We start from the raw sequence: 72,089 nt of genomic DNA on the forward strand, positions 1-72,089 counted from the left end.
AGATAAGGGTGTGGTCTATGTTTTTTTTATTGGCTGCTTACGTTTATATCGATCAATGTGTAAACAGGAATTCTTCTAAAAACCGTAGTTCAAAAAATCGGCATTCTAGAAATCAGGAAAAATCAATCTGTCATGTAAACATTGAAGTCAAGTCTGGTAAGGGGAGTGAGGTGTGCGTCTAAGAGTGAAATAAATCATTTATTTCCAATGTAGTCTGTACAAATACTTCAAGACAAACCAGGCACTTAGTAGAATCATCCTGTATAGAAATTTTCTTGTTTGTATTCCGTATAGTTCCAGTATAAATGCAGTACCTAATGACAACTAGTATATATATATATATATATATATATATATATATATATATATATATATATTATATATATATATATATATATATATATATATATATATAGGGGCGTAGCGAGGGGGGGCGGGGGGTGCGGACCGCACCGGGTGACACCATTTACGAGGGTGACACCAAGGCAAAAAATAGCTAAATATATAGATAAAAAACCTGAGGGAGGGGGGCGCAAATCGAAAATTTGAAAGTTTGTCCCCGGAAGGGGCGCTACGCCTCTGAGGGGTGACACCATTAAGTGCCGCACCGGGTGATACCCGACCTCGCTACGCCACTGTATATTTATATATATATATATATATATATATAATATATATATATATATATATATATATATATATATATATATATATATATATATATATATATATATATATATATATATATATATATCACATCTCGACTATATAATATTTCAAACACATTTATTACTAATTACTGTTACTAGTACATCGTACTTACCTATGCATAGAAGCAGGGGAAACTATCAAGTCGGGTTAAGATAAAACAAGCCACCAAGACCGCCAAGAAAAGCCTGGTGGGCCGTAGTATTAGTTCTGTAATTGGCCTATTAGTGCTCTTATTTTGTAATGTGATTATTAAAATTTAATTAACCTTTCCTAATGATCGATCGCTGTTAAAGTGATATGTGAGTTTGTAGGCGTCTGTTTTCAGTCTTGGATTTTAAAAATGCAAAACGAAAATTTAATTCCAGAGGAGGGTGCTTTTATTTACTTATTTCAATGGCCACTTGAAACAGCCAGTCCACCCCTAAGACAGGCAAGACAAGAGTCGCCTGACATAAGCTTGTAGTCCGCACCAACTGAGAGAATAATATCCAAATGTTGATCTTGAATGGAATGATTACACAACTAAGATGTTTGAAAAGTTGATCACCAGTTCGACCTGTGTCTAGCTATATATTCTGCTAGCTTTAACGTTATGCCACATTCCTTTAACTATGCCTTCATTGATAAACTATAGCAGCGCCGTAGGCCTATATATAAGTGGACTTAAACTCTGTCTTTGAAGTGCCTATTTGCCTGAACATGGACAGCAGTAAACACTAAAGTAAAGAGTAACAGTAAAGTAAAGATTAACCGTAAAGTAACAGTAAAGTAAACAATAACAGTAAAGTAACAGTAAAGTAAAGTAAACAGTAAAAAAACAAGGAAGTATCAGTAGAGTAAACAGTAACAGTAAAGTAAAAAATAAAAAGAACAGTAAAGTAACAGTAAAGTAAACAGTAAAATAAACAATAAAAGTACAGACTGTTCAGTGTTTTGTAGTTCACGTTCAGTGTAAGGTACTTGAGATTTGTTTATTATTATTTTTGCCTGTTAGAATAATTCTGTGTTGTGTTGACGAATACGCTTATTTTCCACACGAACAGAATTTGGGTAGCACTCGACACAACTGCTTCACCGCTCTAACACAACTTATCCACTGCAGGCCCTAACACAACTTATCCACTGCAGGCTCTAACTTATCCACTGTAGGCTCTAACTTATCCACTGCAGGCTCTAACTTATCCACTACAGGCTCTAACATAACTTATCCACTTGCAGCCTCTAACACAACTTATCCACTGCAGGCTCTAACTTATCCACTGCAGGCCCTAACACAACTTATCCACTCTAACCTCTAACTTATCTACTGCAGGCTCTAACACAACTTATCCACTGCAGGCTCTAACACAACTTATCCACTGCGGCAGGTTATAACACAACTTATCCATTACAGGCTCTAACATAACTTATCCACTGTAGCCTCTAACTTATCCACTGCAGGCTCTAACACAACTTATCCACTGCAGGCTCTAACACAACTTATCCACTACAGGCCCTAACACAACTTATCCACTGCAGGCTCTAACACAACTTATCCACTGCAGGCTCTAACACAACTTATCCACTGCAGGCTCTAACACAACTTATCCACTACAGGCCCTAACACAACTTATCCACTGCAGGCTCTAACACAACTTATCCACTGCAGGCTTTAACACAACTTATCCACTGCAGGCTCTAACACAACTTATCCACTGCAGGCTCTAACACAACTTATCCACTACAGGCCCTAACACAACTTATCCACTGCAGGCTCTAACACAACTTATCCACTGCAGGCCCTAACACAACTTATCCACTGCGGCAGGCTCTAACACAACTTATCCACTGCGGCAGGCTATTACACAACTTATCCACTGCGGCAGGTTATAACACAACTTATTCACTGCAGGCTCTAACAAAACTTATCCACTGCGGCAGGCTATAACACAACTTATCCACTGCGGCAGGCTCTAACACAACTTATCCACTGCAGCCTTTAACACAACTTATCCACTGCAGGCTCTAACTTATCCACTACAGGCTCTAACACAACGTATCCACTGCGGCAGGCTCTAACACAACTTATCCACTGTAGCCTCTAACACAACGTATCCACTTCAGGCTCTAACACAACCTATACACTGAAGCCTCTAACACATCTTATCCACTGTAGCCTCTAACACAACGTATCCACTACAGGCTCTAACACAACGTATCCAGTGCAGGCTCTAACACAACTTATCCACTACAGGCTCTAACACAACGTATCCACTGCAGGCTATAACACAACGTATGCATTGCAGCAGGCTATAACACAACTTATCCACTGCACTATCTAACTTATCCACTATAGGCTCTAACACTTATCCACTGCAGGCTTTAACACAACTTATATACTAAAGGATCTAACGTAAAGATTATTTAACAGACGATCACTAACAGAAATCTGTTCCTACTCAAAACCACAGTCTCCAAACGTCCATACCTAATACTCGCTTCTCACTCGTCGCTCCACACAAGTCCGTCTCAACACTCAAGTAGACTCAAACCCATTGACATACAACACCGTCTACTAAAAATACGCCCATAAATCAGACACGTGAAATTCGAACTTTGTCTTCTACCTGTCGGCTTCACCTATCCCGACACCTGATATTCTGAATCTAAATCCTCAATCAGTTATTGTCAATGCGCCTAAGCATCAAGTCTACTACTTGTGATGTTCAGGTCTCAGTCCTATTTTATTCTTTCGTCCTCTACCTTATTAACTTACATATAATGTACTATTAGTCTACGGTGCTTACACTTACCTCATACGAACGTTAAAAAACCATTATACACCAAACATTTCGGAATAATTTTCGTAATTTTAACTACCAAAAAATATATATATCTTGTAATACATTGTGACAAATACTTTGTCTAACGATTATTGTTGGTGGGCTTATCTTGACGTTTAAAAAACAACATGATTTTTTTTTAAATAGACAAAGTCATTGCCGGTATGGCTGAAATAAATTTTAATGCTTGCATATCCAAATCTTTAAGACTAAAACGTATTATTTAAATATTTCACCATTAATATTGTATTAAATATCCTGACTTTTTTATTAGTTGCCTAATATACGTAGCCTAAAGTCCACATCAAATGATATCATTTAGTAATTGCACGCATTCGAACACTTTTCTTTGTAAGTTATTTGTCCATGTTATAATCATAAGGTGATATTGTCTATTGCATTAATAAGATTAACCACATTAAGAAAATTAGAAAACACATCCTAATTCAATATAATATTGATCCTCATACATGAGCGTTAAACTCGACTAAAAAATCTAGGAATAACTAAAACTATAGAGAAAACATTAATGCAAAATTGCCCTAAATAAATAAAAAGCTTAGGCTTAAATCCCCTCTTTTTTTAAATCTCCAAATTAAGTCGCATTAAAAATTATATTTCGGATTTAGGCCCACTGTTAACATAAATAATTACGTCTTTTAAAAAACTAATCCGTAGACTAAAAGTAGAAAACAATCATAATTTTAATCGTTGAATATTTACATCAGGTTCTAAATGAAATACTAACCGTTGTTTTCTTTTTAAGCTACTCCACAATTTAAAGAAAAAAGGAAAAAAAAAAACAACCTCAGATAAGTGATTCAAAGCGTTATTGTATCCAAGTAGTCAACTAAAGAATTGGGCCAATCTAAACAAGGCTCCTGACTTGGCATGTTTAGCCTCAGAAAGGTGAACTCGCCGAGATAACACAGTTTTTAAGCAAACATCGCCGTGTCTCATGTCATTGCACTACTACTGCTCTGAGAGTGTCTCCTGTCATTCCACTACTAATGCTCTTAGAATTGATTGGTACAAGGGAGGTACTGGGCCAGTCTTAACACTTTAACGCAAGACGGTCGTGTTCTTGCTTGTGTTAAAAGCAGATATGGCGGCTACCAAAATATGTTGTGTCGTCCATGTAGATTGATGTTCAAAATTTGGTGAACTATTTTTACGGAACTGATGTCATCGTAAAAATAATAACAACTTGATGAAAAGCAAACGAATGGACGCGACCGAGAAATATTAAAGAGGCCCATTAAACAATTTAAAATCATGCACGGCGTAGTTACAGTTAATATGGTTATAAAATCCTGTCTGGGTTTTTTCGGACTTTACTAAAGATTGGATGTATTTGATGTTTTTAATATTTTCAGTGACTAAATAAAAATTAAAAAAAAAGCAAAAGCAATTTGGTTTTTACGTGTAATGGCGACATAAACAATGGCATCCTGCTATTCGATAGGCTGCCATATATTTTATTGAACACATTGTAAGAGAAATAATCCGGGAGTGATCTCCCCTAAACTTTCTCGAATATTCTTATATAAAACAACAGGGGATGGGAACTCGGACTTTAGACATGATTTATAATCTATTTTAAATACTTAAAGGTTTTAAAATAGAATAAAATCTCGTAAGAAAAATAATTGCATACCAAGCGAACGCAAAATAAAATGTGCATAGTAGTGCGCAAAATTATTAGTACTTTATAAATTTACATTAATTTTTTGAGAAATCAGAAATAGCGTTAATTACTACTTCAGGTCAACGGAAATTGCTCAAAATTTGACAGAACGAAGAGAATTAGATCTTTTACTTACATGTGAAATTTCATTTATCTATCTGAAATAGTACTCAAGTTATAGGCTTTTGAAAAATTCTAAGTAGAAAAAGTACCACTTCTGGTTATCGGAAATCGCTCAAAAGTTGAGAAGGATCTATGATTTTGATAAAATACTTATATATGAAATTTCATCAACCTAGCTGTAACGGTACTCATGTTATCGTGTATACAGACACACAGACACACACACACACACACACACACAAAGACATACAGACAAGATTGCAAAAATACGTTTTTCCGACTCAGGGAGGTGTAAAACGTCGATATTTGTGAAAATCTCGATTTTTTTTTTTGCACGATTACAATACTTTCTCTATACTTCGTATATACGAGAAAGTAAAAATGATTCTCACAATTTTTTATTGAAGCAATATATTTTTGTGTTAAATAGTAATAAATCCGATTTGGAATTATTGTATTTTAATTTTGCGAAATATAAAGAGAATCAGTAAACTAATACCAACCATCATTTTTTAGTCAGCCCACACTCCCACAACCAAGAAGCCAGCCTATTATCAATGTAGTATTAGTGAGCCTTCAAGCCAACCTATTTTAAATCAAAATATTATCAGCCCAAAAGCAAATAACAAAATAGACGCCATCCAACTATCCATCAACGTATTACCAGCCAGTCTCAAGCCCACAACCAACATGTCTATCGTCCGTTATCAGCAGATTCACTAACCCACAGCCAGCCAGCTGCCAGGCTACATCCCGCACCATCGGCGATCAGCTGCCATCCACTAATCACTCACCCAACCAGTAATAAATCCGCAATATATCCACACTTCAGTACCAGTCTCATTGACAATGCTAACAACTAGTACAACAAGAAGAAAGCCAACAACAAACAGCAACCTACCCAGAAATGAAAATCACAATAATGACTACGAACCCAATATTCTAGCACCCAGCGCAATTACAGACAAGCCACCATCTGCTAGCATACTAGCTGTCAAGCAACCTGCTCCCAATATAACAAGCAACCAGACCATTAGCTGACAAAGATATGTGCACCAGGGGCAGAGCTACAGTGCTGCCAGACCCCGCAATGCATGGGGCCCACGCCATTTAGGGGCCCACAGCCGATCATTATAAAAAAAAATTATAGTTAAAAAAATGTTCTTGCACTTTTGACTTGATGGTTGTTTTTTTAAACAGATTACCTTAGCTGCGGTTGGAATATATTTATTCTATAGACACCACCTCACGCCCTTGTATTATTCTTCTTTCCTTTGTTTTTAAACCACTGTGAAAGCAGAGTCCTCTTTCTCCACAATCAAACTTATCAAAGATAAGCAAACGTTCAAACCACCTCCATGACTTATTTCACTTTTTAACTAGTCAAATAGGGGTGCTCAAAAGCTCCTTTTAATAGATTTGTACTAAATAAATCAAAAAGTTATTACTTCTCTTAATTATTTTTTTTTATAAAATACTTACAAAAAAATGACATTGTACAAAAAGAAAATATATTTAAAATAAAAAATATAAATTAAAAAAAAACATAAAAATAAACATAACACGAGACACCATTACTTTTACATAGCTTTCATGTTCTATATTCTTTTCACCGGCTAGAGGTAAAAAGGTCTTATATCAAAGATAAAATAAAACTTATTTTCACAAAACACACTAATGCAATTACACACATGACATGATGTTGTAATTTGTATTGATTGAAAAAAACCCATTTATTTCAAAACCTGAACAAACCAGCAATGAAATTCCAATGTTCGCATATATACATATATATATATATATATATATATATATATATATATATATATATATATATATATATAATATGTGTGTTTGCATTTATACATCAAAATAAGCTACTTACCAAAAGTAGCATATGCCCCTAGATATACATTAGAAAAGTCCTATCGTCTATAAACAATTAAGTCCTATGCTGTAAACTTTACTTTTGCAATGAAAGCCAAGCATTCAGCTAGCTAGCTGGACTAGATAAACCAGCAGAAAAAAAATGTCGACTTATATACCGTCCTCCTAAAAGCTAAGAAATGTGAGTCTCTAACTAAATGTTCAGATTTTACTCTAACATTCCTTTTTTTAAAGCCGCAATATTATGTTACTTACTCTTAACCAGTGGTCCTTACATTTGTGTTCAGTAATACGGTCACTAAATATAAGAATATATCTGATGACATTAAGGATCCCTTTACGCTGTATTGTGAGAACCGTTAACTATGTAGGATTTAAGAAACTGATATTTTTTTGTACCCCGTGTCGGTTTTTTTTTTTTTTTCACTATAACAAGGATCTTTTTTTACTGGTTCCGCTTGGTTGGACACGGACATAGCTGGAAGTTAATTTATTTCTCTGGGAGAACCGCCATGCGTGACGCCGAGGGCTCATCAAGTCCAAGACAATTGTGTTTTAAAATTCCAGAGGCCCCCTCCCCACACACACACACACACATGTGACCTCAAACTCTTAGCCTTTCGTCCCAGCTAGTAGGTAACTAATCTTTTCGGACAATGATGGTCCATTGAGACAGATGAAGTAGAGTTTTTATGTTTCTTAACCACGTCTGATATGACATACTTGAATTCTCACTCCCCCATCCACCCCGGTCAATACAGGTGCTCCCTTACCCCCAACCCCCGACACCCAGCCACTACATGTGTTCTTTAACTCCTCCTCCTCTCCCACCATCAAACAGTGTCATTACCCCCCCCCCCCCCCAAACCCTTTTCTGCTTTCATAAACTAACACCCGGTGACGTCAAGTGTCCTTAACCCCTCCCCTACCCCATTCGTCCACACATTGTACACCATTATTAGGCCCTAACCCAAATTGTTTTTTTCCCCAAATTAATTCAACCTCGTTGCGAAAATTATGAACAGGAATCAGAGTTGTCAACAGCGTTTACGCCCTTGTCCAAATTGGGATGAATAAGGAACAATAATCCAACATATCCCCACAGTTATCTGACATCGGGTAAATCACAAGACCATATAGAAGACTGGGAAGGCATTTATTTCAATGGAGAAATGTTGTTTTGAGACACAAGCAAGCTTTGGTAACAAATTAACTTTGAGTCTCAACACGTACCGCTGGTATTTCAATCCTGTTCTGTATGTTGGAATCTTCTTACTCATCACGCCATTTAAACTAATTTATAGATGTCTTGATGTGTATTTTCATTGATTTTTTAAACAGAGTTAAAAATTCTACTGTGGTAATAGTATACGAGCCACCGTTAGCAGAGGCGTAGTGAGCGATTCCGGCGCCCGGGTCAAACTTTCAAAGTTGAAAAAGCCCCCCCCCCCCCCACTCCTCTTCAGTTTGGAATGATTGGGACATATTTACCAGTCACTGTTCCACAATGGCGTAGCGAGGTCGGGTGTCACACGGTGCGGCACTTAATGGTGTCACCCCCCAGAGGCGTAGCGACCCTTCCCGGGGACAAACTTTCAAATTTTCGATTTGCACCCCACCCCTCAAGTTTTCGATTTGCACCCCCCCCCCCCCCCCCCCTCAAACTTTCGATTTGCACCCCACCCTCAAATTTTCGATTAGCACCCCCCCTCAAACTTTCGATTTGCACCCCCCCTCAAGTTTTTCTATATATATTTTGGTATATTTTGCCGTGGTGTCACCCCCTAAATGGTGTCACCCGGTGCGGTCCGCACCCCCCCTCGCTACGCCTCTGCTGTTCCATAACCTATTTTATTGTGTTGTCACAAATGATGTTGAACGCGGCTGATTAGCTAAGTCAGTTTAATCAAGTTAAAACAATGAAATAGTGTGGGGGTATGGGGCGACACCAAACGGGACATACAAACTTATTGGAGGTGGGGTGGGGCCACACCGTCAGACAGCGGAGCGGGTGACCTCCGACCTAGTGTATCATCAAGTTTAATGTTGTGTTACATTTGTTTTAAATTATACGATCGGAATAGCCATTGGACGGCATGGTCGGATAATGGAGATAATCCGTAACTGTCGGTTTCGGATCCTGGGCTCGAGTCCGTATGAGTCCACCCAGCTCTATTGGGTACCCGAATCGTATTATGGAAGCAAAGGCGGCTGGGCATAGTACTGACCACACTATCCCCAGAAGTCATTGAAATAGATGAGCTCTACTTCATCTGGCTCATATGCCTTGGACACAAACAAAGCATGGTAAACGTAATTATTGATTTAACAATCGAGCATTTAAGTGCAGAATGTTGAGATAGCGGTGTAGTAATCTATTTTAAGAAGTTAAGTGTAACTCATTAGAGAATCAGCGCCTGTCCAAGTCAAGCAAAAAAAAGGACGAAATAATGCGACGCTTTTAGTTGAGTTCGTTTACAGGTATTATGTATTTCATGAACAATCTACGCTATTTAATATTCCTCTTTAGACCTAGCGATCCATTGGGCAGATGTTTCAGATTTTTCCTGACCTCGGCATGTGAAGGGATAATGTGGTCAATGCCCAGGCACCTTTACTATGTCAGTACCAATGTAAAAAAAAAAAGTATTTTAATATTTTGTATAACGTGTTTCAGTGTTTCCGTTTGTTTGGGCTCAAAAGCCTCGTTTCCATGGTGATTACGTGTTGATGCTTCAGTTAAAAGGATTCTCATCTTTAAATTGTACTTTTTTTGTGGGTTTTTTTAGAAGGATCATTCTTATCAGTAAACAGCCAGATTTATATTTCTAACCAAATCCCAGTACTTTACAGTGGATGATTTCTATTTAGATATAGACCAAAACAATTTTATTGCTTTTTTTCTCTATGTGTAACCAATGTAGGATGAAGCAACACTCTTTTTTTTCTACACGATGGTAGGTTCGATGATTTTATTAAGTGAAACAAAAAGCCAAAAACTAAAAAAAAAAACCAACAGACCTCCAAAGTCTGTAAATAAAATCGACAATAAAAATAATGGTTAATCATCACAATAAGCACAATTCTTTCATTACAATAATCTATTAACCTAACAACTTACTTTCAGTCACAACATTCACAACTCGAACACAACATTCACAACGTATCTACAACGTACTTTAGGACACAGCATTCACACTACATTCAAAACGTATCCACTAACAATGACAGCTAAGTACAATCTTACTCACCCCCGTCCGGTCACAGTAAACACGTCCTTGCTGATTTCTTCTAACTTGGTCTGGATTTACTTTGTACCAGAAACAGAGTCTGTTCTATCGTCTCTCGTGTGCTCTCTGGTCGTAATGTCCCGTCGTGTTTCGTTGGGTCCGTATTTATTGGCTACCCGAAGGTCGATCAGTGATGTCCTAGCTGTCAAAGAGCAGGTCTGTCATTACTTACCGCCCGTTTCTGATCCAGTTCCCCCCCCCCCCATAGTATTCTACTTTAACTAATAAGTAAGGAAGAACAAACATTTATCCAATGTGTGAGGTTCATCAAAATGGCGGGCTTAGCTTCTCATGTCTTTCGCTGTCGAATGTATGGGTTTAAACTTAAAGAGTTTCGGTTTTTTGTTCTGTTTTTAGAAATGTGAAGCTGTTTCTGGCAATGGCGTATGTCTATCTTTAAGCAGAGCTACACTTATTGGAAGGGGTGGGGCGGGGGGTGGTTGGCAGTGACTCCATTTGGTTTAGAAGAATTCAACAAGGACCAAAGTATTTTGTTCTTTGTGGTGAAAAAAAATTAATACCCACCAATTCAGCGCCACTCCCCCCCCCCCCCACCCTAACCTTCCAGACACAAAATTTATTAATTAGCCACATGATTTTTCTGCAAACAAATTTAGGGTCACAAGAGAACGACCACACCTCCCTCCTCCGACCCACCCTCAATGACACTATTATTTTTAAACTTAGTCATGTGACTTATCTGTAACACATTTCACGACATTTTTACCAAAGTACGAGTTTCGAGCAAATTTTTACTTTCTCGTATATACGAAGTATAGAGAAAGTCTTGTAATCGTGCAAAAAAAAATCGAGATTTTTACAAATCTCGACGTTTTACACCTCACTGATACGGAAAAACATAATTTTGCAATCTTGTCCGTATGTCTGTGTGTGTGTCTGTGTGTGTGTGTGTCTGTGTGTGTGTAAACACGATAACTTGAGTACCGTTACAGCTAGGTTAATGACATTTCATATATAAGTATTTTATCAAAATCGTAGATCCGTATCAACTTTTGAGCGATTTCCGATAACCGGAAGTAGTACTTTTTTCACTTTGAATATTTCAAAAGCCTGTAACTTGATTGCTATTTCAGATAGATAAATGAAATTTCACACGTAAGTAAAAGATCTAATCCTCTACCTTCTATCAAATTTTGAGTAATTTCCGTTGACTGGAAGTAGTAATTTACGCTATTTCCGATTTCTCAAAAAACGCATGTAAATTTATAAAGTTCTAATAATATTCCGTACATTTTTTTTTGGCGTTCGCTTGGTGCGCAATTTCTTTTTTCTATGAGATTCTATTCTATTTTAAAAAGTTTAAGTATTTAAAATTGATTAAAAATCATAACTATATCCCGAGTTCCCATCCCCTGTTGTTTTATATAAGAATATTCGAGAAAGTTTAGGGGAGATCACTCCCGGTTTATTTTAAAAAGCAATCTGGGAGAAACAAGATTAAATCATAGATAAACAAGGGTTGGTAAGTACGACGAGCAAGCGTCGCACAATTGATGTTTTAGAACTTGTGTCAGACAGTATCTGAGGCAGTGGCGTCACGAGGTCGTGTGACGCAAAATTTGGTGGCACCCCAACGCCGATGGTGTTGCGTTGTACCTACAGAAATAAAATCTTAATAGGTTTTTAAACTGACCGTGAAAAGCAGACTTTCTCGTTAAAATTAGCTGTGTTTCGGTTTGGCGTCAGCCCTGTGGATGCTGTCACCTCCTTGACACTGGCGAACTACAGTGCCGCCAAATTTTTTATAAATTTTCTTGCATTTTTGACTTGATGTTTGTTTAGTAAAAAAATTACTGTAGCTGCGGTTTTATAATTTTTATTCTATAGACATCATCTCACGCTCTTGTTTTTTCTTTTTCCCTTTGTTTTTAAACCACTGTGAAGGCCGAATCCTCTTTCTCCTACAATCAAAAACTTGCGGTTGTCTTGTCGGCAAAATTCTTTTGAAAAAAAAATCATATTCCATTGCGTGAGAGGCCGCTAGATATTAAGAAGACTTTTGCTTCTTTATAGCGTTGGAAAAGGGCCCACAATCCGTTGTGATTTTACAATGTAAAATGTACATTTTTGCATTGGTAGAACTATTATTCTGTACAATCAGGTATTCTACAAATAATCATCAAGAATATAATAATAATTTCTGTTTTATGTACGTTTATTTTACAAAATACGTAATCAGAAGGTTTTCCTCCGCGTGAGCTGAGCACATATAGCTGTACACGTGAACATCGTGTGTCTGTCTTTTATGCATTACTACAACCTTCATTGGGGGATAGGTGTGCTGCTGAATCATCAGTCTCGCTGCATTAGGGACCTCCGCCGTTGGGGGGGGGGGGGGGGGTGTTGCAGGATGAACTTTATTTTTATAGTTTCGCCACTGGCAACTTGATAGTGGTTTTGTAAGCAACAAAGAGATTTTCTACAGTAATGATGTTATACAGTAGCTAAGACATACTGTTGCGTAAACAAGGTAATTAAAAAGTCTAGTGACAATTTTAGCGCAATTTCCTTATGTTATCTAAAAATAGCTCTGTCGTAGCGTAAATCAAGAGCAGGGTTAGTAAAACCATTGGTTAGTTATTACAACGTTTTTTATTAATTTTTTTTTTCAGTATTTTACATGTTTTATTTACAATAGAGTTACGTGACTATAAACCATTGCGCGCCTAGCTACCGAACGTGATGGCGCAGCCATTGAACGTGATGGCGCAGCTATTGAACGCGATGACGCGTGTGGTGTGGTTGGATAAACATGCCTCTAATTCGGTCCAAATTTTAATTAATTCAAAAATTTTTTTTTGACCGAACGAAAGGATATTTTTGAAAACTTTCTTCGGCAATATTTTTCTAAATTATGGCAGGAATCGATTGGTAAATGTTTCAAGTCGCTAAGTTGTCTGGTTGCCGAGATATGGGCCAAAAACTGCATTTTTTTCGAGGTTTTTTGGCTTTTCCGGGAAATTCATGAAGGAATTCCGGATTTTTTTTGGCTCACTATCATCCTCGTAGCTTGTTTAACATATTTGCTTTTGGAACTAGTCCTCGATATTGCTTCGTTGAGGAGGAGATACGACTTAAAGCTGCGGACACACATCCATTCATACATCCAGAAATGACGGGTTAATAAACGCAATTCTCCAGAAACGAAATTGCGCTAAAAAATATACATAAGCTGTAGTGTGAAAGAGAGGCAAACATTCAAACTACTTCCATGACTTATTTCCCTTTTTTTAAATAGTCAAATAGGGGTACTTATAAGCTCCTTCTGATAGATTTGTACTAAACAAATTAAAAAGCAATTATTTCTCTTAATTATTATGTTTTAAAAAGTACTTACTAAGAATAACATTGTATAAAAAGGAAACGTATTTAAAGTGAATAATATAAATAGAAAAAATAAACTTTAAAAATATGCATATCACGAAACACCATTACTTATACAAAGCTTTCATGTTTTAAATTGTTTTGACCGTCTTGAGAGGTTTTATGGTAAAGATAAAACAGATTTTTAAAACAGACTAATGCACTCACTCACATGACATGTTAATGTATTTTGTTTTAATTGAAAAAAAAAACATTTTTATTAAAACCCGATTAAGCCAGAAATGAATACCTTATGTTCGTGTTTTGTCTTTCTCTCTCTCTCTCTCTCTCTCTCTCTCTCTCTCTCTCTCTCTCTCTCTCTCTCTATATATATATATATATATATATATATATATATATATATATATATATATATATATATATATATATATAATATATATATAGGGGGCGGCCCAAATTTTTTTTTTGGGTGGCCATTTTTTTCTAGTTCCGCCACTGATGTGCACAACTAATTAAAAAAGTGGCCAAAAACATAACTGTACAAATGAAAGTGACACTGTGACCGAATGCAGATCTGTGTATACCCAACAGAGTGGTCCCAAGAAAAACTGCACACATAAGTGACCCAGTGACCCAAAGCATAATTACACATAACAGACACAGTGGCCCCAAAGCATAACTGTACACATATCATTGACACACTGGTCATGTATAGCATAACTGTACACACATCATTGACACCAGTGGCCCAAAACTGAAATTTACAGTCATGAAACAAGAAATAGTCAGCTTCACATCATCTTGATAACTCAGCTAGACCATATCTAACTTGACACTTCTATGCTACTATGTAATAATGTTTCTATTATAGTATAATTCTAGCAACTAAATTTTGAAATTTTCTTCACATCAAACACTTGAGTTTTCAAGGGATCTGTATCGCAATACAATATGTTTAAACGCATCAGTATTCTTATAAATAATAGTTGTCTTCTACTTCGCATTCAAGACTTCAACTAAGAACATTAATTTTAATTCCAATCTTCTATTCGTTATTTATCCAATTTAATTAGTTCTAATTTTATAACATTTTGAAGATGATTAAAAAAGCTAGAAAGTAATATTTGTACTATTTTTCTTAATTATTATTTACCCATTGGTCAATGTATATGTTTGTATATATATTTATATATATATATATATATATATATATATATATATATATATATATATATATATATATATATATATATAATGTATATATAATGTATATATAATGTATATATGTATATATATACACTGGGTGTATGTACAGGGGGTGCGTGTGTTAGGGCTGTCATATGTGTAAACATTATTTACTATTTAGGGTTGCCATGGCATGTGTTAGGGCTGTCATATCCCGACATATAGGCCTACCTGTTAACATGTGTTAATGATGTCATATAATGTGTTAACATGTTAAGGCTCTGTGTGGCCATTAGGATGGGGGAAGTGAAGAACATCCTTAAAAAAACGTTATATCCTTTATGGATAACCCTTCCTTTCCCACCCCCACACATAGGTCAGTTAAGATTAAGAAACTTTCATATTTAATAATAATAGATATATAGATCTATATTACAGACTATATTATAGACTATTATAGATCTACTAGACAACAACCTCTTTCTCTCTCTCTCTCTCTCTCTCTCACATAGATCTAGTACATTTTGTTAAATATGAAATTCTTCAATAATCCTGTTTAATTTGGTAATAAACCGTAATGAATATTGAATTAGTAAGAATATACTTTTGAGTGAATGGACGCGAGCGAGTTGACGAGAATCATTCCATCATGTTGTTGACATGGAATAAAAACGTGCTTTTTTAGATTTGGCAAACAAAGCAACCGTAAAAATAATAAAAAAAATAATAATAAACTTAAGCCTAAAACTAAAATTAATTCAGAAATTTTATATTTTTGGAACAATGCTATGAAAGTTGCAAATCCAGAGAACTTGAAAATATTTTTTTAGCGCAATTTCCATTCTGGAGAATTGCGTTTATTGACTCGTCTTTTCTGGGAATGGATGGATGGATGGATGGATGGATGGATATGTGTCCGCAGCTTTAAGTCGTATCTCCTCCTCAACGAAGCAATATCAATGACTAGTTCCAAAAGCAATTATGTTAAGCAAGTTACCAGGATGAACATAGGCCAAAAAAATTCCGGGTTTCTTTCATGGATTTCCCGGAAAAGCCAAAAAAACCTCGAAAAAAATGCAGTTTTTGGCCCATATCTCGGCAACCAGACCACTTAGTGACTTGAAACATTTACCAATCGATTCCTGCCATAATTTAGAACAATATTGCCGAGAAAGTTTTCAAAAATATCCTTTCGTTCGGTCACAAAAATTTTTTTTAATTAACTAAAATTTGGACCGAATTAGTAGGCATTTTTTCCAACCACACCACACGCGTCATCACGTTCAATAGCTGCGCCATCACGTTCAATGGCTGCGTCATCACGTTCAGTAGCTAGGCGCGCAATGGTTTTTAGTCATGTAACTCTATTGTAAATAAAACATGTATTTTAACCAATGGTTTTACTAACCCTGCGCTTGACTTACGCTACGACAGAGCTATTTTTAGATAACATAAGGAAATTGCGCTAAAATTGTCACTAGACTTTTTAATTACCTTGTTTTAGTTTAAGCCGAGTTTAAGGCTACTTTTCAAGATTATTTACTATTTATTTTCATCAAGCCTAGATCTAGATCTAAGTTAAAACCAGATGTTTCACTTTCGTAAGACAAATATTATGAAATATTGATTAGCTGTAGGCCTACAGGAACTTCGTGATCGATAACTAATTAACTATTTGTTTACAAAACTTTGCAGATAAAGTTTTTAAATAAAAATGCAAATTTAAACCACATGACCTAATTTTCCTCTGGTAAGTAGGTCACCAACCAGTGAGCCATAGAATTGGTTGGTGGCCTACTTACCAGCCCTATTTTTAGGCCTACAATAAAATTTATGGCAGCCTATCGAATAGCAGGATGTCATTGTTTATGTCGCCATTACATGTGAAAACCAAATTGTTTTTGCTTTCTTTAAATTTTTTATTTAGTTACCGAAAATATTAAAAACATCAAATACATCCAATCTTTAGTAAAGTCCGAAAAAAACCTGACAGACAGGATTTTATAACTAGATCTAGATCTAGATCTATATTAAATTTATTATTAATTGTAACTAGATCTACGCCGTGCATGATTTTAAATTTTAAATTAATTAATGGGCCTCTCGAATACCTTCTCGCTCGCGTCCATTACTAAAATTATAAATCGCATGCTAGATCGGAATGCTCACTAAATTATTTTCACCATAATAAAATTTAAATTATTTTATAATCCATGAGAGAGATGTTTGGTTTCTTCCGGTTATTATTCTTTTGGTTTGCTAGTGTTTGTTTCCGATATTTAGAGAGACCAGAAGGTCATTGTGTTAAACTACACACTAATAAAACGCCAACAGGCTGTAATAAAGTAAAATAATAAACCAAAATGGTTTTCTTAACACTTAGATGTTTGATGCGTAAAAAAAAAATGGTGCCTTATCCTGAAAGAGAATGGAAACGGAATATGTATAGAAGGCTTGCTTGGGTAAATTGATAAACTTTCAAGTACTTTCATCAGTTCAGTCTTCCACTCTTCTTATTCTTCCATCATTCGCGCTGTGACTTTCTCACTCACACTGAAGTTACTGAACTCAGTGAACTTGAACTGTGTAGACTGTAGTGTAAAGTAGTGTAGAGTAGTGTAGTGTTTAACTACTGTTTAACAGTAGTTTAACTAAGCTCACTCTGTGCCTTACTAACTAAAAGGCATACAATTTTGATTTAGGTGACATTGTAACTGATACTGATTATGTACAAAATGTACATTGTTACTACTAGTGTTACTACAGTCTTAACATACTTAACTAGATCTACTTTACTTTACTAGACTAGGCCTGCCTTGTCTTTAATTTGGTAAAATCACGATATAGCGTCGGAAATTATTGGGTAATGTTCGTTGAGTTTCGGTAACATTCGTTACTGTAAACCATAGTTTATTTGACCGTTGGAAAAAATAAAGTCAAGTGCATTAAATTAATGGGTAATCTGTCGTTTTAGGTACGTAAAATCGCCCGCGACTAGTAATGTGAAAAACAGGTGACTCCTTACATTTTAATAATTATTTCACATTTTGAGGAGGATTTATGTTTTGAAAAATACAAAAATGTTTTCTTGTTTCATTTTATGTACCTGTTTTTAAACAATTGAATTAAAACTTTTCAGTAACAAATGAATACCAGCGATGTTTCCAACAGATGCAACCATGCTCATTTACTATAGCAGCCATCTTGTTAAAGTTTTATTTTTATAGACTTATAGCGCAAGATTCAGGCGGAAGTCACTCTATTTTACAAATGGCTGCTGTTTATATAGCAAATCTTGCTTGCAGACACTGCTGTTTAAAGTTAATTTCTGGCCTATATCGATATATTTAGCCATTGATTTAGGTTTATTATTCATTTCTCTATAATATTTGACACAAACATATGACAATATACTTCTATTAAAGCCTTGACAATGAGGTAACGTTTTCGTACATTAATAGCCGCGGGCGATTTTACGTACCCACACGATAGATTACCAATTAATGTTTTAACTTAATTTAATGTTTAACTGACAAAAATTAGCAACAATTAGGCCTAGTAAATCTAAATATTATTAATAAAGTCGAGTGTAGTAATTAATATTTTTTTTTAAGAAACACAGAAAAAACCTGCAGAAGATTTGCGACAACCAGCTGTAGTTCTATTAGTAAAATAAGACGATTAGATTTACTAAAGTTAAAAGTAGTAAGAAGAACTAGAATAATGTTTAGTAGCAGCAATAATTAGCACATACACGTAAAATAATTAGAAATACAAAATAATTAGCAAAACAGTATTTAAAATGCAACTAAAATCAATCCTTGCACATTTTTAAACATAATGTATTAAAATAATATGGCGGCAAATAAATGATGGTTTACAGAATTTCCGGTGGTTTCCGGAACGGCTCGACAGACTACGCCATGGTTTTACTGTTTTTTACTGCTGTACAGTTCCGGAATAATAACCGACGCTATATTTTTTACCTTTAATTTTACTTTAAACTTTTAATATTTACAGTACCAGTTCAGTGAATTCTGATAAGACTGTTACTACTGTAACTGTACTTCAGTGTAATGCCCTGTAGTTACACTCACACTGCAGTTAGTAGCGTTATGTAGGGCCTAGAGATTCTAGTAACTTTTAGAGTTACTAGCCTTGACCGATTTTGCATACCTAAAATGAAAGATTACCACTTTTAGTTTTAGTAACAGTAACAGGGTAAAACTCCATTTTAGCGTATTTTATTCACCGCTCCACGTTCACCTCCGGTTGAGCGTATTTTATTATAAACACAACCAAAACACAAAAATGTTAGGAATCACTTCTAAATGATTAATTTAATTACTGTAGGCCTAGGCATAAACCATAGTTTATTAGACAGTTGAAATAAAGTCGAGTGTACTAAATTAAAAATAAATGTTTTAACTCATTAATTTTAAGCTTAATAAACATAAGGAAACAAAAATAAACAGCATGAACAAAATTAGCAGCTTTTAGTAGATCTAAAAGGGTGTTAGTAAATTGCGAGACATGAAATGACAAGGCAGTAAACTGTGAGGAGGGCCTGAAAACCGTTTTGACATTTTTGTCTCACATATCACTTCCACCTGATACTTGCGCCGGGTGGTGGTAGGTTGCGTAGATATCTGTGAAAATTTTACCGCACTCTACAGTGATATTTGGTGCAGACTTCAAAGACTTTTCTTTAATATTGTTAAAACATGATTTTTCGGTATCTAGACATACTGATGATTTTTCAACTTCACCGTCTTTTGTGTCGACCTAGAGTAGCCTCTTACTTTGTTCAAAACAGTTCGAAATACAGCCAGCGATAGATCAACTTCCTTTTATGTAAAACACAGAGGCTGACTACACTATCTCAGAAACATGTAAACTCTACTTCATCTGCTCCACTGAACGCATTAGTTTTCCCCAACTTTGAAACAGCTGTGATTGTGCCATTTCTTAGTTGAGTTTATAAATTATATAAATATATTCTCTACACGTAATACATATTATAAGATGAATATGATACATTATAGAATATAGTTTAGTAAGGTTATTATTACTTGAGTACTAAAAGGGGGCTTTAGGTATGGTAGATTGGGAAATTTAACCATTTTATTGACAAAAGAGTTGAATATAATAAAACATTCACTGATGTAGAAGATATGTAGATCAGTGTATTAACATAATTATCTGATTTAACTTTTTATTCTTTAACCCAGATCATTGTTGTGTTTTTTATATAATTCTATGCAAAGCAGATTCTCATAATGTGGAACCTACATTCCTTTCTGAAATTTTATAGAATAATTTTGGGGCAATAGCTCCCCGTGGCCTTTGTTCATAACTGTCACGTCACTTTTACCCCCTCTCAAGAATACCTATTATACATAACTGAGATAAGCAGAGAATATAAAATTGTTTTTATTTCTTAGTCTATGGAAATGTTTTTTTTTCTTTTCAGTTTGCTCGCTCTAGGGTTAGAAACTGCAATAAATTAACAAGGAGATTTGTGAAAAGACATTTGATGCTTACAACAACTGGCAATAATGGAAGGCGTGCTCAAATAAATTACGTAAGACAGAACTCATAGTTTGTGTTGAAGCAGACCCAAGATTTTATTCACAATTAAGTGAAGTGTATTTAGTATGAATCAGTGTTTCTGTTTTGAGATGTGGTAGTATGATTTTTTGTTAATTTCTCTAGAGCTAGTTGAATGTATGATAGTATGCAGGTAACTCACATGTACCTAGAAAGATATTTTACTTCTTAATGTAGGCCTATCATTTTCTGTTTCAACTAATGTATTATGTATTATAGAAGTAAAGTAGGAATAGATATGGATTTACATTTGTGTTTTTTCCCAGCTGTTTTCACATAGAATAGCTGCAGGATGTGCCCAACACGGAGTTCAGTATTCATCTTTCATGAAGTCTATGTATGAGGTAAACTTTCTATTTTATTTTTTATAAATGTTAAATATCTATCTAGTAGTTTGTAGTCTGTAAGAGTTTTTTTAACTCAGTCATTGAAGATATTGTTGTCTCATTGTAGAGGACTGATAGAAAAGCTTATTCTTTTATAATTCGGCATCGCCATGGAAATATTTATGTGGTCTAGTCCAATATATTTATATTTATGTGGTCTAGATTGTAGTTTTAAAATTTGATTTTGGGCCTTGTCCAGATAAGCCCCGCCACTATTGTAAAAAGTGCTCAAATGGAAAGTTAAGTCCTGCTACTTGTGGCCTATTTCTGATGTCTAGACATTTGAATATTTAAATGCACTCCATAAAAATAACTCCTTACCCGCCTCTGGGGTTAGGGCTTTGGTTGGGGTTAATGTACCAAAATACAGTCCTTTCCATGTAAATTATTAATGATATGTCTCAATTTCACCCTCTTTTTATAACTTTTTCTTTTGGTTAGGGGAGATTAACTTTTTGGTGGGGCTTATCTGGACAAAATCTTTGATTTTTGTCTTGATAAATCTAATTTGGTTAATTGAAATGTTAAATTAAATGTTATTTTAATGTTTCAGTCAAATATTGCACTGAATAGAAAAATGTTGGCCCAGTTGTCTGTGTATGAACCAAGAACTTTCCAAGTAAGTGTCAGACCGGTAGCTTAACTATGTGACATACATTACCAAAACAAAAGTCAGTTGTTTGTTTAGGGTTGACGAGGGCAGATGAAGTAAGAGTATGTTTTGTTGACCTGGCATAAAGGTATTGTGTGCCAAGCTGCTTTTATTTGCTCCATTAGAGTCTAGTACATGTCATAGTTAGGGAGGTGTTAGATGTCTGCTGACTTGAAACCAGTGACCAAACTTGAGACTTGCCTGGTTGGGGTAGAGGGCTCTACCACTCCGCCACAAAATTCCAAATTGAAATGACTTACTTGATGCCAAACTTTATAAACAAAAAATAGCATTTGTTGTTGAAGGTTTGGAAACTAGAGCACCTTATAGAAATAATAATTACATTTGACCTGATTATCAAGGGATTATTTCTGTCAGATTATTTTACAGCAATGCAAATACTTCCATCTTAATAATATATGATGTAATTTAAGGTTTAGTGATATTAATATACATCTGCCCATCAACCCTCTCAGTCTTTTTGGGAGACATATTGCTAAATTTTGGATTCTTTACAAAGTATAACAAATCAGAGCTGATTAATTAACATTCAATCATTAATTTTAGTTTTATACCACGCGCTTGCTAGTCCAAGAGTCGCTAGTTTGAAGCTCTGGCTTCCAATGGCAGGTAGTCCCCAGACCCAACTGTCCCTCATGTCTAAACCAGGTGTTGCAATTCACTGGGGTAGTAAGCAAAAGTCTGGCAGAAACTAATGCGTCTAGCAGCTGGTAATCATGGGTGATTGACATGCTCAATTCTTAACCCTATTCTAGTCTGCCGCGGCAACAGCTAGTGCCTGTATGAGATATAGAGTTCTGTGTACTTAGGGCATAACAAATTACTAGTTTGATGTATTGTACAGCTTGAAAAAGAAAACAGATGCCAAATAGATATCAGTCAATTTATTTCCTGGATTTGATTACATTTTAGAACTCACATGGCCCAGCTAGTTGATTGAAATGACTTATAGAGAAGGGGGGGGTCACACAATTTTAAGGTCAATGAAGTTGATATACTCTACTTTATCTGCCAAAATTTGAAGTGGTCTTTTGCTTATACATTTGATGTAATAAATCTGTTATGTCTAGAGTTTGTGTATGTGATAGAGTGTGTGTGTGTTTACTTTGCCAGAGCCTGTGTGATGTATTGTGTGATATAGTGTGAGTGTTTACATTGCCAGCGTTTGAGTGATGTATTATGTGAGATATAATGTGTGTTTATATTGCCAGAGCCTGTGATGTATTATATGTGATGTATTGAGTGTGTTTACATTCCCAGAGCCTGTGTGATGTATTGTGTGTTTACATTCCCAGAGCCTGTGTGAGTATGTGAAAGTGAAACACACTGAACAAGTCCAGCAGGGCCTGGCCGCCAGCCTCACCCCTACACCTAGTGGAGTCATCACAAGAGATATGATTGGAAAAGTTTATAAATAGTGTCTGACATCATTTTGTTTTCCACATTAAATAGTTTTTCTTACAGCACGATGGTGTGATCAAGTTCTTTATGTTTCATGAATGGAGAGTTTGGTTCTGGATTAGTTTTTTTAATTCTCATGTTTAACCTTAAGTGGGTTTTTTTTTTATCAGTATCAAATCTAAAGTACATAGACGAAGTGTAGGATATTGTTTTTTTTTAATTTAATGATTTACCACTGGTTTTATTTTAAATCATAACCACAGGTTTAAAAATATATCTTGAAAATAGCATTCATTAACATTTAAAATAGTTTAATGGAAGTCCTTCTTTCTTAGACAGAGTAGGGTAATATAACCATGGTTTAGAAACTATTTGAGGGGATAGCCTTCAATACTGGGAGTTGTAGTCCGGTAGATGAACTCACCATTTATTACTAGTATTAGATTCATTGTGCTCGTAATAAGCATTTGGAATACAAACTAAATTTCTCAATGTTAGTAATTAAAATGTTAAGATTAAAAGAGATGTGGGGCTATCTTTGATGTCTATAGGTTACAGGTAATGAAATGTTTACCAATTGGATGATTACACCAGAAGTGAAAAGAAAGCTGTTTTTCTTTTGAGACCACAGTGACTGTTGTAATGTTAGCTGGTTTTTTTATTGGTTACTATAGAAAGTATGAAATGGTAGCTGAGTCTCTATTGGTTAACTACAGCTGGAGTATAGTTTGAAAAACAGAACATTTAAATGTTAAACTCTGAGTAACAAAATCAATGTGTCAAAAATTTAGAAAAGCCTTTTTTATTCACTTCAAATAGTCTTGATTCTACATTCCCTTGAACAATAACTCTAAGCATCAGGAAGACTAGGATCAAATGCAACTTGGACTTTGTTGATACCTTCCAATATGTTGTCATTATCTGCATGGAATCGGTAAAATGTTTTTCTTTAAGGCAAGAAATTCTAGTAAAGCACTGAGAAAATAACCACAATTCGAATGAAACATGATAAATTAAATACGCCAAAAAATATTTTTAAAATGACTAAGTACAGTATAAACACATTTTTTAACTTAATATTGTTTACTGTTTTAAAACGTAAAAAGGTTGTGATTTAATAATGTAATATTTAATTTGAATAAACGTTTCCAATACAGTTTACTATGCTGCCTACTTTGGCTTCTGTTATCTTACCAATTCTGGGCACAGAATCTTCTAAAACCTGGCCATTTGCTGCCGTGAGCCGAACTCTGAACGGGCCATCTGGCATAGCTCCTCCTCCTGACAGGATCCAGTATCCATCTGGGCTGTGAGTGGGCGTCACCCAGCCGCCATTTTTCTGGATCTCCACGCCAGTAATGGGTATTCTAGCAACAAAATTTGTGGTCAGATACCAATAGATTTTTGATGTTTTAACACCATACATTATTTAAAACGCTTTAGCTCTACTTAAAGTTCTATCAGAGAAGCAGGGACCAGGCATCTTATCAGGGGGGCTCTGCCGAAATAATTCTACCCTTTCCCCCCACCCCCCGAACGAAATGGAATTTATATATAGACTTTTAACAGTGCCCCCCCCCCCCCCCCCATGAAAAATTAAAGTGCATCCCCCCCCCATGAAAAATTAAAGTGCCCCCCCCCCCCCCCCCGGAGAAAAGTCTGGAAGAAACACTGGCAGGGACGTCTTGGTGCACGGGAAAATACACCGCCCTTGACGGACATTGTAGAAGAACCAGGTTAAGGGCCTAGGCTCGACATAAGAGAACTAAGCAAAGCTCTATTTAATGAAAAACATAGTTTCTGTTGCGTAGCAAGTCATTTTCAGCACAGTATGGTATAGCCTAGATACCCGTTAGTAGTAGTAAAGGTGAAGATGCGGCTTCAATAATTTTACCAAAAGAATGAAGATATGAACTGTAACTTATACTTATAGGCGATTTGATGACAAGTGATATTTCCTTAAAGTGCAACTTCCAAGAATCACGGACTAGATGATGTAATTGAGATTATGATCTGTCACATACTGTATTATTGGGTATGTTTATTATATTGTGTTTTACATGAAGTTGCATGAATGTAGAGTACCTGGCTAACGGAAGGACTGTCTGAGCGACTCGTGATGTATTTTTCCATGCTTTTGTGAGATCGTTCATTGACGTAAGGGGAGAGACATGATCTAAAGTGCAGGCTACCCTAACTATTTACACCGTGTAGAACTATCTATAATGTACCTGGCGTTCCTAATCTGCAGCTTGATGTACCACGGGTTACTGCCCTGGAAAGCGTACTGGATGCTAGTTGACCCTACTGGACACTGAACAGCTTGAATATCAATGTCCCAGCGGCCGTCTCCGTTCAGTGCGAAGTCGACGTCGCCTGCAAATATAATCAGAGGTTTGTTCCCGTGGTCGGGTTGGTAACGTTGGACGTGCTGCCTCGACCCACCCCTCAAGAGATGCCTGAAAGAAACGCTCATGGGTACGGGTTGTGAGTTTTCAGAGAACCTAACTCAATAGCCATAGGACAAATTCACAGAGCATATGAACTCTATTTGATTTTGCACTTATTTTTTTAAATTTATTTACACGTGAGTGAAGCTGTAGGTTAAATCTGTTGTAGGATTTACGAGAACAGGGAATTATCCGCCCCCCCCCCCCCACCTCTGTAAACTACCCCCCCCCCCCCCCCCCCACCCAGTAGGACATTCCCCCTTGACATATCTAGGTACATACATCTAGGGTTAGGGTTAGTGTTATGGTCTTAGTGTTAGGGTCAGGGCTAGGATGTGGTCAAGGTTAGGCTTCAACCAATGTATAGCGTTGGTTTGGTTCTGTGTTAAGTTTTAGGCTGAGGTGAATGCTTAGGTTTTGGACTTTTTCTTACGGTTAGGATTAATGTAATATATAGGTATAGAATTTGAGTTAGAGTTAGGATTCTAACTTGGGGGGAGGGCGGTAATTACTCCGAGGGGTAAAAACGGGGAGGAAATGTTCAGGGGGGGGGGTAATTGACGGGGGGGATATGTCCTGCAGCCGGGAATTACACCGCTACTTGGCTAACTTGGGCATAAAAAACAAACCACTGACGTCTGGGAAAAAGGTTAAACCTAGGCTATTGTAGTTGACGAAAACTTGGGCTAAAGAACTCAAAAGGAATTTAAACCTTTTGCTTTTGACTAAGAACAATTACGATCGCCATCGATTGAGTTTCACAAAAAGGCTTTCGAAGTTACCGATTTATAACTAGAAAGCAATGACTATTGTGTTTAATGTGAGTTTGTGTCGTGACAAAAAAGGCTTTCGAAGTAACCAATTTATAAATAGAAAGCAATGACCTGTGTGTTTAAAATAATGTGAGTTTGTGCCGTGACTGACCTTCATGACAGACTGGACACAGATCTTTGACGTAGACAATATGGACACCTGTTATAGGATCTGAGCCATGCCCAGTCCCTGAACCTGTCACCTGCAACATTGGTAGAGTTATCTTTTAGCGTTGTTTACAGTCAGATATGGTGATAGTCAGTGATAGAAATATCTTTTAGTGTTGTTTACAGTAAGATATAGTGATAGTCAGTGATAGAAATATCTTTTAGCGTTGTTTACAATAAGATATAGTGATAGAAATATCTTTAGCGTTGTTTACAGTAAGATATAATATAGTGATAGTCAGTGAAAGAAATATCTTTTAGCGTTGTTTACAGTAAGATATAGTGGTAGTCAGTGATAGAAATATCTTTTATCGTTGTTTACAGTCAGATATAGTGGTAGTCAGTGATAGAAATATCTTTTATCGTTGTTTACAGTCAGATATAGTGGTAGTCAGTGATAGAAATATATTTTAGCGTTGTTTACAGTCAGATATAGTGGTAGTCAGTGATAGAAATATATTTTAGCGTTGTTTACAGTAAGGTATAGTGATAGTCAGTGATAGAAATATCTTTTAACGTTGTTTACAGTCAGATATAGTGATAGTCAGAGATAGAAATATCTTTTAGCGTTGTTTACAGTAAGATATAGTGATAGTCAGTGATGGAAATATATTTTAGCGTTGTTTACAGTAAGATATAGTGATAGTCAGTGATAGAAATATCTTTTAGCGTTGTTTACAGTCAGATGTGGTGATAGAAATATCTTTTATCTTTGTTTACAGTCAGATATAGTGGTAGTCAGTGATAGAAATATATTTTAGCGTTGTTTACAGTAAGATATAGTGATAGTCAGTGATAGAAATATCTTTTAACGTTGTTTACAGTCAGATATAGTGATAGTCAGAGATAGAAATATCTTTTAGCGTTGTTTACAGTAAGATATAGTGATAGTCAGTGATGGAAATATATTTTAGCGTTGTTTACAGTAAGATATAGTGATAGTCAGTGATAGAAATATCTTTTAGCGTTGTTTACAGTCAGATGTGGTGATAGAAATATCTTTTATCTTTGTTTACAGTCAGATATAGTGATAGTCAGTGATAGAAATATCTTTTAGCGTTGTTTACAGTCAGATGTGGTGATAGAAATATCTTTTATCTTTGTTTATAGATATGGTGATACAAACATCTTTTAAAGTTTTTTACAGTCGGATATAGTGATAGAATCATCTTTTATCGTTGTTTACAGTCAGATGTGGTGATACGTCTTCTTTGCTTTTACAGCCAAACATATGGTGCTAGAAACAACTTTTAAAGTTGTTAACTGTCAAATATAGGGATAGACATATTTTTATCGTTGTTTACAATCAGCTTTGGAGCTAGAAATATATTTTGTCTTTACATTCATCTACGGTGATTGAAACATATTTTGTCCTTGTTTACATAGTAGACATTGTGATAGAAACATCTGTTATCTTTGTCTCTAGATAGAAGCAACATTTTGTTGTCTACAGTCAAACATAAAAGTTCGATATATAAAATATGTATATTATACCATACGTATAGCACCACTTAAGGATTTCAACATGATCTGTCCTTTTTGAAACAGAACAGAGCAGTGTTTCTTCCAGACTTTTTTCCCCGGGGGGGGGGGGGGGGGGCACTTGAAATTTTCGGGGGGGGGGAGGGGTAAAATGTCCGGGGGGGGGCCGGACACTGTTAAAAGTATTTATTTTCTATATAAATTCCATTTCGTTCGTGGGGGTAGACTTTCTTTGGAGCCCCCCCCCCCCCCACCCCCCGAAGAGATACCTGGGAAGAAACTCTGGAACAAAGCAACACAGCAGGGCTTTACCTTGATGCACATGCCACACACAAGTGAGTTCAGGTACTGGGGTCTGTTCAACGCCACCAAGGCGGTGATCTTTGAGTTGGTGGCCGCTGGGGGGAGGGGCGCGGCTATTTGACACGAGCCTTCGACTATGTCGCCATAATACGTACCCTGGTATGAAATATAAAAAAAAACATTACTTATAATTCATTTAGAAAATGAGTGACTAGGAAATCATAGAGTCTATATAGCAGCTGGGCTGCCACACTATACACTTGAATGCTGAGGTCATTTAGACAGTTAAACTCTACTTCACCAGCCCAGTGTGTCTTGGGCACGAAACGGACAAGATGATTATGATAAACACAAGTATGTTATACTTAAAATAGAAATGAAAAAAAACAACGAAGGTGCTATTTTGTGTTTACAAATTAGCATTTTTTTTTTTGCATATTTAATCTGCTTTATGAAGGGTGCGCTCAGGGACATTTTACTGACATGAACCCGGATTCGAACTCGAGACTTTCCATTTAGTAGTCTAGCTCTCTACCGTTAGGTCACGCCGCGGACAACTACCTGCACTTAAATAATTAAATACTGTATGTTTGAGAATCTAAAAGAAAATGTTTGTATGGCTGGCTTCAAGCGACAACCCTTCATCTAGTTTCATCCACCACGACTCAGCCTACGATTATTTTAACCTTCCACAAGTATGTGAGTTTGTGAAGTGCTTATTGGTGAACTGGCTAGACATGCTGCTGCTAACTCTAAGGGCCTTTTATGTTTTGTTTTTTGGCAGACATTTAAAACATGTGACCACTGCTATTTTGTTTAGTTACTTACATCACCTTTGTAAGATTTAGTGAACAGGTCTAGGACTGCCTGGTTTCTGACTCCAGACTGTGCTGAAATAAACAATACAAACAACAGAGATTAACAATCTCCAGAGATGCCGTTTAGAGTAAATTTTAGCAGCATTCTCACTCAATGACACTTTTGAAAAATTAATTAAAGAGATAAAGTGAACACTTTTTAGCTAAACTTCGTTCATAGATAGCAACACACACATATATATATATATATATATATATATATATATATATATATATACATATATATATACATATATACATATATACATATATATATATACATATTTATATATGTATATATGTTTATGTATATATGTATGTATATGTGTGCATATGCATATATATATATATATATATATATATATATATATATATATATATATATATATATATATATATATATATATATATATGTCTATACGCATATATATCTGTATTTATGTAGCCCACACAATTACAAAAATAACCAATGCATATATTCTATAAGTTGTAAATAGCGCCACTTACCAAAAGTAAAAGACCATATGAATTGAAGACATATCAAACACCATAACGTTGCCATTCTGAACGTGTTACATAAAATCTGATATTGGAACCACTTCCAACTTTTATACATGTGAATCGGCATGTGAGTGGCAGTTCACAGCAGTTTAAAAATGTCCCATGTTACAGTTGACGTTTGGTGCTTATCTGTTGTTGACAGATACAGATTCATTGCTCTACTGAGGTCATGGTGATTGTATCCTAATGTGGAATCCAGACAGTTATGATTGTTTTTAGTATGGTTAGATGTCTGACGGTCTAGGTTTCAAGAAGTTGGATTATTTAGACAGTTATGGTTTTACGCAACACTCCAAGTCGTCTGTCATTGTATCCAGTAAAGCATATAGCCTGTCCTGATATTTTACATGTTCGTAAGACGTACATGATCACACTCAACATAATTTTTCTGTATAAGATTACGTACATGGGTTCACGTTCGAATATCTTATGTAGTTAATTTAAAAACGTTTATACCTAATAGCGGATAAAGTTAATAAACATAAAGCTTCATTGTCACACGCGTTAAAAACAGTCTAGATCTACCTTTTAACAAATTTGCTTCATTCTTTTGTAATAGGCGACGTTAAAGATAGTTAGCCTATCGAACTAAACTGTCAGATCTAGTATAAATTATCGCGACATCATTTCCCTGCATATCAACCTTCCCCCCCCCCTCCAATATGAGTTGCGTACTATCTGAGCTGAGTGAACTCAGAGACAACTAACGTTACCCACCCAGGCTGAGAGATTAACATAAGACTTATGTGGTTAGCAGTTGTGCTTCAAATTCACATTTTTTAAACTGTCATGCAATTAAGTGTATTACGTGCTTTCAAGAGAACGAGTCCTGATAAAAAAACTGAAAGATTATTTTATTAATGTACGTTTATTTCATATATATATATATATATATATATATATATATATATATATATATATATATATATATATATATATGTGTGTGTATATGTATATATATATACATATACACACATATATATATATGTGTATATATATATGTATATATATATATATATATATATATATATATATATATATATATATATATATATATATATATATATATATCGAGCGTTTTAAATACATTTTGATACACGGTGGGTTAACATTCTGATGTACCACGTGACTTTCTTGTGACGATCACGTGATGCTCTATGCGTTGGGTAGACTAGCGTCCAGCGCCACTTGTACTCTGTGTACACCTTCCAAAATGTGGGAGTTATCTGTGTAAGACAAAATAGGCTGAGGTTAAACGTCTTTTTTTTTTCTAGCTCAAATGGAACTAATCACTTGAAAAACGTGTAATTTGCGACTAATCACATCTAAAACATTGTATTGCTGATAATTCTTGTATCGATTTTAGAATCGAAAAAATAATTCTTGACATAACAAATATCTCTAGGCTCAATGTAAACACAATGAGTCAACAGAACTAGTGGACAAGTAATCTAAAGAACTATATAGCTTATGGTAGACATAACCAATCAATATAATAGAAATAGTGGACAAGTGATCTAAAGATATATATAGCTATCGTAAACACAACCAATTAATAGAAAAAAACTAGTGGCCAAGTGATCTAAAGAACTATATACCTTATGGTAGACACAACCAATCAATTGAATAGAACTAGTGGACAAGTAATCTAAAGATCTAAATAGCTAATGGTAAACACAACCAATCAATAGAATAGAACTAGTGGACAAGTAATCTAAAGAACTATATAGCTAATGGGAAACACAAATAAAGATTATTTAGGTATAATTAGTTTTCAACTTGTATATCTCTACTAGTAATGGTAAACATAACCCACACATAAAAAAAAAGAAAAGAAAAACTAAACCCACCAATCCTAGGCACAGCATCATTGAGAACTTGACCATTAGCCGCTGTCAGACGAATATCAAACTGACCACTGGGCATAGCATGACCGTCGTTCAGCAACCAGTAGCCGTCAGAACTGTGGGTCATGGTGACCCAGGCATTGGATCGATGAACTTGTACCCCAGTTATGGGAATTCTGGAACAGGGGGAAATATTTTAACAGTAAACATAGATAAATATTTTTAAGCCTGAACATAAATCAATATGTTAACCATAAACATAGATAAATATTTTAACTAAACAGAGACCAATATTTTAAACTCGAAACAGAAACCATCAACAGAAATAAATGTTTTAACTATAAAAAGATAGCAAGGTTTTAACGATAAACAGAGATTACTGTAAGACTAAATAGAGAAAAATGTTTGAACTCTAAGAACAAAAAATGTTTTTCCATAAACCGAGGTAACACTTTAAACTTTAACATAGTTAAATATTTGAAACATAAATAAAAAGCCATATTTTTCCCAAAACAGAGACACATACTTTAACCGTTAACAGATAAATATATTTTAAGCCTAAACAAACCATCATATTTAAGAACAAAGATAAATAATTATGTTACCCTACAGATAACCATTTTACACCAAAAATAAATGTTGTGAAGCTATTCAGATCATTAAGAATACCTGGCGTTTCTGATTTGCAGTTTAAGATAGTACGGGTTGCTTCCCTGGAAGGCGTACTGTATTGTAGAGGTACCCACAGGACACTGGACGGCACGAATGGAGATTCCCCACCTCCCGTCCCCATTCAGGGCAAAGTCGACATCACCTTTATTAAACACTAGCGTACCCGTCCCCGCGCGTTGCCGCGGGAATAGAAGATAGTCCGACGAAATATATAAGAAGGGATTTCATCCATGCGTTACCAATCCTATACTCTTAGACTCGTGACCTTATTTTCTAAAAGTTAGTTATTTAAATGTAAACAATGCCTGCGCTTGGATCATAAATATCGGGACACGGGTTTACCTACACTACCGCGTGAAAACCTTATATGTACATTAATCACTCACCAAAATAATGAGGTAGAACACACTTCGGTGACCACCCATGTGTCAGGGACGTAGAGAGGCGCTCTCAGGAGCCCCCCCCCCCCCTCCGATTACACTATCGCATAGGCGCAGCGTACGGCCCCTGGCTCCTTAAAACTAACAGGCGCCATCGTGCTCATAGGATAACCCAGCGTGCAAAATAGCATCATGTAAACAATGATGCACATTTCGTCATTCGCTGAAGTGACACAAATATACATGATTTTTTTTTCTTTAACACGTAAAAATTATTTGATATGTTTTAAACGTGCGGCGTCAATTCGGCCAATGACGAAACGGCCCCGTCAAAACGACCCCGACAAAACGACCCCGTCAAAACGACCCCGTCAAATCGGCCCCGTCAAAAGGGCCAGCGACATATGGACCCCGTCATATAGGCTCCCGACAAATAGGCTCCCGTCATTTAGGCTACCGACAAATAGGCTCCCGTTATATAGGCTCCCGACAAAAGGGCTCCAGTCAATAAGGCTCCTGACAAATAGGCTCCCGTCATTTTGGCTCCCGACATATAGTCTCCCGTCATTTAGTTTTTTCCACAAAACGGCCCCCGTCATTACGACTCCCGACAAATAGGCTCCCGCCATTTAGTTTCTCCACAAAACGGCCCCCGTCATTACGACTCCCGACAAATAGGCTAGCGTCATTTTGGCTCCCGACAAAAAGGCTCCTGTCAATTTGGCTCCAGACAAAAGGACCACTGACACAGTGGCGTAGCTACCGTAAAGCTAGCGTAAGCAAGGCATGGGGGCCCAAGGCACATAGGGGCCCTTTTCCCTCATAAAAAATTAAAACTTTTACAATGGAATTTTAATATTTGTTACATATAAATAATTTTAAAAAAGAAAAAGGTTAAAAGTTCCAAAAAGCCCCCCCCCCCCCCCCACCGTTTCGGCAGTGGGATTCAGTGTTCGTATTTGTGGGTCAAACAGAGCCCGATCGTTATAATAACACTACAGGCTATATCACTTTGTTGTGCATGACATTGAGAGAATCAGCCTATAAATAAACTTTTTAGCAGTAGTAGGCAAGCATAATAATATAGTATAAATACAAAATCAGGACATATAAAATACAAAATGTTGCCTTCAGAATATTTATATATTAAAAAATATCCATCGTAAGTAGAAGTTGATCTCTTCGTTTAACTCCTCTGTAGCCTAACGCAGAGGCGTAGCGAAGGCGAGGCGGGGGGTGCGGACCGCAACGGGTGACACCATTTAGGGGGGGGGGGTGACACCAAAGGCAAAAAATTGTAAAAATTATAGAATGAAATGCCATTTTCCAGATCCATTAGTTAAAGTTAAATAGTCTTCTAAGTACAAATCAAAAATTATATCAAGAGGGGGGGGGGGGTGTGACACCACGACGTAAACGTAAACTATAAAGAAAACAATGCTACATCCAACTGTATTATAAACAGACTGTAGATAAACATCGTTACTATTAAGTCAGCAGTGATTAAAGCTTAAACACGTACGTGTACCAGTATGTGGCATATATATAAATTTTAGGCCTATGTAGGCCGACACACACACGCACACACACACACATATATATATATATATATATATATATATATATATATATATATATATATATATATATATATATACTTTGTTTCCTGGGAGGGGGTGACAATACGAAGTGCCGCACCGGGTGAGACCAGACCTAGCGACGCCACTGGCCTAACGGCTGACGAAGGGGCCCACTGATAATTTTTGCATAGGGGCCCAAAAATCCTAGCTACGCCACTGCACTGACAATACCGTTTCTGTAGAGACTAAGTCTCCCGGCAAAGCGGTCTCATTGAATATGACATCTGCCAGTGGGACCCCTTCATCAATATTCTTTAGAGTTAGCTTATCCAACACTCTTATGTAATACAACGTATGCATCTCTTGTTCGGCAGGCCTTATTTTATATTAGTTTATCTATTATAAAATATAGTATGTTTTAATTTAAGGGTCATCTATCTATAACATCCATAATTGAGTTGGTTATAGGCTGTTCCAACTCATTGTGTGGGGAGAAGGGTCCACGCTATACCTTCCTAACTGCAATATGCTTGTACAGGGGCGTAGCGAGGGGTGGGGGGGGGGCGGGGGGTGCGGACCGCACCGGGTGACACCATTTAGGGGGGTGACACCAAGGCAAAAAATAGCAATATATATAGAGAAAAATTTGAGGGGGTGGGGGTGCAAATCGAAAACTTGAAAGTTTGTCCCCGGAAAGGGTCGCAACGCCTCTGGGGGGGGGGGGGGGTGACACCATTAAGTGCCGCACCGGGTGACACCCAACCTCGCTACGCCACTGTGCTTGTAGGTTATCAAAACAAAATGCTGTTATCATGTTAACATCATGTATATCATACATTTACACTTCTGTGCTCGCTTTTAAGCAACAGATCTTTTCTGTTGTAAATTAAACATTATCAAAACTTTAGAATTGGTGGAATTTAGCTGTTAAGGGCTCGACTTGTTTGTGAATTAATGTTGGTTCATGAAAAAATAATTTCATTCGGGCATTAAAAAGAGGTTATGGTGGTATTGGAGGTAGGACACAATGGTTACTTTTATGCCAATAGTGGTCATATCATTCATTTTTCTGGAGCCAATATGTCGGGAGTCATTTTGTCAAAAGCCAATATGTCGGGAGCCCAATTGCCGGGAGCCAATATGTCGGGAGCCCATTTGTCGGTAGCCAAAATGTCGTGAGCCCATTTGCCGGGAGCCCATTTGTCCTGAGCCCTTATGTCGGGAGCCAATATGTCGGGAGCCGCTTTGTCGGGAGCCAATATGTCCTGAGCCTATTTGTCAGGGGTTAATATGTCGGAAGTCCATTTGTCGGGAGCCTAAATATCGGGAGCCCATTTGTCGGGAGCCTATATGTCGCAAGTCAATATGACGGGAGCCCATTTGACGGGAGCCAATAAGTCGGGGCCCTTTTGACGGGGCTATTTTGACGGGGTCGGTTTGTCGGGAGTCGATTTGACGGGGTCATATTAACGGGGCCGTTTTGACGGGGCCGATTTGTCCCGGGCCGTTTTGACAGGGCACCGTTTTAAACATCAGTGTGACTGATGCAATATGATAGCGTTACTAATGGTCTATTATTAGATGCTCGATCTCAATTTCTGACTGGATCGTCTAATAATAGATGCTTATTGCATCATTCGCAAAGTGACGAAACTCTACAGTAGGCTCCTCATATTCAAAAAGTTATTTTTTCATCTTTCGCAAGGTGACGAAACTGTACAGAAGAATTTCCTCGCGTTACAAAGTTATTTTTAGAAGCCTGTTGTAGCTTTACCACTGAATATAGTAGTACCCCTTACTCGCTATGCAGGACGCTCGATTAACGGATGCCGAGTGCCAACATAGTCGCTCTAAATCTTTGGGCGCCAAACTGCGTATTGACGAAAATTATACCCTACATGGTGCCGCCCATAAGAATCTTTAGTTTTCTTTTTCGCAGAAATATTCTCGGGAGTATCTACTCCTTAAAGTTTCATGGCACTCGGATGAACCGCATCCGAGTTTTATTTTTTATATACCGTGTATAGAGAAAAATATCGCTCTCCCCTGGGGCGCCGCCCTTGCAATATTAAAAAAGTTTTTTTTTTTTTTTTTTTGCAGAACCCTACCATTGAGTGATCTAATCATCTCCCCAAAGTTTCATGGCACACGGATGAACGGTGTGAAACCGAAATAGACTTATATTATTATAAACCGTATATAGAGAAAAATCGCACCCTCCCGTGGCGCCGCCCTTACGAAATTAAAACAGGAGTTTTTTTTACAGAAACCTTCCCTGGAGTGTTCTAATCAACTCCCCAAAGTTTGATGGCGATCGGATGAACGCCGTGAAACCGCAATCGACGTTTATTTTTATATACCATACATAGAGAAAATCGCACCTTCCTGTGGCGCCGCCCTTGCAAAATTAAAAATGATTTTTGACGGAACCCTTCCCGGAGTGTTCTAATCAAGTCCCCAAAGTCTCATGGCTATCGTATGAACGATGCCAAACCAAAATCGACTTTTATTTTAAATACCGTATATAGAGAAAAATCGCACCATCCCGTGGCGCCGCCCTTGCGAAATTAAAAATTATTTGTTTACAGAACCCTTCCCTAGAGTGTTATAATTAACTCCCCAAAGTCTCATGGCTATCGGATTAAGGATGTCAAACCAAAATTGACTTTTATTTTTTATATACCGTATAAAAAGAGAAAAATCGCACACTCCCGTGGCGCCGCCCTTGCGAAATTAAAAATTATTTGTTTACAGAACCCTTCCCTAGAGTGTTATAATTAACTCCCCAAAGTTTCATGGCTATCGGATGAACCCCGTGAAATCGCAATCGAGTTTTATTTTTATATATCGTACATATAGAAAAATGGCACCCTCCCGTGGCGCCGCCCTTGCGAAATTAAAAATGATTTTTTTTACAGAACCCTTTCCTATAATTTTATAATGAACTCCCCAAAGTTTCATGCCTATCGGATGAACGGTGTCACTGCAATTCACTTTTATTATTTTTATATACCGTATATAGAGAAAAATCGGACCCTCCCGTGGCGCCGCCCTTGCGAAATTAAAAATGATTTTTTAAAAAACCTTTCCCTAGAGTGGTATAATGAACTCCCCAAAGTCTCATGGCTATGGGATGAACGATGCCAAACCAAAAATCGACTTTTATTTTTATATACCGTATATGGAAAAAAACAAATCGCGCCCTGTCGGGGCGCCACCCCTGCGAATTTGAAATTTTTTTTTTCGCAGAAACCTCCCCAGGAATATTCTCAACAACTTCCCAAAGTTTTACGGTGATGTGATGAGAGGTGTAGTAATGCATAAAGGACAAACAAACAAATAAACAAACAAACATACATTGCTTTTTATATATATAGACGACTCATTTGTTAATTTTTTAAAAGAAAACTGCAAACTGAAATCACACATTTAAAATGCTGTGTGCGTAATCAATAGTCGGTCACTGCGTTCCTCTGCACCTTAGTTTTCAGATAATAAAAATACATCTAGTGGGCTTAGATAGCTAAAGCATCGATGGTTTTTTTTTTATAATAAGAACATTGGTACAAACTGGCAATATTTGATGCCGTATTTAAAACGAAAAATAAATTAAAAATAATAAAATAATACACGGACCTTATATAACAATTGTCAATAAACAAATTATGTCGAAATGTGTGTGTGCTTGTGTGTGTGAGCTTGTGTGTAGTAATGTATATCTGTCCCTGTATGTAACAAAAAGAAAGAGAGAACACACGTATATCCTATATCTGGGATCAGAGTTTCTTCCAGGCATCTCTTCGGCAGAGCTCCCCCCCCCCCCCCGAAGAAAGTCTACCGCCCCCCCTCCCCGAAAATGTCAAGTCCCCCCCCCCCCCCCCCCCCCCCTCCCGGAGAAAAAAGTCTGAAAGAAACACTGTCGGGGATTGTTTTTAAAAGTAAATAGTAAATTAATCCAGCAAAAATAAAAAATGTTAACTTTGACCTCGCACAATTATTTCTTTCTGGCTGTTAAAATTAGTGTTTTATGACACCCATTTTGTATTTACATGGTATAGGCTTACCTAAGACTACTTTGTTAACTTACCTTCTTAGCGCATGTTTACTGGAATTATCTTAGCATAATTTGTAAAATTAGCGATGTGGCACTAGTTTAAGGTAGACTGGATATTTTTTTCTCATAGTAGTTTGTAAATTAGCGTTATGCACTAGTTTAAAGTATACCGGATTTGTCCAAGAGTAATTTGTAAACTTAGCTTTATGGCACAAGTTTACTGGATTTGTCTAAAGTATTTGGTTTACTTACCTTCATGACACTCAGGGCACAAGTCCTTGACAAACACAATGTGCTCGCCTCTAATGGGGTTGGCACCACTACCCTGGCCTGTCCCCGTCACCTGTACACACATGTGTTAGTACACGAGTGTGTTAGTGTACGAACGTGTTAGTGTACAAGTGTGTTAGTGTAAGAATGTGTTAGTGTACGAGTGTGTTAGTACACGAGTGTGATAGTGAATAGTTAGTGCACAAGTAGTGTGTTTAGTGTACTAATGTGTTTAGTGTACGACTGTGTTGGTGTATGAGTGTGTTAATGTGCGAGCGTATTTAATGTACGAATGTGTTTAGTGTACGAGTGTGTTAGTGTACGAGTGTGTTAGTGTACGAGTGTGTTAGTGTACGAGTGTGCTAGTGTACTAGTGTGTTAGAATACGAGTGTGTTAGTGAATAGTTAGTCCACGAGTGTGTTAGTACACGAGTGTGTTAGTGTATAGTTAGTACACGAGTGTGTTAGTACACGAGTGTGTTAGTGTATAGTTAGTACACGAGTGTGTTAATACACGAGTGTGTTAGTGTATAGTTTGTCCACGAGTGTGTTATTGTACGAGTTTGTTAGTGTATGAGTGTGTTAATGTACAAGTGTGTTAGTGGGACAGCGTGGTCGGGCGAGAGAGTGGATAATTGACATCACCACAAGTTCGAAACCTGGGCAAACTACTGCTGGCTCGTAGTTTGTTCTTGGATAGACAAAGACGGTGGAGCTAATCCAGAAAGGAAAGCAGTAGGGCCACAACACGCTGAGACGCAATACTAAATAATGTTAGAGTATATAACCTTAAATAATGGAATTAAGAACTTTAGGTGAAGTAGAAATCACCTGTTTCTTCTGTCTAGACATACTTAGGGATGTTATGTTACGTAACTCTTCCCAAGTACAATCTTATGATACCCATCATTGTTGTATTGACTCATTGATTCCGGAGGATTCGGATTCGGAAGCGGAAATTTAGCTTTAATTAGCAAACCTGTGACTAATCATGCCGTCTTATTTGTTGTCTTTTTTACTGTAGGACTTTAAACATCTTTGTTGACATTGAAAATCATTTAACGTATTAAAACACTAAGAAATCGAAATTAAAAGTAAAGTATTACATATTTTGTTCACAAGGAAACATTTATCTTCAATACAAAGATACAATTTTACCTTTAAACATAGAGATAACATTTTACCTTTATTTGAAAACATTTACCTTCAAACACATACCGCAGGTAAGAGAATTCAGAAACTGGGGTTTATTGAGTGCAACGAGGGCCGTAATCTTGTGGTCAGTAGCGGCGTGGGGGAGGGGTAGGGCGTACTGGCATGTCCCTCCCGTACCCTCTCCATAGTAGGTGCCCTAGAGAATACAGGTAAACTATTGTATTCATTGATCCTTCTCCACTTTCTCAAGATTGTCATCATATTGGCCTACTTGCTCAATCTCCACACCCTCAAGATTGTCTATAGCTTGACATCATACTTAAATAATCCCGCATCTCACAAGGAAAGATCTAATTTTATTTAAAAAAAAACTGTAGACACACACACACATGACTTCAAACCGAACAAGCAGCTGATACACAGAAAACTCACATCGCCAGTAAAACTGCGACTGTATAGATGTAAAACTTCCTGGTTTTTGACACCTGGTTGGGCTGAAACAAAAAACAAAAACACGCCATACAATGTACTACAATGGATTAATCAACATATTCCTTTTACTCATTTTTAAAATTAATTACACATCTTTTGAATTTTATATGTATGAATGACGTTTTAGAAATATACATTTGCTGTATTATTCTAATTTTAACACAAGAAAAATAATTTAAAAAAAATGCATTTGTTGCGAATTAAGTTGGAACTCATATGATACTGTGGTCAACGTTTTTAACGTCGTTGATTTGATGTCCAAGAGAATCAACTTTCTGCTTCATGATTTCTCAACCCGATTCTAAACAATAGACAAAGAGCATATTCCAAAACATCAAACACCAACAGAAGGTAATACAATACAGGGGCACATTCTTAAAGTAAACACCAATAGAAGGTAATACGATGCATGACGAATTCCTAAAGTAAAAACCAACAGATACGATACAGGGAAAACTTCCTAAAGTAAACCAACTCACCGGCGCTAAATGTCGAGAGGATACCAAAAAGTAAACACACATAGGAAATATCTGCCATGTTCGTGGTTATTGATGGGACCCGGCTGTATACACAATGCTCATCCAACCTACAGAAGTCTGGTAGAACATCAGAACTGTCTCGATTTTTGGAAAAAAAAATTTTTTGGCCTGTTTTTTTTACAATAAACTTTGCGTGAGAGAGAAAATTATTTAAAAAAAATCCTGGCCAGTTTTTAGTAGCTGTGTACCAAACGATGACATGCTGTTTTTTTTTTCTTTGTTTGCCTTTGACTATCTACAGCTGTTTAAAAAAATAACTAGGGCTTTGTAACATGGCCTGCTGCTATTCGTTCCTATTTTCTCATGGCTTAACTAGCCGTTTACTTAACATTTAACGCTTCAACATGTTTTCCTAGCTAAAAACAGTTGTATAGGCAGAAAGATATCAGCAGCGGAAGAAAATAAAAATAAAGAAAGGTATTTTTTAAAATTATTTTTTAAACTGAAGCAAATAATCATGCAAGTATAGGGGCTTCCGCATAAAAATAAATAAATAATTGGACTTATGTTTTTATCTTAAGTGGCTATGAAAAAGGGTTATTGCTAATATTTTAAGCAGGTAATGTCAAATAGCATACTGCCATCTGCGTAAGTGGCTTTCAGGGCTGTTAAATAAGAATAATGTAAATAGCGTAAGTGTCTTACGGTTATGTCAAAAATAACTATTTTTAATATCGTAAGTGGCTTAGAGTAAAGTAAAAAAGAACTATTACTAATATCGTAAGTGTCTTACAATAATGTCAAAAATAACTATTTCTAATATAGTAAATGACTTTTTAGTAATCTCAAAAAGAAAATCGTAAAGCAGCCACAGGAAACCATTAAGGTTAGAAGATAATGATAGCATTTGAGAGTTTTAAACAACTTGTAATCATCAATACCATCTACCATCCCATGCTATCATCACTACCATGTTCATCAACCTCTCAATCAGGAGATTACACAGCCACACCTCCACACCACTGACGTCTTCATCTCACCCCCAGCTCGATTTAAGGGGTGACGTGATCGAGAGGTAGAGCATAACAAATCAAGTACAACATCGTGTCATCTGTTTCAGGGTTCGAACTTATGAGACCTCTGTAAATACACCCAGCCTTGTTAAGTATCGACTCATTGGATAATTTGACTTTCTGCTGATTACACCAACCTTTAAAGACATATATTACATAGTCAGTTGACCTTTACTCCACCTACCTTTCAATGAACTCGCTCAAACGTGAAGCAATATGCTCAACACTTATGATACAAATATCGGCACTCACTTCCATTCTTACATAACTAAAAAAATCAGCTTTACGGTTCTGTTTAAAATACTTTTATTGTTTATCTCCATATGAGGACGTCAAGTTTTGAGTTGTCACGTGACTATCACGTGATGATTCTCATGCATCGGGTAGACTTGGGTCAAATTCCACCTGAACCCCAATGACACCGTCCAGAATATTGGAATTATCTGGAAACAAAAAACAACAGAGGAGTGAGGTAAGAACACAATTTAAATCAGTCTATTCATGGAAGTATTATTTTAATCAGTCTCTTACTTAGAAGAACAAGAGCGATCACCATGATAGTCATATACAAATTGTAAGTGTATTTGAAATAGGCATCACGAGCCGACCCGCGGCGTATCATACGCCGCTATTTAGTTGTTTTATTTTCTACTTTTCAGTAATTCATAATTTGTGAATTCGACAGTACCAATGCTGCCACTGAAAATATTTGCTTTAAAATACTATCAGTTGGTCGTTAAGGACGATACCCCCCCCCCACCCTCATTTCCCCCAACCCCAACCCCTACCGTGAAAGAAGCCTCCTCTTAATTACCTCCCATAAGTTTAAAATAGTTTCAAACTAAATTATCTGCCCCTAATAGGAGTCACTAAACCCGGCTCTATAATTGTAAACATTTAGTGTGAACCACAACTCACCAGACCATGTGGGGGTGGGGGAGGTTGATTTATGCCTAGTGAAGAAGAGAGGGGACTGCAAGGCGCGCTTACAGCTTGTTTTCTAGCGTCTCCCCGAAGAGAATTATATATATAGAAGATTGTTTATTCATGGGTATACTATAAGCATTAACAAATATGTCTAATAATTTAAAGTAAAAATCTTTTTTTTTTAGCGTGAAAGCAGTTTTCACACGAAAAAGATACCAGATCTTCATAAAAAATGCATATGGAATATAATAAAAATACAGTTGCATGATAAAATAGAAATGCTAAAATTTGGGAGAAGGGTGGGCAGAAAAATATGATACAAGCCAAATTCCGGAAAGAAATGGCCATGTGTTGGTTACACACAGTGGCGTAGCTAGGTCGGCACTTAATGTTGTCACCCTCCAGAGGCGTAGCGACCCTTCCAGGGGACAAACTTTCAATTTTCGATTTGCACCCCCCCCCTCAAACTTTCGATTTGTACCCCCCTCAACCTTTCGATTTTCACCCCCCCCCCCCCCCCCCAGAACGACTTTCGATTTGCACCCCCCCTCAAATTTTTCTCTATATATTTTGCTATTTTTTGCCTTGGTGTCACCCCCTTAAATAGTGTCACCCGGTGCGCTCCGCACCCCCGCCCCCCCCTCTCTACGCCTCTGATAAGACATTCAGAAAAAAATGCCTTAGAATGGAAACTCCAGAGCTAAAGACATAGAAGACAAGCAAAGATGACGACGCAGTGTGCCTGAGGAGGCTACAAATATCAGAGCTGGGAAACGCAGTGTGTCAGGAGACGGTGGGGAGTGGAGATGAGGAAACAGAAAGAAATTATGATGATGAAGATAGTGGTGGTGATGATGGTGATGTAATGGTGATGATAATGATGATGATGATTGGGATGGTGGTGATGATGATGACGATGATAATGATGATGATGATGACGATGATGATAATGATTTGATGATGATGATGATGATGATGATCGTGATTGTGATTGTGATTGTGATTGTGATGGTGATGGTGTTGATGATGGTAATAATGATCATGATGGTGATGATGATGATGATAATGATGATGATGGTGATGATAATGATGATGATGATAATGATGATGCTGGTGATGATAATGATGATGATGATGATAATGATGATGATGATGATGATGGTGATGATGATGATGATGCAATAATGATGTTGAGATAATGATGATGATGAAACTAGAATCATACGAGTTGCTACTCAAACATGTATTTCTTTCTAAATATTTCTATGAAAGAATATTCAAAGCTCACTTATAAAGCAACACAAGGAATAAACACTCAGACAACCAGACCCATAGATACACACAAGACATCATATGCGGCATTTGTGTAGCTACGAAAAGTCAAAGACGCTTAGACACATACAGACACATACAGAAAGAAAACATACATAAATAATCACAAAACTAGGTACACAAAACCCAACATCTTTACATACGCGCACGTAGTTTACATGTAAATCTACTCACACACATGGCAACATAACGCTAACATCCCCATCAAATGCGATGTCATCTTCATTTATAAACCCAATTTACTTGACTCACCAATCCCAGGCACCGCGTCGTAGAGATCCTGTCCGTTGGCAGCCGTGAGACGAATGTCAAACTGACCATCTGGCATTGGAACACCGTCACTTAGTATCCAATAACCGTCGGCACTGTGGTTCATGGTGACCCACTGGTCAGATCTACGTACCTGGACCCCCGTTATGGGGATTCTGTTGGTTAAAAGAGTACTGGTTAGATCTAAGAAGTTGGACTCCCGTTATGGGGATTCTGATTGTTAAGAGAGCATTGGTTTGATTTGTGTATACGGTTATTTGCATGCATGATGTTTAATGTGGCAGAATGAAGATATATGCGCGTAGTAATTTATAGCAGTAGTTACCTAATATGAAAGTACTATATGTGGTCAAATTATCTGAGTTTGTTTACCTCAAAAAACATATTTAAAATCAAGAGTTGGGCATTACGTAATTGTGTATGTCAATTAGTCTATTTAATTAAAGATGTACTTAAAAGATAGACAACTCTAAAATACCTGGCGTTTCTGATTTGGAGTTTGAGATACCACGGGTTACTTCCCTGGAAGGTGTACTGTATAGTGGAGGCACCAACAGGACACTGGACAGCACGAATGGTCACATCCCACCGACCGTCTCCGTTAAGCGCCAGGTCTACATCTCCTGATACAATAGTTTTTTTTTTTTTTTTGGAAAATAATTAAACTGACTGTCTTAACATAAATCTAACGACAAAAAATCAATATGTGGACAAAAATATATTTGCTAGTTTTAAAGTAGATCTTGAGCATAGTTGCACATGTCATTCTATACAAGAATATGTTTTAAAATCTAACTTCTTTTTACAAATCTCGACGTTTTACATCTCACTGATACGGAAAAACATAATTTTGCAATCTTGTCCGTATGTCTGTGTGTCTGTGAGTGTCTGTGTGTGTGTAAACATGATAACTTAAGTACCGTGACAGCTAAGTTGATGAAATTTCATATATAAGTATTTTATCAAAATTGTAGCTCCGTTTCAACTTTTGAGCGATTTCCGATAACCGGAAGTGGTACTTTTTCTACTTTGAATTTTTCATAAGCCTATAACTTGAGTACTATTTCAGATAGATAAATGAAATTTCACATGTAAGTAAAAGAATTCTCTAATTCTCTGCCATCTATCAAATTTTGAGTAATTTCCGTTGAACGGAAGTACTAGTTTACGCTATTTCCGATTTCTCAAAAAACGCATGTAAAGTTATAAAGTACTAATAATATTCCGCACTATTATGCACATTATTTTTGGCGCTCACTTGGTGTGCAATTCTTTTTTCTATGAGATTTCATTCTATTTTAAAAAGTTTAAGTATTTAAAGTGGATTAAAAGTCATATCTATATCCCGAGTTGCCATTCCCTGTTGTTTCTTATAAGAATATTCGAGAAAGTTTAGGGGAGATCACTCCCGGTTTATTTGTTTACATTGCCCTATGTATTTTAATTCTTGTCATTAATTTTGTTCATAATTTGACATTTTTAAAAATCTACACGTTTCGACTGAGATCTCTATTTTACAGTGATGTAAAAAATAATAATATTTACACAGTGCAAGCTAATTAATATAATACTCTTTTAATGTTGTTATTTGCTATTAAATTAAAATTTCTTTCAGCATTCAAGTATTGTGCGTCCAATCGTATGTATGAATGAATGAATTGTTATATTTAGAACGTCTGTATTTGAAATTTAATTTTACTTGCAAATTTTTAAGTAAAATTAATTTCACAATCATACTTAAGGAGGCAACATCAACATCAATATCAGAATTTAAGCCCTCAAATGTTTAATCAATATTGGATCGTTAAATAAAGACAGACAAGTTAAAAAAAAATCGCATACATATTTCCTTAAAAGTAACATCAGTTTAGACAAATCAATAATGAATTAACTTACTAGCCTAGGGCATTATGTTGCGTTCGAACTTTTAATCAAGATGTAACGAATTGACCATACATCGTGAAAGTACTAGAGTAAATAATCCATAAGTGTGATAAAAAACGTAGGATGGAAATGAAGTATGTTATCTATTTTTGTGAGTGTTGATGTATCTATTAGGTTTAGGGTTAGATTTACAAATTCGGTTGGGTTCAACTAAGGTTAGGGTACATTTTCGATAGGTAAATTGTAAACCTATAGCTAACTTTATGTAAGTTATGCTAGCAAGCATTTAGCTGATGTCTATTTCAGTTTTAAAGATATTTTTAGACAACACTTCAAGAGTTCAATGTGTACATTGGGGTGTGTTGTAGCCTCTTATCCATCGTGTAATTCCCAAACTGTTCTTTCCATTCTGTTACCCTAAGTTAGGTAGTGTCTAGATATAATAGTCTACAGATCAGATGAAGTTGAGTTCACCTATTTCTTTGACCACGTCATCTGATGTACAATCAACGTTCTGTACGGTGGCATTTACTCTCCCCAAATAGAGTTGGGTATTTTTTAGAGCTGAGTGAACTCAATCACGTCCTGTCAACACATTGTTTTAATAAGGAAACTTAACGATGCTGATTGTATCTGCTCTGTAGCGACGTCAGATGGTGTTGGTTTTGTGTTAGGGGTAGAGGACAATACCCTAATACATTTCTAGAGTATCTAAACTAGACGCAAATGAACGCACCTTCTTTGCATTCTGGACACAGGTCTTTGACAAATACAATAAAGCTGCCTGTGATAGGGCTGTTGCCCAAACCATTCCCACTTCCTGTTACCTGCATGGGCGATGACGTGCACAGGTTAAACAATAAGAGAGAGTCGGGGGAAAAATACTTTAAATTTAAAAAAAAAATGAAAAAAAATAAAAATAAAAAAAGAACACATTTTAAAATCAATAAAGAATTTTTAAAAAAATAAATTAAGATAAAATTTAAAATAATACATTTTAAAATGAATAAGGAAAAAAAATCTAAAACAAATTAAATATAAATATAAAAATAATACATTTAAAAATCAATAAGGAAAAAAAAAACAGTTTCCTTTCAGCTTATAATAAGTGGAAAATGAAGATATTTGACATCACTTTATATACGAATCCCATAATAATATAAAAAAAGAAATATTTTATATATCAGCCCATGTAATATACAAAGCTCTGCACTAAGTATACAGGTGACTGAAGTATTATATTGAACTTACACGTAGACACATACCACAGGTAAGAGAGTCTAGAAACTGGGGTCTGTTGAGGGCAACTAGCGCCCCTATTTTGGGGTCAGTTGCGGCAGGAGGGAGTGGGGTGGAGTACTGGCACGTCCCTCCCGTACCCTCACCGTAGTAGGTACCCTAGGAAAATACAAAATAAATTAAAAAAATATTTGTTTAAAATATGTCGTAATGTATGAGTAGTTATAATGAAGTAAATTTTGTTCAAATTAATCAGTGATATTTTTATTGAACATGATAAAGTACCCTAAAAAGTATCAAAACCCATTATTCATATATTAAGCATAGATCTTAAAAATTAACTTCTGACTTAGGTACAGATCTAATAGATACGATATACAGGGTTTCTTTCAGGCGGATATTTGAAACGTCAGGGGATGAAGACGACGGGAAAGGGGGACACTGGTTAAGATGTAGGCCTATATTCTATGTGTATTTTTCGTATCTCGTCCTATTGTCCGACTCAGGCGGAAGGTGGGAGGGGTGGGGGTGGGGTTTAAGGGGTGGGGGGGGTTAAGGGGGGGGTTAAGGGGGGGGGGGTTAAGGGGGGGGTTAAGGGGGGGGGGGGTTTAAGGGGGGGTGTAGGAGAGATGCTTGAAAAAAAAAACACTGATCATATCTTTATTCATTACTTTTCCTTGATGCTAGAATCCTATTAATATAAATTATGTTACGTTCATTTTGAATAAAACGTATATAACGAGAAAAAAAAAACAACATTTCTCCTGGCGTATCGAAGTATAGGACACTTCCAACCTGGGTACACAATAGGTAACTATAATGAGGTAGTTGGCTAGAAAGCACCTCTATACGCTGTAGGGACTAAAGAATATCTTACACAATAGATAGCTACATATATATGATGTATGGACTATAGAATGTCAGACACAATAGGTAGCTACATCTATATGATGTAGGGACTAAAGAATGTCAGAATAGGTAGCTACACTGACACCGGTCCAAAGTAATGGAGGGACATAGGGAGCCTATGATACTTATCAGGGAACATACATGTTCCTACTTACATCGCCACTAAAGTCGTTGTTGAATATGTTGAGAACATCCCAATTGGTTTCCCCAGCGTCAGCTACGAATAAGAAGAATAATATCGGTAGAAATACAAAATCCTTAGATATAACATTTAGGCCTAATTAATTATAACAAACATCTTTAAATTAACTTAAACACAAAAATATCTATAAAAACAGCAATGAAAATGCTAAAACAATGATAGATTATCAGCGATGATCATTATATAACTGAGTAAAATGCAATTACAATACAAAGATACTATTACTAATAATTAATGTTGCTATGGTATGGCTTATATAAATAAACTTAGGTTCTTCTTTTCTTCTTCGTTCATAATTTTTAGTGTTGGAAGGGGAGCCTCATCTGCCAGAGGGTTTGAACTTAGGTGTTTTTTTTTAATCTAACAACCATGAGCTTTGCCGACTCGACCACGCCTCCAACACAATATACGTGTCAACTGGTTATGCGCCATTGTGGCCACTGACTCCGATTTCAGCCAGATTTTTGGATTTGCTTCCATAGCCTTTGTCCAACCAAGAACAAACTACAAGGCAGCAGTTGTTTGATTTTGGAGTTGTCTCTCCTAGAGGAGGCTAACTAGCCTCGAGACTTTTCGGTTTAGCAACCATGAGCTTAACTGACTCGACCACGCCGATCCCTCAAACTTAGGTTAACGTGAATGACTTCGGACTTGACATATTTAAGTATTGATGTAATTATTTATAATTACTTATAACAACATACGTTTTGTCAATAAACTACATTAAACTATAGTCATACTAAAATACTCAGATCAGGTAACCTTAGGTAGCAGGCACTACACAATTAAAGTAAACCAACTCACCTGTATAACATGTTAAGATACAAATAAGAAAACTCAAGTACACAGTGTTTGCCATAGCAGATATCTGTTACACGCTAGGATCTCTTTGCTAATTCAAGATGTCTTGTTCCGATATTTATAGGCCAGCTAAACGCCACTCTATTCGATTTTAACAAATTAAACTAACGTGACCTGTACATTGACAAAAATAAAGCTAGAAAAACAAACAAATTTGGTTCTGGTATAGTTATTTTTAACCTTTTTTTCCTTGTTGAGCTCACACGTCTGGTATAAGGTGAGTAACTAATCAGTCGGTAATATTTTCTTCATTCACTCTATGAGTAAACAACAGAACGTAAATAACATAGTTGTACATTATTGTAGAATAGGCCTACTGTCTTAAGGTAAATCGCGTAAAATACGTCAAATAGAGCTATAGTAATTATACTAAATGGCTTGCCGTTTTTAGTGTCTTATGGTACTGTTAAATATGATTTTATAATTTTAGGGGAGCAGCCACAAGACAAAATTAGGGATAGAAGAGAATGTTAGCATCACTATTATCTTAAACTACCATGATCATTACTTTTTCAAACCATGTTCATTCAATTTCCACTAACCTAGGTTAACATCATCACTATCATTTTCACTACCCTTTGATACCATCATCACTACCATCATCACTACAATTTTCACTATCCCCTGATACCCTCATCACTACCATCATCAATACACTCTGATACCATCATCACCACCCACTTCACACCGTCATTTCTACAGATCACCCAGCATATTTCTATCCCCCCCCCCTCTTTCGTGTTCCCAAAAATTTCACCACGAGCTATGGTAAAGAGGGATAGAGCAGCAACAAAGACGTCGTGTGAAACCATACACTTTGTTAAGTATTTGTGTATAGGGCAACTAGAAAAAATGTTGATCACACAATCCCTTGAAAGTCAAGAGCCTGTTTAGCTCTACTTTACCCGCCTTTCACGAGCATGAAGGAATACATTTATTTCTCAACCTAATACTTAATATGCAGAAATTACAACCATCAATTTTACTTCAACACTTTCAACCATAAACTAACAAGAGATGACGCTTGACATATCTATTTAAATATCATTTATTTTCCTCTCATAATTCAATAGTTTAGTTCTTTGATCTCTAGGCATTGGGCAGACTTGGGTCAAATGCCACCTGAACCCTTCGGACACCGTCCAGAATGTTGGAATTATCTGGAAAAACCAAAGTAAAGAGAAAAGTGAGGTATAAAAATAATTGTAATCAGTCAATTAGCCTAACAAGGGCAAAGGCAATCGCCTTGATAAACGTCAACGAACTGTAGTATGAACAGCTTATATAGGTCTCAACCTTTGAATACAGGTATACCAGAAGCGAATTCGTTTATAAACAGTTAGATTCTATTTGTTTATAACTATGTCTAAGCGACAAAGTTACAAGCTAATTAAAAAAGTGAAATACATACACGGCCTTACCAACTTAAACACTCAAAGACAAAAGGGTCCATAGATACACGCCTACACGAAAGCGCACACACACAGACACACATACACAACAACAACAACGATCACAGATCAGCGTTAACACAAAATCCACAAACTCTTCGGCACAGAGAGAAACATACGTGGATACAAAAAAAAACTACACTTAAAACACAAGCACTACAGACATCAACATTCACGTCAAGTGTAACAAAATCTTCATTTGTCTAAACTAAATCCAACTCACCAATTCTTGGCACCGCGTCATAGAGATCCTGGCCGTTGGCAGCCGTGAGCCGAATGTCAAACTGACCATCCGGCATTTGTCGTCCATCACTTAGTATCCAATAACCGTCGGCGCTGTGGGTCATGGTGACCCACTGGTTGGATCTACGTACCTGGACTCCCGTTATGGGGATTCTGGTTAAGACAGCATTGGTTAGATGTACATACAACTAGTACAAATTTATCTATGTGTAGTGAATGATGTTGAAGAGTGCAGGGATGTGTGCAGAGAACTTATACTAACGTGGACTATAATTAAAAGCCAGCAAAGTTTAAAGTTTTTTTTTAATAATTAATTAGCTTCAGGAGCGTCGATTCATTCATGAAAGACTTGAAATGTTACCAACACTATTGTTTTCCTATCAGATTAGCCTTTTGATCAATTGGCTGATATTACAATACTATCGGTGATTAATTTATGTGAGCATTTGTAAATTAAAAAAAAAAGAATTGAGAAAAATGTTACATGCTATATCACTGTATTATATAATTTGTGCTATATAAAGATCTACATAAAAGATAAATAGCTCCGAAATACCTGGCGTTTCTGATTTGGAGTTTAAGATACCACGGGTTACTTCCCTGGAAGGTGTACTGTATTGTGGAGGCACCAACAGGACACTGGACGGCCTGAATGGTCACATCCCACCGACCGTCTCCATTAAGTGCCAGGTCTACATCTCCTGATACAATAATTCATAATTTAATAATAATTAACCCGATTAGTGAGGTACTACTTCATCAATATAAGTAATACATTTTTGACCAGAGATACCACGATGGCTTTCGATCTAGCTTGTTTGATGTTCTTCCGTTCACCCAGATATTCTTTCATTGCTATAAAACGCTTTAAAAATTAAAACGACTAGATTTTTCTTCCTGTGATGTAGATGTATTTGTACGGCCTGTAAATTAGTCATATTTCATTGTAGATGTTCTTCCATTGGTGTAGCTTAGCCAACACGAATACCAAAATCGTATTTGTAATGAAATATTTTATTTACGCAAAAAAAATAATTAAAAATTAAGAAATATATAAATAAATAAAAAGTAGCATCTCGGTTTTTAAAAATATATGTAAGCACCTTAAGATTGGTCGGACAAAGATCGGAAGCTACATACATTTTGGGGGACCACTCACCTGTTTATTTGTAGTTTTACATAAAGCCAATACGATGCTAGTGGCATAAAGTATTCTTTCAAGTTTTTATAGGGTAGAGGAAGTAGAGTTTACCTGTTTCTGAGGTCGCGGTGTGTGATTGTTGTATGTGGCCAATGAAGTGGGAAAGTGACCGGCACAGTATTTAATGAGAGGTCTAGAGCTAATGTCAGTCAGTGCGGGGGTTTAGGGATTGACTCGATATTAGAGGAGAAGTTTGGAGTTAAAGTTATCTCTTTTTTTTTCTTTTAAAACGTGTTCGTAAAACATAGACTTAGTAGTTACATTGTGTAAGCTATAAAGAAAAGCCATGAACACATTACCTGAAAAATAACACTTGTCTCGATAAATCGATAGTTAATTAACGTTTAAACCAGAGTAAATTAAGCGGGGAACAAATGGTCAATAAACTGTTAAGAATTGCAAATTATTTGTGTAACTGCTATGCTGAGTTAAATAAAAATACGTTTAAAAATTTTGAAATCGGGTAGCTTTTACACCTGAAGGTCTACATTGCAGATGAAGTAGAGTTCATTCCTTTCTGCGACAACGACATGTTAAGTTATAGTGTGGTCAGCGCTCTGCACGACAGCCTTTACTTTTCCCAAATTAGAGTTAGGTATCTCTTGAGCTGAGTAAACTCACTCACGTCCATATTAATAGGTTTTTAATATCGTAAAAATAGTGCTGTAGACGGTTCCTTGTCTGCTCTTTCGAATTCAAACTGCATTAAAGGGTGTTGAGGTTATATCAATATTTTAAAACAAAATTAGATTTCCAAATGTAATGCATACGTAAATGGCTGTACCTTCTTTACATTCTGGGCACAGGTCTTTGACAAAGACAATGAAGCTCCCTGTAATCGGATTGGCGCCTTTGCCCTTACCACTCCCAGTTACCTATGTAAACAATTAGGTGCAAAAGTTAAAGACGAACAACAACCTGATATTCAGTCGAAACACACAAAATAAATATTTTAAATAAACAAAATAATTAAAATCAAATATACACAAGTATTTTTTTAAAACTGTGGAAACAAAAATAAAAAAAAGCGTCCGAATTACCTTAGTTTTATACATAATAAACCGAAATAATAATTATACAATAAATTGTGGTACATTGTCAAACCTACCTTTAAACACATACCGCAGGTAAGAGAGTTGAGAAACTGGGGTCTGTTGATTGCAACAAGGGCCTTAATCTTAGGGTCAGTAGCGGCCCGAGGGAGTGGGGTGGAGTACTGGCACGTCCCTCCAGTACCCTGACCGTAGTAGGTGCCCTAGGAAAATAAAACAGCAGAAAACATTTGTTAAAATAGTGGTAATTTATGAGTCGTTAAAATAGTGGTAATTTATAACTCTTTAAAATTGTTGTACTTTATAAGTCAGTTAAGTCATTTAATAGTAGTCAGTTTCCCATCAGAGCCTGGGGAACTTCATAAATAGGAGTAGCTTCAATGAGGCGCCTGACCAGACCCTACCCCCCCCCCCCTCCCCACCGTACACACACACACTGTAGCGACTAGGGAACTTAATACTCAGTATACATAGCTAAAGCAACATTTTACGACAGAGTTCCTGGTCAATAATCACAAACACACATACATACACTACGTAGGGTCTATGGAACCTGAGATATCTGGTACCAGAGTTTCTACTTACATCCCCTTTGTAGTTCTTGTTGAATAAGTTGAGTACATCCTGATTTCTTTGTCCTGCATGCGCTTCAAGTAGAAAACATATTTCTTCATAAATAAATTACCTTAAACATAACATACATTTTTTAAAAAATATTTAAGAACTAAAAAAATCTTAAACTTTCTCTATAAAGGTAAGAACTGATGTTAAAAAAATGAAAGACGCAAATAACAAATAATTTTAAAAATGTTACCTACTTCAATCAAGGTAAATACAATATATTTCTCTATTGACTTCGTATAAAGATCGTATAATCTGAGATAATATTCGCTTAAAATAAACCAACTCACCGTTGTAAAATGTCATCAAAACACCAATAAGTAAACTCAAGTAGTGACCGTTTGCCATGGCAGTGATATCTAGCAGGCAATTAGCGCTTTTCTAACTCAAACTGTCTTAGGCCTCCACTTTATAGGCCAGCATAACGCCCATTTAATAGATTTTAACACAGGAAAACAACGTGACTAACTCATTGACAAACAACAACACAAATAGAAAATAAATAGGCCAAAAGGATCTGGTTGAGTTATTTTAAACCGTTTTTTTGTTTGAGTTTGCACATACGGTGTAAGGTGAGTAATTAATCATTAAATTAATTCTATGAGTAAACAACAGATGGCTAATTAAGGATGTCCGTGCTCAATTCTTTTTTCGTTTTGTTCGGGCGTTCAGTTAAAAAAATAGCTACTTAACGAGACAGACATAAAGTTATTTACATGTATATCTCGTAGCAGTAACTTTTATAGTTTTCTTTATTCATTGACAACACTAATACAAAAGTGAACAGCTGAATTAATCAGTCATAATTAATTGCTCATCAATCATTGATTCTTATGTTACATGCAGCACGTAACGAAAGTTTTACACAGACAATAATCTGTTTCTAAATAGAGTTTTATATGCATACATTCTTCATTAACATTGTTAACTAAAGTACATCAAGGGGGGAAATGTCCATTCATCGGTTTGTGTTAATTTACTTTGCGTTTTTTAAATTGCGAGTCCTATTTCAAACGATAGCATCTAGATCTATGTGTTGTTTTTAGACATTTTTTACTCCGGGGTTGGGGTTGACACAAAGTAAATAGCCTATTTTCTGTATACGTTATTCGCTTACATTTTGTTTTTCTATTTCTTAGGGGCAGGCGATGGATGTGGTGCGGTGTTATGGTCCCCAAACCCCCCCCCCCCCCCCACACCCCTTTTCCGTGGGAGATGCCTGAAAGAAATTCAGTCAGCATCGGAGTAAGCTATATTGTTCTTATGTAGTTGTTATGTGTGTGCAAGCAATAGTTATAACAGAACCTGCTTCAAAGTCTTTTCTTTTGACATTTATTTTAATACAAGATAAAACAAATACAAATGAAATAGCTTTTAAAAGAAAACAAAGCACTGAATGACTTAGTAAGTAAGTGGAAAATTTTGTAAGATGGATGGCGTAGCCTGTTTAAAAAGACGTCATACGTCAAGTGAAAATAAACTATTTAGTACACAAACTTGTAGGTCGATATCCTGTTTTAAGTGACACCTGGGCCACTTAAAGGCAAGTAAACAAGTAGTTCCGTTATTTTCATAAATTAACATTTTATAAATGTATTGCAAGTAGTTATAGTGTGGAACTCAACCTATACAATAAAGAGATATTGAGATTACTTTAGTGGGGCCCTTTAATCTGATAAGTTTCAGAGTTCACAATTATCTACCGCCATTTGAAAAATAAAGTGCCCACAAAATAGAAGGAAAATATAATATTAATATATGTGTGTATATTGTTATTTAACGTTTACTGGTTCTAGATTTATACTTTGAATAGTAATAAGTAATTTAAAAATACTCTTTAAAAATCCGATGCTGTTGAATAAGCATCAAGAAGCATGTCAGTCATTTTTTTAGTCAAATTAAAAATAAAAGAAAAAGCGTAGCAACTCAGAACGTCGTATTTCACTTGATATTTTGAATAGATTCCCCTGAAATAATATTATTATGATCTCACTTGTTGCCAGAATGGATTACAACGGCTAACTGTATTGAAGTATGATATTTTCAGTTAAACATTAAGTTATTTGTTGTGCATGGAATTTATATAAATTATATTGTGTCATTTGTTTTTTTTCATTAATTTTTATTCTTCCGGGCTAAGTTTAAATTTACTACACAATATTTTGTAAATTGATTAGATCTATAGATCTAACAAAACATCTGGAAATGTAAACAACGTCGTAACAACAAACAGCAAGTTGTACAGTTTATTTAAGTTTACTTCGTCTAGATCTAGATTTAGATCTAGATCTAGATCTAGATCTACTTAGATCTAGTTACGACCCATACACCATACTCTACTATTCTAGCCTACCTAAAGACTAAAGTTAGTTAGATCTAGATCTAGATCTAGTATTTTATGCGAAAAGTATTTAAAACTAAGAATTTAATTCTGAAGTTTTTTTAATATGAGTAGAGTTAAAATTTCACAATGTGTCATCATCATCATCAGAGTTTCTTCCAGGCATCTCTTCGGGGGGGCGAAGCCCCCCCGAAAATTTTTTACCGCCCCCCCGAACGAAATGAAATTTATATAATTTATATAGAAAATATATACTTTTAACAGTGTCCGCCCCCCCGAAGAAAGTTTACCGCCCCCCCGAAGATTGCAAGTGCCCCCCCGGAGAAAAAAGTCTGGAAGAAACACTGATCATCATGACATGTGTCATGTTATGATTATGTCATGTACCATATCAGCCGATCAGACTTTCAGTCTGCATATTGACCTATATAGAACAGCACCCCTCACTTTAATTTGACTTGATTAGTTCTAATTATCCTTCATCAAATTTTGATTTTACTTTCATATTTCTATTGCCCACACTCTCTAGCACTAATGTGCAAAGTTTTATAATTATATCTCGAATAGCAGCAGTGGTATGCAAGTCTAAAGCCAATCACACAATTAAATCTGATGTTACAGTGATATATAACAGGTTTAATACATAACTTTAAAAATTCATATAAAAAAAACTATTAGGCCTAGAATGATAAATTTGGTATTTTTATCAATTATTATTATAGGATTAATCTGTGTACATTTTATCATTCTATGGTAATTAGGAAAAATATCCCTACATTCCTAACCTAAAGTTAGTTAGATCTAGATCTAGATCTAGTATTTTATGCGAAAAGTATTTAAAACTAAGAATTTAATTCTGAAGTTTTTTTAATATGAGTAGAGTTAAAATTTCACAATGTGTCATCATCATCATCAGAGTTTCTTCCAGGCATCTCTTCGGGGGGGCGAAGCCCCCCCGAAAATTTTTTACCGCCCCCCCGAACGAAATGAAATTTATATAATTTATATAGAAAATATATACTTTTAACAGTGTCCGCCCCCCCGAAGAAAGTTTACCGCCCCCCCGAAGATTGCAAGTGCCCCCCCGGAGAAAAAAGTCTGGAAGAAACACTGATCATCATGACATGTGTCATGTTATGATTATGTCATGTACCATATCAGCCGATCAGACTTTCAGTCTGCATATTGACCTATATAGAACAGCACCCCTCACTTTAATTTGACTTGATTAGTTCTAATTATCCTTCATCAAATTTTGATTTTACTTTCATATTTCTATTGCCCACACTCTCTAGCACTAATGTGCAAAGTTTTATAATTATATCTCGAATAGCAGCAGTGGTATGCAAGTCTAAAGCCAATCACACAATTAAATCTGATGTTACAGTGATATATAACAGGTTTAATACATAACTTTAAAAATTCATATAAAAAAAACTATTAGGCCTAGAATGATAAATTTGGTATTTTTATCAATTATTATTATAGGATTAATCTGTGTACATTTTATCATTCTATGGTAATTAGGAAAAATATCCCTACATTCCTAACCTAAAGTTAGTTAGATCTAGATCTAGATCTAGTATTTTATGCGAAAAGTATTTAAAACTAAGAATTTAATTCTGAAGTTTTTTTAACATGAGTAGAGTTAAAATTTCACAATGTGTCATCATCATCATGACATGTGTCATGTTATGATTATGTCATGTACCATATCAGCCGATCAACATATCATATGACATATTTATCAATCATGAATCAATCATTCTCTCACTCATCTCACTGTCAGTGAAATCAATGACTCAGCCAGTACTTTTCACAGTTACACTCACTAACACTATATTAGTAACAGTACACAAGTGTTAGTTTGTTGTTAAATTCAAAATTGACTGTCACTGTGTACTGTAGTTAGTATGTGTGTGTAGTTTCTGTCTGTAGTCAGTGTAGTGAGTAGTGGGTGTCACTTGACTCTTGTCAGTGTTAACTACTGTTAACTGGTGTGTGTACTAATCATGTTTGTTAAGTAAGTCGTCAGTGTCTCCTCTGCTCTAACTAATCACTAACTAAGGTCTACGTTTAGTGTTAGATCTTGCTCCTAGAGAACTACTTTTCAAAATACAGATAGAGATCTATGCCTGAGATTTGTTGGAGGCTAGAAGGCTGCCTAACAAAATTTTAAATGAGAGTAATTTTTTTTTTTTATTTCACCAACATCCATTTATTTTATTCTTTGATTGCCATTGCTGAAGAAAAATTGATAAACTCAGTAATGTTACCAGGTTCCACAAGCTTGTTTTTAGTTTAGAATTTGGTGTTGATTAGTTTTTACCTCAATCTTTTAATATTTGATTTTATAGCCCCTTTAATATAACCATCCAATACCACTTTAATATATTTTTATTTGTGTACATATTTTTCTGCTGGTTGTCGAAGCAGTGTTTGTTTCAGTGAGGGGTATGGGGTAGACATAAATATCTGGGGGCAGACATTGATTAAACTAAATATTTCCTATATAAATAATACATTTTTTAATTTTGTTCCTAGGGAAGTGGACATGTTTGGGGGTGGGAGGTGGGCACTACCCCTAAAAGACACCTGAAAGAATCTTTAAAATTCATTTATGATTTTAAAATTTTCACTCTTTAAGTTTGCAGTTTAAGATTTATGTTTGCATTTCCTTAAGGAAATTTACCTTCTTTCACAGGTGTTGAAATAGTTTGAACAAGTTGGGCCTACTCTTGGTCAAGTGATTTAAAAAATGGAAGGAATTAATATTGAAAAACTGCTGCAACAAGCTATACACCCAGAATCAGTAGTGTCAACTTACTGTTATCAAATTATAAATATTATCAGGAAACAACAAGTTACAAACAACCGAAATAAACAGTCGTTGCTGTTTTATTTAGCAAGTTACAGAGGAATTTATGATGTAATTGAAGCTGCAGACTTGTCTGAGGAAGTACTGTTGAAAGTAGAGAAAATGGTTGGCAAGTTGGAAAGCAAGTTGCTTCCATCACTTTTCATGATTTTTGAACACTTGAAGTTTTTTGAGAGAGTTCCACAAGAGAAGGAGACTGTGGATGATTATAAGAAGGCGCTTGAAATATTGGCAGAAAATTGTGACTTTGGTCCTGAAAAAATTAAATTAATTCATCAGCAAGCTAGTAAATTTTATCCTGACATTAATTTAACAAGCAAGCCAACATCTGATGATTTAACTAAAACAATCAGAACAGCTGATCTGTCTGATGAAGATCAGATTAACAGCATAAAATGTGTTGGGAGATTAAAAGCCACTTCTAAGTTGCTTGATGAAACAGAAGCTGGTATTAAATGTGATGCCCATACTGGTTTGAAAAAGAAAACATTTGATAAGAGCAGACACGCAGTAAAGAGTTTAAACAAGAAAAGAGTATCCAGAGCTAGAAATTCATCTTTAGATATATATAACAAATGTGTTAAAGTAAGAAGAATAAAGCATAGTAAAATCTCAATACATGCTAGAGAAGATGTAATGAATGAGAAAATAGATGAAAATGTTAAATCTGAAAACAAAAGCAGGAAGAAACGTGTAACAAGAAACAATGTTATAAATAAAGATCTAGGTGAAAATGTTTTCAAATCACAACAACTTTGTGCTCTACAACCTGAAAACTTTAAAAAGCAGCAAAAGACTGTCAAACTACGGAAAGGAAAATATATACTACATTTGTCTGATAGCCGAAAATATATTTGTGAATTATGTGGCAGAATGTTCTGTATCAAATCTAGTTTATCTAGACATATAAATAAACATATAGGGTATAAGCCAGAAAATACCATTATATTAACTGATGGTAAAAAATTCAATAGAACACAATCGATGAAATTATTTTCATGCACTGTATGTTACCAGCAGTTAGACAGCAGACATGAATTTAAAAAGCACATGAACACACACTCTTGGTACTGTAATTACTGTAACAAAGTCTTTGATTGTGAGTCCAGCTTTCAGATCCACATGGATGGTCATATTGTAAGAAAGCCCCATCAATGTCCAGAATGTTCTCGATGTTTCACAAGGAAATGTGATATGAAAACTCACTTACTCACGCATGATCCTGATCGTAAAAAGTTGCATGTTTGTGAAGTATGTGGGAGGGATTTTTATCGGATTTTTGAGCTTGCGCGTCACAGAAAACTTCATACTGGTGAGAAAGTATTTCATTGTGACATCTGTAAGAAATCTTTCCCGACTGCTAATGGATTGAAATGTCATCGTATTTTGCATTCAGGTGTTAAATCTTTCACCTGTGAAAAATGTGGGAAATCGTTTGCACAGAAATCAAATCTTCAACTTCATTTGCTGCGTCATTCTGGGATAAAGGAATTTGCATGTGCAATATGCACGTCAAGATTTTCCAGAAAATGTTACTTGCAATCACACATGAGATCACACACGAAGGAGAAACCGTTCAAGTGTGACACATGTGGAGCGTGTCTTGCTTCCAGGTTTTCACTGCAGCGCCACACGCTTACCCACACAGGGGTCAAATCTCATGTGTGTGTTTTGTGTGGGAGCCAGTTTGCATGGGAAAGTACATTTAAACGTCACATGGAGAACCATACAAACCTGGATATTGTTGATACAATCCAGTCTTCCACCATTGACTTTATCAACACAGCCAAACCAAACAATAATCAAAAGAGTTTTAAAAGTTTGGTTTTTAATCAAGTTAGTTTAGAAAGTTCTGGAACAGGCGTGTCCTCACCATTACTAACAGGACATCTATCAAAAAGGACATCTTTAGACAGTGTAGATAATCTTCAAGTTCAGTCACTCTCATCTGAACCTGTATATCATCGCTTACTTCCCTTTCAATGTGAAGAAATACAGCAACAGGAGATGGTATTAGAATCTAATTTAGAAGTACCAAAGTTCAGTCTACAGCCTCACAGCTACAGTACAACTCAGTCAAGGGATATAAATAATTCTTATCAGGGTGTTAATGATGCCAGTTATATCCACAGTAACCTGTTTACTTTAGACCAACCATGGCCACAGTAACCTGTTTACTTTGGACCAACCTGTTTACTTTAGACCAACCACAGCCACAGTAACCTGTTTACTTTAGACCACCATGGCCACATTAACCTGTTTACTTTAGATCAGGGGTCTCCAAACTTTTCATTCCGAGGGCCGCATTAACTATCAAATTTTAGTTCGGGGGCCAGTTTCTTCCAGGCATGTCTTTGATTTTTCTGGGCAAAGCTGCTTGACCATCACCAACAAACGTTTTTTTTCCGTAGACAAAAAGATCTCCGAGGGCCGGATGAGAGGACCTCCCAGGTCGTAGTTTGGAGACCCCAGCTTTAGATCAACCAAGGCCAACATGACATGTTTTACTTGGCCATAGTAAATTTTCTTTGGTTGCCTAACCATCGCATACTTTACCTCCCTTTACCAAACTGATCAGTGTCTATGTGATAGCTGGTTCAGGGTTTGTCACAATGAGCCTAAAATTACTTCTTTTATTATTTTTGTAGCTATTCTTGTAATTAATTTAATGTGTTTCTTTTTCTTGCATTTCCTGTAAAAATTGTACACAATAATTTAAATCTTCATATTTAAAACAATCACTATACATTAGTGACTGAAAACTTGATTTTGTCTTGAAAATTTTAACATCTATTTTGTAAAAATACAGTATTGTTAAGGATGTGGTTTACATTTTATATTTTAATTTTGTAACATTCTGGTATTTTACCACTGTTTTCAAGTGTAAGTGATATGGCTCATACTTTTTCAATATTTTTAATGTCCGTATCTGTTTATTTATTACTGAGTTTATGTCCCGTATAATTGTTTATTTTTATTTGTTTGTCTGCAAAAAGTTAGGTGATGTTTTTGATATGATTGTAGATCATTTGTTCTCTCTATAAATGCATTATTTTGTTAAAAACATAAATACACATTTTATTATTAGGCATTATTCCAAATATCAATTAATTTATCAGTATTAAAATAGTATTATCTCTCTTTTCTTCTTATTGTGTACATTTTAATGTAGATGTCTAGATGAAATTCAAGTTCAGTTAGTTATACTACTTAGTGATTATTTGAGGCTTTAATTTATTGAGTATAACGTTGTATACCAAAAATTTTGTTTTAGGTAGGTTATGTCTTAATTGTGTACTAAGCACACAGTGCAGAGAAGTGTTTATATTTTAAGCAATCAGGCTGTTTTGGGGCCAGTAGATTATTGAGATGAATGTTTAGAAAAAACAAATTATTTTAGTTATGATCCTGGTTTTAGTATTCCCCAAATAGCCATTAAGTTTCCTACATTTTCCAGGTTTACTTTAAATATATCCCAGATAACTGAAGAAAATGACATCAAAAAGTAATAGTCAAAATTCAACTATAAAACCTGGAAAGTGTTATTTTCCGTGATTCATACTATTGATGTATATGCTTGTCTTATTATAACTTAAGGAACTTTTTTTTGTTCAATGCCTGAGGATATATATATATATATATATATATATATATATATATATATATATATATATATATATATATATATATATATATATATATATATATATATATATATATATATATATTACCCACTTTACGGGCAGTAAAGAAAGAAAAGTGCCCTTATAGATCAGCAATTTCAAGTGGTAGGTGATACAATTTTTAATTACATTAATTTATCTCATATAAAGTAAGTAAATTTCCCTTTTTGAATCCGACGGTCCATGGAACAAGTGAAGTTGAGTTCACCTGTTTCTGTGACCTTGACATATAAAAGGATGGTTTGATCAGCACTATGCCCAACCACCTTTACTTTCTATTTGGTGGGTGAGGCGCCCATCGGAGTTCGGTCGGACGCTCTATTTACTTGAGCGTGGATTCGAACTCGAGACCTTTTGGGTTAGCAGTCTTGCTCTAGCGCTAGGCCATGAAGTCCCATAACTTATCTGACATATTGATGGATAGTATAGTGAACATATGACCATCCACCTTTGATTTTTCCCTTAAGTAAGGCAGATACTCTTATAAAAACTGAGTGAAAAATCCTACAGCCTTGAGTCCATGAACCAGGCTCAAGTGTTCTCGTTATTAATAGCATGCTCCACTGATTGCCGGTACTAAAACTTATTATGAAAAAAAATCATAAAAAACGTTTTAATAACAAGCTTTTATGTAATAATGCACTAAAAAGTAGAAAATAAATTATAGACTACTATTTAAATAACTAGAAAGAAAAGCGTGGGTCACTTTAGTATCTATTGGATACCTACACTAATGTTTAGGAAGACACCCACGCTTTTCTTTCTAGTTATTTAAATAGTAGTCTATAATTTATTTTCTACTTTTTAGTGCATTATTACATAAAAGCTTGTTATTAAAACGTTTTTTATGAATTTTTTTGTCAGTACTTTACATGTTTTATTTACAATAGAGTTACATGACTAAAAACCATTGCGCGCCTACTGAACATCACGTTCAGTAGGCGCGCAATGGTTTTTGAACGCAGCCATTGAACGTGATGGCGCAGCTATTGAAGGTGATGACGCGTGTGGTGTGGTTGGCTAGACATGCCTACTAATTCGGTCCAAATTTTAATTAATTCATAAAAAATTAATTAGGCATCCAATTAAGTCAAATTTAGTTTCAGATTGCATTGTCTTCATGTCTTGACCCACGTGCCAAATGTGAATCGTATCGGTCAAGTAGAAGTTTCCGAATTTTCACTCCTGCGTTTCGATCTAGACTGACGACAGATTTGAAGCAGGAATTATGTTAGCTGAAAATGTATTTTAATGTTGTTTCCAAGCTAATTAAACGAATGTGATCTTCCACAACATGTACATACTGACATGAATATCCAAAGTAGATTTTTCGAAGAAAGTTCATTTTTATTGGAAATCATATTTACAAGTATAGGTGTTTAAAATTTTTCTAAAAGAAATCAAATCTTAGCAAAACAGTTGGTGGTGCTGCAACTTTATTCCAACCAAGGAGCCTGTTGACAAACAAAGGAGCTAAGGTTATATATTCTCTTAGGCCTATTAACTGCTAACTAAAATATATTTCTTATGGAAAATTAAATCTTTCTTGTTTACAAATTAAGATAGCGGTAGGAATATAAAAAATCAAAATAATGTATATTCATTCAAGCACTATCAGATGGAATTACACCGATTAAATGTTGGTGATGGTCTTCATATAATGATGTAGTTGAAACGAAAAAAATAAATAATATAATTAAGGTAGAAACGCATTTTTTAAAAAGTTATTATAGTATGTAGGCAGAACACTTAAAGGTAATTTATATTTTTATAGAGGGTAAATTTCAGTTCGTTTTATTAGATTAGCAGCCTGATGGATAAATAAAAATGTGTTTGCATTCTAGTTAATTCTGAATCAAGTTAAAAAAAAAACACTATATACTTAAGTTACTGAGAAATATTATAAAACAGGGCTGTCAAACTTTATAATGACAGCTTACAGGAGGGGGGGTCAAACAGCCCTTTTATACAGTATCAAACAGCTATTGTCATAGGTCAACTTTCACCCCCCCCCCCTTTAACATAACCATTTGGATAAAAAATGACACACTGCATCAGTGTAGGTGTGTGCAGCACTCACAACATACATCTGCACATTCTATCGAATGTATACAGCATCAGAAAGTACAACCAATGATCAGTAGAGACAGTTTTAAACTTGAAATGCATTAACAATTAAAAAAAACTTTTTAAAACTGTATTTACGTAACATAAAGATTAACAAATTCTAATGCTATGTTGTTTGATTACGTATGTTGAATTCAAATAAAGGTTACATAAACATTGGCCATTTTTCACATAAAAAGAAACTTTCTTTTATACAAATTAAATGTGATAATATAATAAACATATTTACAGATAAATTCCCCATAGTGAAGAAATATGTACAGTTTTACATGTGAATAGTTTATACAGTAAGATTAGTGAAGTTACTCGTTTGCTTTCAGTCGTGTTGTAACAAAAGTAAACGTTACTAAATGAATTAGTAACATTTTATTTTGTCTGAATGAGTGGGCCTAGTTCAGACACATTTAGTTTATCGCTAGATTGTGTGTAAAATAATGCAACAATAAAGTCAGTAAAATTGTTTGTGATTATAGAAGTGATATCTTTAGTGGCGAAGCATGGGTGTGCGGAGGGGCCGATCCAACCCCTGACGGAATTCGCCGCGGCTGTAGTTAAGTGTATATTCACAGCGGATATCATGATATTCTAATGTAACCCAAAGACGAGGCGAATTGATTTACAATAAGGCTTCAGAATTATTTAGGGGTGATTTTATATGAAAGCAAGTTGATGTTAAAAATAAAAGCCATTCCTGATTAAACACCACACTGACCCCCACATTAATTAAATACTAAGACTGGAATTTATTAACTTAAAAAAATGTAGTGGTTGTTTTTTCTCAGATTATTTTCACTAGCACTTAATCAAAAGATATTGTCCACATTTAGACAACCCAATGGCATTTGTCTCATTCGGATGCTCACCAGAAGAACAAACCATAGAGCTGTACATGCTGATGTTAACTTCAGTACCACATAAAACTAATGAATGTCAGTTTGAGATATTAAAGCTCCATTCTTCTATATTCCTTTTAGCCCGAATGGTTTATAGTTCGGATCTCGGTTCGGACTTAAGATTGTTTGACGTCCTGAGTCTACCCAGCTCTGATGGGTACCTGACCTACTTTGGGGAGATTAAACGCAGCTGGGCATAGTGCTGAACACACCATCCCTTCATATGTCAAGGTCGATAAACGTCCGAACACTATTTCATCTGACCAATGGATTGCTGGGTCTAAAGAGGAATCTACTCCAGCTATTATTTTTGTGTTTTTGTTGATATTGCTACCCCGGTTTATACATAACACTAATCATTTCAGAAAAACGTGAAAAAGACCCAATTGTAATTTCTCTAGCTACAACCACAAAAGTACTATCAAGTTAGTTCTTTTTACTAGCTAAAGACATTAGATTACTTTATTATATTTTAGTAATTTTACACGGCGAGATTGTAAAAAATAAACATTTCAAATCTCATAGTAGATGAGCTTGTATCAACAAATCAAAATAACCAGCTAATCAGGATCATAAAAAATAAGACCTTGGAGAATAATCTCCAACTCTAGACATAAATATCACATCAAATGTCCCCTTAGACGCATCAATCCTTTCACCCTACACCCATACATATAAAATCTCTCCCTACATCCATACCACCATTTTTTTCACTGCCTCTCACGCTGAAGAATAAAACCACGCGCCGTCATCACATCTCTGTCGTCACTTCCATTTGAATTGTGGGTAACCTGTCGAGGTGAATGGCGGGGAGGGCGCTCATGCAAGGCACGGTATGCATGCGCTGGAGGCGGCGTTTCTCGCGGGCTACCATGGTGGTGGACATCTTGCGGCTGTAGTTCTTGTAGATAACGCTGTCCTGGGCTCGCTTCACGATCTTGATGCTCTCGAGGTTCTGGGGGGAAGAGAAGAGGGTGGTTTTTTTTAATGAGAGCAGGACACGTACACCCCACCCCGTCAATTAACATGAGTAGAGCATGACCATAACACCCCACCCCACTCGCTTAACGATCTTGATGCTCTCGAGGTTCTGGGGGGAAGAGAAGAGGGTGGTTTTTTTTTAAAATGAGAGCAGGACACTTACACCCCCCCCCCCTCCCACCCATTAACTCTCAATTGAGTATGACATTAACCCCGCCGCAACCCGTCAATTACCACTGATGAGAACATGACACTAACACTCCCTCCCCCGTCAATTGCCACTGATATAGAATATGACAGTACTCTCCACCCCCGGTCAATTACCGCTCATTAAAGCATGACACTCTCCCCTATTAATTATCAAGTATCATACCCGGTCATTTGCCCCCCCCCCCCCCCCTCAAATCAATTTATCTCAATCAGTTATCCCTTTGTGCTTTACCCCGCTCAAATTAACTGCAGTAGGACATTACCCATCGGTCGATTGCCTCGGGTATTCGGCGATATATACGGATAGGGATAGGTTCAGGATAAGCCGAGATTTGGGATAGTATAAGATTTAGTAATGGAGAATAGTTTGTGGAGTATAATTGATTCGCGGGTAATGTTAACACGAGGTCATAAGGTGATAAGACCTAATATTGTAGCCTTAAAATGGCTGACTAAATATATTAGCCTGACAGGGGTGACCTTATGTGTTAGTGACATAGAGGTGACTCCATACGGCCTTTGAGGTAACTCTAGTCTAACCACATACTCTAGTCTGACCTAGAGTGACCACATACGGAAGTGTGACATTGAGGTGACTCTAGTCTGACCTAAAGTGACCACATATGGAAGTGTGACATTGAGGTGACTCCAGTCTGACTTAGAAGTAACTCCGCATTATAGTCTGACCATAATACGATTCTACGTCCCCACAATACGATACTGTGTCCATACAATACGATACTGTGTCCCCCTCAATACGATACTGTGTCCCTACAATACGACACTGTGTCCCTACAATACGATATTGTCCCCACAATACGATATTGTCCCCACAATACGATATTGTCCCCACAATACGATATTGTGTCCCCACAATACGACACTGTGTCCCTACAATACGATATTGTCCCCACAATACGATATTGTCCCCACAATACGATATTGTCCCCACAATACGATATTGTGTCCCCACAATACGACACTGTGTCCCCACAATACGATACTGTGTCCCCACAATACGATACTGTGTCCCCACAATACGATACTGTGTCCCCACAATACGATACTGTGTCCCCACAATACGATACTGTGTCAATACAATACGATACTGTGTCCCCACAATACGATACTGTGTCAATACAATACGATACTGTGTCCCCACAATACGATACTGTGTCCCCACAATACGATACTGTGTCCCCACAATGCGATACTGTGTCCCCACAATACGATACTGTGTCCCCACAATACGATACTGTGTCCCCACAATACGATACTGTGTCCAAACAATACGATACTGCGTCGGCAGAAGATCCCGTAATGTTTTAAGACCAAAATCCAACCCCTCTAGTGTTTTGATGTAAAGATGATCAAATTGTAATTCCAATAACACGAACAGACTAAAAACTATCCCACCAATCGAAAAAATAGAAATACGACCTATCAGGTCATTTTACCGATAGATACGAGAAATAACCGCAAAATGTACTCTAACAGAAAGATGGCCAAATAGTACAACCGGACTGTATGTGTAAAGAAAGTGAACAGACGCGCTTTTAAATTTCACTTAGGCCGGGTGAAGTAGAGTACAACTGCTTTTGTTTATTAAAAGACTGCTAATGCGTTGTCATAATTCCCCCTTTACTTGAACTACAAGGTCAACTAATTGCTGTGCGGAGCTGTAATTGACCTCATATAATCTGCTTTAATTAGCTCAAACTCTACCACCGAACCACGCCTTTCATTAACGCAAATGTTAATATTAATAAATTATGGAAATTATTTCGTAGCACGAGCTTGTTAGTGTCTAATTACAACTTTGGCGGTAATTTGCAATTTATAAAATAGGCAACTGTAAAACCTAGTGACTATTCTGTTCAGTATTTCGACCTTAATTAACTATTTGATTAACTAGCCAATTATTTTATAGGACTTTATTTAAAATACGGGTAATCCATTCATATTAGAAATAGGGCATGGGTTTTTAAAAATATTGACAAACTGATCCAATACCTTTGGATTGTGTTTGTATCTTGGCTCCATTGGCTGCATGATACGGATACTATCCCACTTCTTGAGAAACGCCATGACAGCGAAAAGCCAGAAGATGACAATGATTAATACGATAACAAACTCTTCGACCTGGATAACTTGCCGCACTGGAACTTTTGCTTGGTCGTCTGCAAAAAAAAAAAACAAAAAAAAATATCAGATAAAAATGAATTAAAAAAGGAACGGGATTTTTAACAAAAGAAAAAACATGATTGATAATCTAAGCAAATATTAATGTTATGCTTGTGTAATCCTTCATTGTCGTGGATTGATTATAGGAAAAGCTATTTGTTATGTCAGGTGTAATCTTATAAGTAGAGTTAAGCTGGCGAGATTATCATAGGGTTAGCGAGTCTACATGTATTAGCGTATTGATTTTGTTTCAGCGTGATAAAGGGCGTAATTGTTTTTTGTACGACACTTTCAGGTTCTCGCGTCTACGTGCTATTTCATTTTGTGGTTCTCAAGTTTTATGGATTTTAGGTGTTGTTGTTCTTTGATCATGTGTGAGTGTTTGTATGTTTGAGGGAAGTAGGGGTAGGAGTAGGGGGGGGGGGAGTCCAATTTTTAGAGCTCAGGTTTCATAATTTGAATTTTTTTTTTATGTTTCTCACATCTTAGGGTTTCTCAAGTTTGGGCGTATTCAAGTACTTTAGCTATGAAGTTAGAGGGTTCTAACATTTTCAAGTTTCGAAGTTTTCACGTAATTAAGGCTATCGAAAATTACGATTCTTGTCGATTTTTAAACCATGATATACTCATGTTTATTTTGCTTAAATTTCGGGTTACGCAAACGTTAAAAATTCTTCTTTACTCAAACTTTGGGTTGCAATATTTATACTTTGTGCTATCTCATTGTTAAAATTGTAAAGGATGTCAAAAAAAATATTCCTAAAGTTTCTAGATGAGCGAGAGCTGCCAGGATTTGAGCAACAATTGTACTTTACATCCTTTAACCCCCACCCCCTCCCAATAAATTAGGTTAAGATAAGACGAACTAAAGTTTTTTCCTGCTCACACAATGCACATCGTAGTGCACAATCAGATGCACTTTACGAGAGATCAAAAGCCCGGTGGAAAAACGCTTGTCTAGAGGCTGGCAACATGGGTGAGAGGAATGTTTGATTCTCCATGCTGTTTCAGTCTGCCGGGGTAATGTGCTGTATTTTAGTCGTTAATTTTGACGAAATATCAAATTCATACTTATCTTTCTACTGTATCAAATGTTCTGAACTATTCACATCTCTTTAGGTGTAATTAACACATACAACAATTACATTTGAGGAACGCTGCGATACATTTTTATTTTGACAAACATTTCCATACAAATCAGTTTTCGTTTATAATTAAATTGGATTGCCTCGCCTAAAATATCTGGCCAATCATACATTTAATTAAACAACTGTCAATAAAGTACACGTGTATCTATAGTATTACAGGTGCAGTCTATGCTAAGTTATGATATGATTACATAGATAAAATAACATACTAGCAATTAACCCGGTCTTGAACGGTGCGCCGCTAATTTAATACATTTCTGTAACGATGGTTCGTAATTTAGAAGTTCGATTTTATGTCAGATTTTCCCGTGATTGATTTCACTGATTGTATCGTCGTTCACTAATTATTGGTGCTCTTAATAGCACTAGACTCATTTGACATAGTCGATAATTAGCGATCAATACAAATTAGATAAAATGGGGAACATTCCTAACCTGTGTCATCAGTACCCTAGGTACGTCAATTATAGTGCTTCAGGGAAATAACATGGAGATAATTTTGTAAAGAATTATTGGAGCTGTACATTGAGGTCATACAGCTGTACCGAGAGGTCCTGCAGGTGTACAAAGAGGTCCTACAGGTTTACACAGAGGTCCAACGGGTGTAACCAGAGGTCCTACAGCTGTACCAAAAGGTCCTACAGCTGTACCGAGAGGTCCTGCATGTGTACCCAGAGGTCCTACTGGTGTACCTAGAGGTTATACAGGTTTACACAGAGGTCCTACAGGTGTACCCAGAGGTCCTACAGGTGTACCTAGAGGTTATACAGGTGTACACAGAGGTCCAACGGGTGTACCCAGAGGTCCTACAGGTGTACCCAGTGGTCCTACATATGTATCCAGAGGTCCTACATATGTATCCAGAGGTCCTAAAGGTGTACCCAGAGGTCCTACAGGTGTACACATATATGCTACAGGTGTACCAAGAGGTTGTACAGGTGTACTCAGAGGTCCTACATGTGTACCCAAAGGTCCTACAAGTGTACCCAGAGGTCCTACAGGTGTACCCAAAGGTCCTACAAGTGTACCCAGAGGTCCTACAGGTGTACCCAGAGGTCCTACAGGTGTACACAGAGGTCCTACAGGTCTACCCAGAGGTATTACATGTGTTCACAGAGGTCCTACAGCTGGACTCAGAGGTCCCACATGTGTACCCAGAGGTCCTACAGTTGTACACATAGACATCTGTGCATTTTGAACTCTTACAGTCGTGCACAACGTCCGTCCTTTACTAAATGCGTTACATTTCTTTATTTTATTTTAGAAAACATTATCCAGATTCTGTGTCATAGTATATTTTTATGCCACGATAACATTAATTCAAATAAACCTTTTAAATTTTTTTCTCTTATACTTATTTGTATTCCCACCCCAAGCCTACGAAATATATTATTTCTCTAACTTTTCTTGTAGAACATGCTATGTTGGTTTCTTGTCAAGATTCCGCATGGCTCCTTCAATCACCCCAACGATTACTCAATAAATCAACATGAAATATTACCATATTCAATCTCCCAACCTTCATAATTATTTCGCATCTTATTTGATGGAGAGCAAAAGCATTTGGATTTTTTCCCACATAAACTAGACAACAAGAAGTATGACGAACGTAGATACATTGGTTTTTGAGATTGATTTTTTTCCCCTCCCGATCCTATATCATAAAACACAGACGTATGGATTAGAGAGTGGGGTGG

The 72,089-nt window shown here is 36.2% G+C and overlaps 7 protein-coding genes across 8 annotated transcripts in view; 1 reads left to right on the plus strand and 6 right to left on the minus strand.

The window, feature by feature from the left end:
• The first annotated feature begins 17,306 nt into the window (after positions 1–17,306).
• On the plus strand, positions 17,307–23,185 carry LOC131930252 (large ribosomal subunit protein bL20m). The gene is made up of 5 exons (XM_059286664.1): positions 17,307–17,512; positions 20,524–20,634; positions 20,927–21,004; positions 21,600–21,665; positions 23,015–23,185. Exons 1-5 carry the CDS (start codon positions 17,414–17,416, stop codon positions 23,135–23,137), a joined length of 477 nt encoding a protein of 158 aa, XP_059142647.1. The 5' UTR covers positions 17,307–17,413; the 3' UTR covers positions 23,138–23,185.
• Positions 23,186–23,899: 714 nt separating this feature from the next.
• On the minus strand, positions 23,900–29,876 carry LOC131930254 (expansin-YoaJ). The gene is made up of 7 exons (XM_059286666.1): positions 29,700–29,876; positions 29,164–29,225; positions 28,345–28,491; positions 26,495–26,585; positions 25,352–25,496; positions 24,315–24,487; positions 23,900–24,041 (listed from the first exon to the last, which is right to left on the minus strand). The coding sequence occupies exons 1-7, from the start codon at positions 29,818–29,820 to the stop codon at positions 23,971–23,973; spliced, it is 810 nt and encodes a 269-aa protein (XP_059142649.1). The 5' UTR covers positions 29,821–29,876; the 3' UTR covers positions 23,900–23,970.
• A 954-nt stretch (positions 29,877–30,830) lies between these two features.
• LOC131930253 (uncharacterized) lies at positions 30,831–32,421 on the minus strand (the record flags this gene model as incomplete). The annotated part of the gene is made up of 3 exons (XM_059286665.1): positions 30,831–30,979; positions 31,604–31,776; positions 32,270–32,421. Coding segments are annotated over 3 exons (396 nt in total), but the record flags the coding sequence as incomplete, so codon positions are not given.
• A 6,109-nt stretch (positions 32,422–38,530) lies between these two features.
• On the minus strand, positions 38,531–40,822 carry LOC131930255 (uncharacterized). The gene is made up of 4 exons (XM_059286667.1): positions 40,683–40,822; positions 40,144–40,205; positions 39,761–39,907; positions 38,531–38,629 (listed from the first exon to the last, which is right to left on the minus strand). The coding sequence occupies exons 1-4, from the start codon at positions 40,738–40,740 to the stop codon at positions 38,531–38,533; spliced, it is 366 nt and encodes a 121-aa protein (XP_059142650.1). The 5' UTR covers positions 40,741–40,822.
• Positions 40,823–44,225: 3,403 nt separating this feature from the next.
• On the minus strand, positions 44,226–49,979 carry LOC131930256 (expansin-YoaJ-like). Its single transcript, XM_059286668.1, has 6 exons — positions 49,922–49,979; positions 48,472–48,533; positions 47,420–47,566; positions 46,905–46,995; positions 44,763–44,907; positions 44,226–44,439 (listed from the first exon to the last, which is right to left on the minus strand). Exons 1-6 carry the CDS (start codon positions 49,977–49,979, stop codon positions 44,241–44,243), a joined length of 702 nt encoding a protein of 233 aa, XP_059142651.1. The 3' UTR covers positions 44,226–44,240.
• A 489-nt stretch (positions 49,980–50,468) lies between these two features.
• Positions 50,469–54,295, minus strand: LOC131930257 (expansin-YoaJ-like). Its single transcript, XM_059286669.1, has 7 exons — positions 54,238–54,295; positions 53,912–53,973; positions 53,383–53,529; positions 53,059–53,149; positions 51,630–51,774; positions 51,054–51,226; positions 50,469–50,539 (listed from the first exon to the last, which is right to left on the minus strand). The coding sequence occupies exons 1-7, from the start codon at positions 54,293–54,295 to the stop codon at positions 50,469–50,471; spliced, it is 747 nt and encodes a 248-aa protein (XP_059142652.1).
• A 12,031-nt stretch (positions 54,296–66,326) lies between these two features.
• Positions 66,327–72,089, minus strand: part of LOC131930251 (uncharacterized) — a 63,517-nt gene continuing 57,754 nt past the window's right edge. For both annotated transcript variants that reach the window (XM_059286661.1, XM_059286662.1), the window contains exons 3-4: positions 69,074–69,240; positions 66,327–66,824 (exon numbers count right to left, since the gene is read on the minus strand). In XM_059286661.1, coding sequence (XP_059142644.1) covers positions 66,621–66,824; positions 69,074–69,240 — 371 coding nt within the window. In that variant the 3' untranslated portion in view covers positions 66,327–66,620. The remainder of the gene's footprint in view (positions 66,825–69,073; positions 69,241–72,089) is intronic.

This window comes from Physella acuta, unplaced genomic scaffold (assembly GCF_028476545.2).
Source record: "Physella acuta isolate Inbredline_101_S28 unplaced genomic scaffold, ASM2847654v3 ptg001746l, whole genome shotgun sequence".
Lineage (NCBI taxonomy): Eukaryota > Metazoa > Mollusca > Gastropoda > Physidae > Physella > Physella acuta.

Excerpts from the sequence above, each read along its gene's own strand:
- LOC131930255 (XM_059286667.1), bottom strand. The coding sequence starts at position 40,740 with ATGGCAGATATTTCCTATGTGTGTTTACTTTTTGGTATCCTCTCGACA. Across the intron at positions 39,908-40,143 it reads GTCGCAGTTTTACTGGCGAT|GGCACCTACTATGGAGAGGG; the intron begins GTGAGTTTTCTG and ends TGTATTCTCTAG. Across the intron at positions 38,630-39,760 it reads CCTGCGGTATGTGTTTGAAG|GTGACGGGGACAGGCCAGGG; the intron begins GTAAATGTTTTC and ends ATGTGTGTACAG.
- LOC131930254 (XM_059286666.1), bottom strand. The coding sequence starts at position 29,820 with ATGCCGATTCACATGTATAAAAGTTGGAAGTGGTTCCAATATCAGATT. Across the intron at positions 25,497-26,494 it reads GTGTCCAGTCTGTCATGAAG|GCGACGTCGACTTCGCACTG; the intron begins GTCAGTCACGGC and ends TTATATTTGCAG. Across the intron at positions 24,488-25,351 it reads CTGCAGATTAGGAACGCCAG|AATACCCATTACTGGCGTGG; the intron begins GTACATTATAGA and ends TTTTGTTGCTAG.
- LOC131930256 (XM_059286668.1), bottom strand. The coding sequence starts at position 49,979 with ATGGTAGTGATGATGGTATCAAAGGGTAGTGAAAATGATAGTGATGAT. Across the intron at positions 48,534-49,921 it reads TAGTGATGATGTTAACCTAG|CTGACGCTGGGGAAACCAAT; the intron begins GTTAGTGGAAAT and ends TCTTATTCGTAG. Across the intron at positions 46,996-47,419 it reads CCTGTGGTATGTGTCTACGT|GTAACAGGAAGTGGGAATGG; the intron begins GTAAGTTCAATA and ends TCGCCCATGCAG.
- LOC131930257 (XM_059286669.1), bottom strand. The coding sequence starts at position 54,295 with ATGGCAAACGGTCACTACTTGAGTTTACTTATTGGTGTTTTGATGACA. Across the intron at positions 53,150-53,382 it reads CCTGCGGTATGTGTTTAAAG|GTAACTGGGAGTGGTAAGGG; the intron begins GTAGGTTTGACA and ends TTGTTTACATAG. Across the intron at positions 51,775-53,058 it reads GTGCCCAGAATGTAAAGAAG|GAGATGTAGACCTGGCACTT; the intron begins GTACAGCCATTT and ends TTATTGTATCAG.
- LOC131930252 (XM_059286664.1), top strand. The coding sequence starts at position 17,414 with ATGGTTTTCTTAACACTTAGATGTTTGATGCGTAAAAAAAAAATGGTG. Across the intron at positions 20,635-20,926 it reads GGCGTGCTCAAATAAATTAC|CTGTTTTCACATAGAATAGC; the intron begins GTAAGACAGAAC and ends GTTTTTTCCCAG. Across the intron at positions 21,005-21,599 it reads TCATGAAGTCTATGTATGAG|TCAAATATTGCACTGAATAG; the intron begins GTAAACTTTCTA and ends TTAATGTTTCAG.